The sequence below is a fragment of the Talpa europaea genome (genome assembly GCF_964194135.1).
Source record: "Talpa europaea genome assembly, chromosome: 2".
Lineage (NCBI taxonomy): Eukaryota > Metazoa > Chordata > Mammalia > Eulipotyphla > Talpidae > Talpa > Talpa europaea.
Genome location: NC_140068.1, coordinates 21,244,395 through 21,316,483, shown reverse-complemented (window position 1 = coordinate 21,316,483; position 72,089 = coordinate 21,244,395).

The following is a 72,089-nucleotide window of genomic DNA, read 5'->3' as shown; positions in this document are numbered from 1 at the left end:
TGAGGGGCACAGATTAATGCAAATGCAATATACTCCATGTTCGTCATCTGTTTCTTGGTTTCATATTCTGGTAAATTCCTTTTTCATTAAATAGTGATTGTTTTATCTTATCTGTGAAACTTTCTTTTAATCTGATAAATTAGCAGCCTCACTGAGTTATGCAGATAGAGTATCTGAGTGTATTCATTTAGAAAACAATTCATTATACTTATTAAGTACCCTAAAGGTGACAAAACCCTTTGCTAGATGCTATTTTCATTTTGATAACTGGTAATTGGTAGTAGTGCATTTAATATTTGTAATTTTATGACATCTTGCATATAAAGATGCATGTGTCTATTTTATGAAGCTTAACCAAAGCTGGCCACTTAATATGAGGGTCCAGCTCTGAAGGTGGGGGTGCCGAGTAAGAGGGATCTTGGGGGTCACATTTGATCACACACTGCATTTGGGGATGAGGATGGTGAGGTGGGGGCTGAGGAGAGTGAAGGAAGTTTGAAGTCTTCCCAGCATGCAAGGCCGCAGAGCAGGGGTGATCCCTGGCTGAGCATCTGCCAAGGGAAGCCCGCAGAGTCTTTGTGCTCTGACGCCATTGAAGAAGGGGAGAAAAGAAAGAGAATAAAAAATATGGACAATTTTTGAAAGCTCCCCCCTACCATTTTACTATTTTTATTTAACTCCTCTCCCACCTACTTTTATTTTCATGTCTCTGAAAACAGAATTTGAGTAGACAAAATGACTATAACATACTCCAGTGTCCTTATATTTTAGTATTACCTAAGGTCAAGAGTATGACTAAGACACCTATGTTAACTAGGTATTTCACAAAGGAGTAGTTTATGCTACAATAAATATAACCTCAGAGTCTTTCATGACCAATACAATGTCCTTTCTGCTGCTTCAGGACTGAATACTTTCTGATGGGCTATTTGCTCAGGTAACAAAGTTAAGCATTTATGAAACTGTTATTTGTTTATTTTGGGGAACTTGCTCATATACCTTGATCTCTATGTTCTAACAGGACCATAACATGATCTTTAAATCTCTAAGTTATAACTTCCATGTCTTTATCAAGAATAAGCCCTCTCTTCATCACCTTTACTGGGTTTCTTATAGATAATTACAGAAAAAAAGTTGAAGAAACTCTTAAGAAAATTGAGGGGAAGGAGAAATGTGCATGGAATTCCTTTTATTGGAATTATTTAGATGTTACTTTCACTAGGATTTTACTAATATGATTTGTATGCAGAAAGTTGTTTATGATCTTCTGCTGTCTACCCCAAAGAAACTCAGAAAACTTTTTTTTCCAGTTTTATTCAGTTATAATTGACCTGCAGTCTCTATTAAACACATAATTACTTGACATACATATGATTGGAAAAAAGCAAACTTGGCCCAAGAACACAAATGTGTGGAGGTTTAAAATTAAAATTAAGTAACTGAAGGGGTGGTTTTATTTTAAAGGCTATTTTATTAGCTGCTCACTTTGTTAAATTGAGATCATTAGTCAAGGCATTCATGCCTGTCTTTTCACTGGTAGAGTCTTAACCCTAAGAAATATAGAGTATATGTAATAGTGCACAGGAATGGAGATCCATTCTGTGTTTTTTGAAACTTCTCTTTAATATAATATGATCTCAAATATTACTCCTCTCACTAACCAAAGGCCAATACTAAAGTATTTATGTGCTTAGGTATGTCTGACTTAGTAAAAATTTGTATAAAATATGTGGACAGAGTGAATTAAAAAATTAAAAGTTTAAATGTAGAGTTCCAAAAATCATGACCGTTTAGGACTAATTACATATATATATAAATATTTTTCTTTTTATTACTTTATTACTAATAAGACACTTATTTGAATGCATTTTTATTTAATCTTAATAACAGGTATCTGATTCATACTTGATTTCCTTTCCTGCTTATTTTTACTTCTCTCTCTTGTTTCTTGTTAGTTCTCAAACCTTCGACAAAGCCCAGTCACATAGGATCAGTATAAACTTCTTTTGACTGAGCAAACTATGAACAAAAGAGACACCAAACAAGTGGTTGGGGTGAGTTGAGTGAGCAAATTAGGGCTAGGGGCAACAGGATCCAGTGGTGTAATGGGGTATGTTATGTGCAGCATCAAGTTCAATGCTGGGGGGTCCCACAGAACTTGGGGAGCTAGGCAGTCTCTTGCCTGTGGGCATTTAAGGGTCAATGGACTGAGATTGAATGGAAGCAGCTGGGATCTAAGGTGAAAGCCTTTGCTTTTCATAATTACTCTTCCTAGCTGCATCACCCTCTTCCTTTCCATCAGTGCCCTGATTGCAGGTAGGATCTCCCTGTAACTTGCAGGAGAGTATCTCACTTTCCCAAGCCCCTCCTTGGGATTTAAACAGAGGAAGAGACCTGCACCTAAATTCCCGTGCATTCTCTGTGGGCCGAGGCTGCACAGGTGCTGGGTAACTGGTTTGCCAACCTGAGAACACAACCAGGAAGCATGCAGGTGCCAAGGGGACTACTCTGGATTCTTTTGAACACGTGTGTGCTTTCTCCTCTGAACTGCCAGGAAAGAATAGAAATACGTATTTTGATAATGCTCACAGATATAACACAACACTTGCTAAATCAAAAAGTCAAAGGAAGTAGATAAAGGAGTAAGGTAGAAAAGAAAGCCACCAAAAGAACTTTCAAGGTATCAATTTCTTTCCCTTGAGATATGACAATCTTCAGTGTGCATAAGACCTAAGGCATAATTCCTGGTATAAATTTAAAGAGGAAATGATTCTCCTTTTGTAGTAAAGAGATGGCACTAGTTGTGCTGAATGAAATAACGTTGGCAATACTACTGTATTTTTCATAGGGTAAGAAGGAGTGGAAGATGAATCACCTGTGATATACCTTATCTTTGGCAGAAAAGGAAGATTTTTTATTATCTTTTGATGTCATTAATGTAAAAACTTTAATTTGATGAAGAATAACCAAAGCTTATAAAACCAGAAGGTCTATAATTCCCCAGAAGGTTCCCTAAAGGTTTTCTTTTTTTTTTATGAAAATGTCCCTTTTATATCAGTTTGACCTCTCACAATAAGGCATGTTTTCTAGTCAAAACGTCTGTCCTCTGTGATGCTGACAGCCCAGTGGGACGGGGTCATATGACAACACTGCAGGCATCCAAGGGACATCAGTTCTCGACCCCTGTGTCAACCTCTACAGTTCCCAGGGTCGGGTCGGCAGCCGAAGGACGCCTGTGGTCTCATTCTGGGACACCTCCGGGGTATCCCACAGACCAGGGGCATTCTTTGCCAGAAGCATTCCCAGCCTCATTTTGTGGCTTGCTTTGTGGAGTGATACTGTGGAGCATAAAAACAAAAATGCCGGGGGAGTGGAGGTTAAGGCAGAGATTGTCAAATCATCCAGAACATTGGAAAATACAGACTTCCTCTCTGGCCTGGAGAAACTGAGATACCGAAAGGATGCCTTCATTATGCATCCCAGAAAGTGTTTGAACCACACATATTCTACATGCAGATCAAGGATTTTTATTTTTCAACCATTTGGCAAACACTGTGTTAGAATCTTTAAAGTATATGCAAACTAATAACACTCTGCTCCTCTAGGGTCAGATTTAAGGAGAGCTTGTATCTTAAGCACCAAAGTAAGTAAAAGGTAAGCACTGGTCCCCAAATCCCTTGCCATAGATCTATTCACTTTAGTTTCTCAGGAACTCACTCTAAATTTTATTATCTCTTAGCTTGAATGCACTTTTCTGGGCCCAGGTAATACCAAAGGAGGGAGACTTAGTGTTGAGAAGAACTGTTACAGGGACAGGTGATGTGACAACTGACATTCTGCTCAGAAAAAGGGGACTCCAGGGTCAAAATCGTAACATTGCATTAAAACGTCCATGTGTTTCTGGGTGAAACACACCCCAGAATAAGTTTAAATATTGAATATATCCTCCATTTTAAAAGGTAGAAAAGTAAAATATACATTGAAAGCAAATTTCCATGAACCATAAGGCTGAAAACAACTTTCAAGAGGTGATGAAGTTTATGTTGTTGGGCTTGGACAGCACGTTAATTTCTGAAGATGAATGAAAAGCACTATACTTGGTACATATAGGTAGATATTTTTAATAGCTTATATGCTTAAATACTTCCTTTCAGAATTAGTCGACATATTTCGTAATAGTTACTAAAAAACGTAGTAATCACCTTGATAAGTGGTGTGCAGATAACTCTGCCCTTATGAGGATTATTTAAATAAGGTAGAAAATAGAATGTGTTCTCTCCTAGGAAAGTAAATGCTTTTACTGTGAGGGTAGCAGTGGGCTTTGCTTTCTTACTCATGGGGATTCCTATGGGAATCTATGGACCAATCCTACCTCTATAAGGATGGTTTCCAGGTGAAATGCACCCTATCCGCCATACTAAAGCTGTTTTCAATGTCTTTTTCTGAAAACTTGGAAAGGACCAAAGTAAATTGTTTTAAAAATCAAATGAAAATGAACTCACAATCCCTAAAAGATATCTGTACCCCATGTACATTGCAGCATTATTTATAATAGTCAAGACATGAAAACAACCTAATTGTTCATCAGTGAATAACTGTATAAACAAGATATGGGTGACTATAGTTAAAAATACCGTATCAATCGTAGTACTTATACACAATGGAATATTACTCAGCAATCAAAAAAGATAAACACATGCAGTTTGCAGAAACATGGATGGCGCTAGAAGGGATCATGCTCAGCAAAATAAGCCAGAAAGAAAAAGAAAAATACTGGATGGTCTCACTCATAGTAGGAATTTAGAAAACCTAAATAAGGGGCCAGGAAAAAGACTAATTAATACAAAGTAAAAATCAACAAGCAACAAGCAACTATAATCCAGAGACACACTATGGGCGGGGGGCACACAGGGAGAGGAAGGATAATGGTCAAAATAAGGGGGGGGGTGCAATTGTATGGGGATTATAACCAAAACGAAAATGCATACATTGTGCAAAAACAAAAAATGATGTAAGAATTATATAAAATAAAATATGTTTTAAAAATACCTTATCAATCATGAGAAGCAGGTCTGACAATTTCCAAAAATGCCTGTCTCAGATATTTTTCTCTGCAGTCACAGTCTTATTACTACATGGCCTTTGACTGTTTTTTTACTAACAGGAACTTTTCCTTGACTTCTTAATGATGATCCCTTGCATGACCTGTTATAGGAGACAATGTGGCATGAGCATGTATTTTAGAGCTGAAGATAATCTGAACAGCTCATTTGCCCTTGGTTTCTGCTTTAGAGGGCAAGGTATACCCATTTTAGAGTGGTAGTTAAGGCTCAGGGAGACAAAAAAGACAGGAAAGCCAGCCATGTTTTAGACGTGTCTGTACTTGTCTCAACACTGATCTCTTATAGGTCTCTTTATTATTTTAGAGATATTTTAAATCTGCTCATGAAGTTGATTTTTGTAAAATGGGAATAATAAATATATGTCTGCCAGAGCATCAAGGTCCTGAAAAGCAAGGATTTATGTAAAGTGCATGCCTGCACATTATTTTAGTATCTTTATATCACCATGAGTCACACTTGCAGAACAGAGAGAAACAATGTCATTTAGTTATTTTAAAAAATAAATTTCCAGTTAGAAGGAAACTTAAAAATAAAGCCTCCTACCCCATTGCTTTATTAATGAATAAACGAAGACAATGAGGGGCGAAGGGATTCACCAGCTAATTAGGGGTGAGGAGACAAGTACCCAAATCCCCTCATTCCCAGTTCAAGTCCATTTTTCACTGTGTTAACAATATGCTTGTGTTTTAATCTAGCATATTTAACTGTGTTGACTTTCTCTAAGACCACCTTGGGGAATAAATTGTATTCTTTAGCAAATTCATGGCTTTCTAGGGCTGCAAACACTTGATTTCATGAAGTGTTCTTCAGGACAGCAAAATGCAGGCACCATTGTTTTTAATTATCTGATTAGGTGGGCCAGTGTGACCCGAGAACCCAGTGCAATACTCCCTTCATCAGAGACTGTAGCTCCCAACTACACATAGCCGTTATTTCCTTATACTCCAGAAAGAAATCCATAACCATAAATAATATGCAATTCATAATAAAGACTAAATATCAACTTTTAATCATATCTTTTCAATATCACATAGTGAGTTCATATCCATCTGGAGTCCAGGAGTGGAAGAGAGTTCGCTTGCATGTAGGTATCATAAGATTAAGGTGAGAGTAGATACACTTGTGGAAGGGAAAACAGGCCAAACAGAAGAGTGTGAGAAAATTAGCTCCGCTGATTGGATGTGAACATCTGCAGAAATTGTTAATGGGCACTGTGTCTAATTAAATCCACCAGACATATGCACGCGTGTTATCTGTGGAATGGTGTACTTCCCCGTGCTGCACCTGTTGCTGGCAGTGGTAGACCTGCATTCTGTCACATGCAATGTCAAAAGGGAGAGAAATTAGAGGCTACAGTCTGACTTACCTAGAGACAAGCATATCAGAACTCAAATACATACTGTAAGTCATACACCAACACCTCTGAGTTCTCCACACCAGCAATCTGTAGCTCCTCACGATTTGGATTGAGACAATATACCTCTTGGTGGTGTGGATTTAAGGAACAAATTCATTATCTGAACAATAGAGATACTCAACCTGTTGCATTGGGGGCCAAATATTTAAATTTATATTAGCCTTCTTTTGTATACAGATGACTACATATAATGAATGACCTTTGTGCTTCCAACTTCTGCTTGTTTTTAGCGGAAGTTACCTTGGTTGTCCCACATATGGTCACTCAGTAGTTTATGTCCCAAGTTGTTTCTCTGATAAACAGATCTCTACTAAATAGACAGAACATTTCCCTAAGGTGGTGGGTGTTGGGCTCACCCAGTCCATTGGGTTGCCAGTTAGTGAACATTGCGTTGAGGAAACAGCAGGACAGCATGATTAATAAGGTAAGCTTTGGAGAGGGTCTCAACTCCCCACTGGCTCATTAGATGACTCCCTAACAAGTCTCTGCAGCTCTTATAACCTCAGTTTCTCATCTGGTGCAGATAACAATAGCACCCACCCCATATGGTACTCATGAAGTAAAGCAATGCATGTCTAGTGCTTGGAGGTATACTGGCATGATGGGAATACCTACCAGTATCATATGTTTTCATTATTACTGTTATTATTATTCAGTTATTACTGAAAAAGCTATCTCCATCAAATACCACTGACAGCTCATTGTTCAGATTCATTTTAAATAGCAGAGGATGTAAATGAAAACTAAGCTTGAGATTGAATAGACCTATCTCAAAAGCCTGTAATGTTATTTAGACCCATAATATTATTTATCTCAGTTCTTTATTCCTCAATAGAAACCTTGTCACATCCATACCATCCCCCTACACACACACACACACACACACACACACACACATTCAAAGGACATGTTCATGGGCTGATATGATGTGGTGAGTTGAAAATTAGGCAGACAGAAAAGAAAACTGTGTTCTTGGCTAGATTTTACCACTAATTCATAGAAAATATAAATAGTTATTATGCCTTCCTTTAGTTTTTAGTTAATTATATGTAACAATATTTCAAAGCTAACATCTCTCATTCACAGCCAATTGTGGAAATTCTAGGAAATAAACCCTTTCAGAAAGGAAGGTGTGGAAAAAAGGCCATGACTGAGAATGAGCCATCCAAGTCCTTTATATAGTGTGTCTCCAACCACTCCCCACCCTTCCCTCTCTCCTCAAATCCACACATACCACCCCAAAGTGACAATCCAGATTATGAGATGATGACATGAAGCACTGTGTGGTCTTAGCAAAAGATGTGGTATATGCCTGAGGATGCTGTTTGTGGATATAGCCTTGAGGATAACAATATTTTAAGGGTGGGGATATATTCTGCATTTGGAGACACTTGAGCGCCCTGTTATTGGTGCAGGATTCTCCACAGTGCCCCCCCTTTTTTTAAAAGATTATTTATGCATACGAGAACTGGAGTACAGGCCAGAGGTAGGGGGATGAGAGGATTCACCAGAGACAGAGTGGGGAGCAGAGCAGGAGGACTGACTTAAATACACTGCTGAAGGGAGCAGCGGGAGAGACAGGAGAGGTCTGCTGTGCTATGTGGGTAGCTCCCTGACCAGGAATCTAACTCGTGCTGTGGTGGCTACAAATTGCTTCATAGTACTGAGACTTAACCCCTTGAGCCACCAGGGAGGCCCCTCCGCAGTGCCTCTTCATGGACACTTTCCTGTTTTGATTTCTTCATCTGCCTTTTCTTCAGCTCTATTGAGATCTGAATGGTGATTAGAATGCAATCACATAAAAGGCAATGTGCTATTCCAGTCCCAGGGAATTTTTATTTTCAGTTTATATTTTTCAATTTTTATCTTTTCAATTAACATGACTTAGTCAATTAGACTTATAAATGACATTCTGCAATGTTTTAAATGAATCTATTGGTTTATTTCTGTGAGGTGTAGAAACATTTATAAAGCAGAATGTTAGAAAAGGAAACAGCACTAAACAAACATTAACATTCAAACTCACATCTCCCCTGTAACATGTCTGAGAAATTTCTTCTCAAATTAACCCCCATGGAGCAAAAGTCTGTGGAAACAGATGGACTTTTCACCTTGCCCTAAAGGTCAGCTGGCTGGAGCACTATGAGTTTGGCAGCAAATCCTTTCGTCAAAGATCTTCCCATAAGAAAAGCTTCATCTTCATTTCAATTCAAACGACAAAAACAGTCCTCAGCTTCCATCATAGACCCAACGCTCAGCCAGGCTTCCACAGGATTCTATCAGCAGTGATGGTGAGCACGGTGATGATAGCTGTGAAGGTGGGAAGCTTACATTTTCAAAAGCACTTTCTCATGCAGCCTCACAACTGAACCTCATAGCACCACAGAGTGAGAAATGCACAGGCAGAGTATTTTTTTCCAGGAAAATAAAAAGACATATTTCAGTCTGTGTTCTTGAATGTGGCAATTTCCTGTTCTCATCACTGAATCCTTGGATAGTGCCCATTTTGTGTTCCTAAGTGGAAATGCTTAACCATGCATTTGAAAGATCACAAAGGATGTTCCTAAACAGTCTGCCCACTGGATGTTCTCTATGACCACAGCTCCAAAGAACTTTATTCAACTAATTTTCTTTTTTCTCCCTTTCTTTCTCTCCTTTTTTTTTTTTTTTTTTTTGCCCGCAACCATTGTTGAAGTGTCAGCTGGGCATCTTTCTCATCTCCTAGATTGATGGCATCGTCTAGGACTCCCACATAGACAAGATAAACTAAAGGCTTCCACGGACAGGTATGTCACTGTGGAGACAGCAGTGCTGCAGAAGAGGCCTCCTGATCAGAAAGAATGTCTGTCCCACAGTCAACTCTCTGGCTCTGCAGTCACCTTTGACATGACTTGCTGAATAGGAGTTTGTTTTCCAATTTCCATGGTTCAGCCATAGGCCATGCAAAGTAAATACTAGTAAATGAGCAACAGTAGGTTCAAAGGAAAGTAAGACTAGAATCCCTCCTCCTTTGGAATATAGTTTGAGTAGCATTCACATGTGAATCAATCTGTTTGAGGTCTTTGAAGTGACTTTGATTAAGAGTTGTAGCCCAATAGTAGAGGAATGGGCGGAGCCATCAAAAGGATTGGCAGTTGCAATATGGACACTCTGCCTCTGCGCCACATCCAAAGATAGGCCCAGGTAATGACCTTATACACAGAATGCTTTCAGCCTTAGGGACACAAACCAGAAGCTCACTGCCAGGGACAAGCCAGGAACTCACTTTCATGAGAAATGAGATTTGCGTAGAAGTGGGCTTCTATGCAATGAAGTCATGAAACTTAAAAGTCATGAAACGTCACATTTCTACATATTAACTTTGAATTAAATTAATTCACATTCCATTAGAGTCTTATTCAGTGCTCTTAACTTAGCAGAAATAACTTTCCTTTAAAAAGTAATTTATATATTTCCAAGACACAATTTATTTATGTTTATGAATAAAACCAAAATATAAGGTCTCAAATATTAGGAGCCACATAAAATTTAATATAGTCCACTAGATTGTATTAGAATGCTAAAGTTAATGAAAATTAACTCATAGATTGTGTTAGAATGCTAAAGTTAATGAATATTTAATATCTGTAGGTTTATCAGAATTCAACAATCTTTTGGAATAAGAAGAAAAATAATATTTTCTTGAGAAGCTAAAATTTGCTCAGTCATCCTACTGAGCAATCTTGAAAATAATTTGAGACTATTCTTATTTGCTTTTTGTCTTTCAATTCAAGTCACTATGAAATTTCTGTGTCTCATTCATATTTTCCAATTGAATTTAATATTTTCTTCACTTTAAAATAGCCTTCACACTGTGGAATTAGTTTTTTTCATTCTCAAAAAAACAGATTAATTTTGGAAGCCACATAACAAGGAAATATTTGAGCCCAGCAATGTGGCTGACATTGTGAAAAGAACATGGACTTTGAGGTCAGAAATTAATGACAAAGTGACCTTGGTCACTAACCCTACCTTCTAGAATCTTACTTTCACCATATGAAAAAAGGCAGTATAACACTTGTGGTTAAATTGCTACAAAAATTAGAGATAAAAATACAAGCCATATGTTATGTAGTTATGTGTTCAAAAATGGTAATTAATATTATTAAATTTCATAAGCCTATTTTCTGATTTTCATCAGGTCTACTACCAGTTTCCTTGTTTTGTCTTAGGGAGGTATTATTTTTCATGTTGTGCAAATTTCCAGTTTTTATGGAATCTGAATCATAAAAACACAATTGATTTCTAAATTAATTTCTCTTAGAGCTGGTCACTTATATATTAGTAATAACAATGATAGATGTATTATAGAACAAAAATTTAAAGTGGATATAAAAATATAATTACATGATTATTGACTTAAAGTATAATAAGGATAAACATTCCATTCAGACAACTTGAATTGTTACCGAATTTGATTCAGAAGGAGTAAGAATTCTCTGTTGGGTAAAGGGTGTAACAAGGTGGTCACACAGATGTGCTCAGGCCCCTTAGGTGTCTAAGCCCGCTCTGAGCAGAGGACGGAGGCATTTGCTGTCCTTGGCATTTCCCTTCCTAAATAGCATGAAGAACATTTTTTCCCAGGTTTCATCTGAGACGAAAGCCAGAATGGGAGCTGAAGACAAACCATAGAGCTGTAACTAGGTAGAAAGTTGGCCACTCCCCACCCCCTATTTATTATGTCTCAGAAAATCTAATTTCTTTTTATTTATAGAATGCATGTCTTTTATGCTAAGAAAACAAAGAGAAACAAAGCTTATACTCTTAATTAAAAAAAAAAATCTCTAGCTAATGTGGGAAAATCAGTCTCTTTTTCTATGCTACAGACATCTGAGTTTCATCCGATTCCTCAGTGCTCCTGAGCATTCCCAAGATACCATTTCTGGCTTAGACTGCTCTTTTTCATTAATGACAGACTAGACCAAATGCTGCTGTTGACAGCAAATTTTATTTTCTAAAAAACTAAAAGATCTGGGGCCTCCCTGGTGGCACAAGGGGTTAAGACGCAACCTATGAAGCTATCGGCAGCCACTGCAGCACAAGTTCGATCCCGGGCCACATGGCAAAGCAGACCTCTCCTGTCTTACCTACTGCTCCCCTTAGCAGTGTATTTAGTCAATCTGCCTGTTCTGTTCCCCACTCTGTCTCTGGTGAATTCTCTCACCCTCCCCCCAACACTTCTGGCTTGTACCCCTGTTCTTGTATGTATAAATAAATAAATCTTAAAAAAAAAACAAAACTGAAAGATCTGTCCACATTGTAAGAAAACATTGACTGCTTGTTTGGTCATTTTTAGACAAGGAATATTATTCTGAATAGCCACATAAATACTGAGCAAGTCTTATATATGCCAGAACTCTGGTCCTCTAAGTTTACCAAGATGATACTTAGCAGAGTAGGAAGCTAAGGTCTCTGCGTGCAGGCTCTATGAATGAAACATGGGTTGAAGGGTGACTAATAAGTTGCATGTTTACATTGAATTTATGAAAGGTGACAAAACTTAGGAAATTTGAAACTTTTCATTGAATAATATGCCAAGGGAATTCATGCTACTGGAATCTCTGCCCCATGTTTCAGGTCATCGACAGCATCTGATGCCATGGAGAACATGAAAGCAGATCATATTAAAGACTAGTTATCTTGGGCCCTCACACAGCTCTTCCTCCCCAAACAAATCTTTCCTCTAAGGGCTTGAAAAAAATACCTTCTGTAATTCACAAAACACTCCTGCTGATAGACTTTTAATTCATTAAAGATGGAATAATGCTCTTATTTCCAGCCATTTTTCCACAGTCAAAACCAGTCTACTTTTGGGGGCTTGGGAGCAAAGGGGATGGAGGGCACAATAGACTATGTTGGAGGACTATAAGAGCAGGTGTCTGTGGGTGTGGTGTGATAACATACATTTGAAAAGGTATGATCCTATACCTCTAAATCATATCAGTGCTGTAAACCAACATTACTTCAATAAAAACAGTTGAATTTAAAAAGTTAAATTGAATTTTAAAGATTCTCTTTTCTTCTTCTATCTCAACACTTATTTTTAAAAAGCAACCTATTCCAAGTTGTCATTAAAAATTCAGGAGGAAAGAACGAGACATTTTAAGGAGGAATCATCCCTTACACATTTTACTGGTGAGATATGCAATTTGAGGAAATTCTACTCTTGATTCGGCTAAGGTCAGAGTTGGGGTAATGCCGGACCAGCACAGCAGTAGACGATGAGGCCACCTCAGGGTTGAGAGAAGCATGCAGGGTGGTCAGGGCGTGGGCGAAAGAAATGACAAACAGACACACTTCAAGAGTGAAAATCTGAGTGTAATTTTCTTTGAGTTTGTGACCAGTATATGTATGTTTTCCAAAAGCACAGGAATGAATATCAATGAAATTAGCTTGTCCATGGGCTCAGTCTATCACCATCAGGGAGGTGATCTACATAACAAACAATGACCATTATTGAAGAAAGAAGGAAGTTTAGAAAGACAGATAAGGGATTAAAGTTTGTAGTTCTAGAGAGACGGGATAAGATTTTTAGCATTCTTGTAGTGGTTCTTGGTGGTCGTTATCTTTTGATAAGCTTCTGCCTTTTCAGGGAACTTCCGCTGAACTTCCTCTGCTTCAGGGTGTAATGCTGTTCTCCCCCCCCCCCTAGGGACCGTGGCGAAAGCCAATCCTAAAGATCACTGCGGGGGGAGGTGCAGCAGGTAGGGTTTTGCTGTTCTCCCCCTGCGCGCTGGTTGCCCAGCCTGACCTAGGGACGGTTAGCCCTAAAGGTCACTGCAGGGGGAGGTGCAGCAGGGTAAGATACAAGAAATTAAAATATTTAGAGACAAAAGTTAGTGAATCAAGATCATAACAAAAAGAAAACCTAAAAAAGTAGTCCACACCCAAAAAAAGGAAATAAAAAGAGACATTTTTGAGTGTGCAGTTTGCTGTTACCCCCTATAACGAAAAGAAAGGAAGAAATTTTCACATAAAGGAGAGAAGAGGAGAGAAGGTACCTTCAGGGCTGAGTTATGGCAATGACTTCTAGCCATTACCTACAGAAACACTTAAACTTAGTGGAAATCTAATTAATGTGTGCTTCAAAAGAAAGTATTATTATAAAGTAATTCCTGATTCTAATGACTCTTGACAATTCTGTTTTTTTTTTAAATAATATTTGAAATGGAAATGTCTACTTGTGACCTACATACTCTCACATGCTGAGCATCTTACCTTGGATTGGTTCTTTGGCTCAGATGTGGATCCATCTTAATTTGTATACCTCTTAATAACTTACAAAATTATTTCATGTGCTTTATTTTTGCAATGAGAGATAGATAACATACTGATTTTATAGTTAACTAAGCTGAGGTGCAAGAATAAGTGGCAAAAGCTGCTCCATGTCTGACACCCCTTGCACCAAATAAGGTGTAAATTAAAAACATTGGTTTTGAAGCTTGATTTCTATAAATCTGCAAAAAGATGCTCCATTGACTGTTGCTGGTACTGAGTGAGCAGAGTTACATAACACTGTTTAGAAGTCTTACTAAAGTTTATCCTAAAAACTAATTCAAGGGTTGGGAGGGCCACCATCCTTCAATGCTTGAATGGTGTGACACCACTGATTGACACAAACCCAGCTCAGACTCAGGAAGAGTGGGGGGGAGACAAGCCAAGTCACAATCCAAATTAGTGCAGCTGCTCCAGCAGCCAGAGCAACACAATGTGGTCTTTGACTAACCTTTCAAAGCCCCATGTAGCTGGAACTCTGATGGCACTTGTTAAAGAAGAGCAGGGCGGTGCCGAACTGACAGCCTGGAACATTGACCAACACGCTGCAACTGACGTGTAAATCACCCTCTGACCAGGGGGTCTGAACTTGGAAAAGGACATGTCATCCAGACCTGCCCATTATGTGCCTATGCAGAGAGGAAACTTCCAGGTGCCTGGCTGTACCTTTGCAGACTAGTGACATTGTGTTTGTAGAGGAAACATTTTGGGAGGTTATTCCAATGGCTGGGTATAATTTTTGAAAGCATTCCTTTTATCTGAAATTTGGCCACATTTTTTTTCTTCAAATAGGGTATCTTTCTACATCCAGAAGATAGAAAGCAGCAAGCACATCTAGTCAATCAACTATCACATCATTCATGAGCCAGGTGAGCACTGATTCTGCCGTATTGGTGACTTGCCACCCTCAGACTTGTCTCTCCCCAGATCTTTGCTCTACCTTCACTGCTCTTGATTGGTCTTTTCCTTATGCTGGCAATTTAGCCAAGGTATGGTCAATCTACTTAAGGGATTTTTTAAGAATTGTTAATTCCGGGCCTTCCCAGTGGCGCAGCGGTTGAGAGCTGGGTTGGAAGCTGCCCATAGCCTCTGCGGCGCCGGGTCGATCCCTGGCTACTCCCCAGCCACCGGAGGAGGGTCCCACATGGCGCGCAGACCTCTCCTGCCGCCTGCTGCTCTCTTCGGCAGTGTACTTCAGTCCTTCTGACTGCTCTGCTCCCCGCTCTGGTTTTGGTGAATTCTCTCACCCTCCCATGCTTCTGACTGTACCCAGTGCTTGTATAAATAAATAAATAAATCTAAAAAAAAAAAAAGAATTGCTCATTCCTTCTCCTTTTAGAAATTCCACTGATTGTTACCAGGGGGTGAGAGAAGTGAAGCTAAAAGCCAGCAACACCAGATAGTAACTTACTAGCAGTTCTTGAAAATACTGACAAGGATGAGCTTCAGAGGTATGTAAAAACATGAAGCATTCGTCTTCCTTATTTTCATTCCTATTAAGTTGGCCAATCAAGAGTCATCTGTATCAGTGACTCTTAAATGTGTACATGAATATTCTGGGTGCATTTGATTTAATAGATCTGGAATTGGGCTTGGGATTATGCATTTTTAAGATATCACCAGATGATGTTGATGTTGCTAGGTCATGGACCACACCTTGGGTAGCAAGGACCAGTGTATTAATTTATAGAGATTGTCAGAGCAGAAAGCAAGAGGGAGCAAGAAAAATAAAGGTAATACAATTCATATTCTTCTAATATTTTATAAATATCTGGTAAAAAAGGAACTTCCACTATTGCAGATTCCATCAGGTTGTAGAATTAATTAGTTTAGAATGAATAGAGTATCAGCATAAGGGAAGTGTGACCTAAATTTCCCAATGTTTGAGTTCTTTAGCCTGCAAGACACACAAAAAATTCTCAAACATGTATTTTGTGAATAGAGTACTAGGTCAGTTTCTTCTAACTGTTTTCTTAGAATTCAGGATGGAATTGTGAAAGAGTAGGAGTTATATTGAGGCTTAAGTCATCAAGAAACTGAATACAAGTATGAGCTTTTATCACACCCTGAAGGACTGCTTCCACTCAGGCCAAATCAGCTTTCCCTATTCCCAAGAATGGAAGAGCTGTTCCTTAACAAGAATGAGTTTTACTTAGAATATTAAACAGATCTAAGAGGAGAATTTCCAAAGAAAGAATTCCTATTCCTGCTGTGAAAAGTAATGCTTTTGGTTAAATTGAAAAATCATATTATATTATCTTTGATTATTATCTCTAGTTCTCACAGGCATCAGATGTAGAAAGCTTTGGAATTTAGATTGTTCAACACATATTAAAATGCCAGCTTATTAGCTAGGGGCTTGGCAAGACAGACCAAAATCCTTGCCTTCACTAAGATGTCAGTCTGCAATTTCTTTTTCCCTATTTGTGAGTCTTATAATTTTGTAACTCCCTTCCAACAATTTTGTGATTTTTTTCAGTACAAAATTGAATCTTGACCCCCAATTAGAACATATCAATGTTGCCAGAGTTGGAAAGATCATGTTTCTTGCATCTATTTTTCTGCATATGTTTATCTGAAGTATGTATGTGGCTTGTGGCTTTGCACTTACAGTACCATGTACCTACTTCTAACTTTTGTGCTCAATGATATTGCACTGCAGTTACTCATTTACAATTCTGTCTCCTTAATAAGGCTGTAAACTTCTTGGTAGAAGCACCATCCTCTGTTGAGTCTCCAAGCCAGAAACTGGGCCTGTCTGGACTCACTGAATCATGTTGATTGAATTTTATAAACTCATCACAAATCAACCATTTTCAAATCCCATCCAGGCAATTACCATAGCCTCCCAACTTGCCTCTGCGTGAGCCTCTCCCTATCCTCCCATCTTATATTCCACTCTATATCTACAGTGCCCAGAGGGTGCTCGCAAAAATGTTAATGGCTCATGTCACTCCTATCTTCAGTGGTTAAAGGATAAACCAAAGCAGTAAGAATTCCATGAACAAATAAATACATATGGAAAATGCTGCGTTCTATGTTCTATCTCCTTCCTTTGGATCACACTGCATTATTCTTATCAGCATCCTCCAAGGCAGCATGCTCTAGGATAAGCTTTAGGGATTTCACTTACTAATCTGAGTGCAAAGCTCTGACCTGAAACTGAAACCCACTGGTTACTTTTTTAAGGGACCCTGAGCTGATTCTCCTCAGAGTGATGCAATCAGCTACTACAGCTGATTTAAGAATTTATTGCTGGATTTTAGAGTTTAGACTTTCAAAATTATTAAACAGAATTCACTGAGCTGACATTTAAAGGAAACAAGGGTCAGGGAGGGAGAGACTTATTCAATGGCATATGGATAATAAAATAGGCATTGAATTGCACAAAAATCATTGAGTACAGAAAATAGCAACAATAGCATTTTGGGAGAGCAGGTGAGAAGAATGTATGTACGAAGAAAATAAGTTGGAAAAAGAAAACAAAAACGAAGAAATGGCTTTCTGGAACAGTGCTTTCCAGTAGAAATATAATGCAAATTACAAATGCAAATTGAATAATTTAACCACAATGTTTCTAGTAGTTGAAAGAGTAAAAAGAAACAGATGAAGTAAATTTGATCCATTTATTGTATTTAACTCAACATATTTGTGTAACCAATTTAATCAACATTGAAAATTATTAATGTGACATTTACTTTATTATATGATGTGCTCAAAGTCTGGTGTTTATTTTAAACGTATAGTGTATCTCTTAATTCAAACCAAATTTCAAGTGTTCAGTAGCCACAGCTGTAGCTTAGTGACCCTCATAATAGACAACACAGAGATATAACATTTCCTTCATACCGGAAAGTTCGGCTGGACCACAATGATCTAAAGTGATGACTCTTATGGGGTAAGAGAGAGGGGTGTGATTTTTCTCCCCAAGAAACATCTGGCAATGTCTAAAGACATTTTTGATTATCACAATGGAGGGGTGGGGGGGATTGCTACTGGCATCTAGTGGGCAGTAGCCAATGATGCTGCTAAATAGCTAACCACACACAGAATTCCCCTCCATCCCTACAAAATATTATAGGACTTAAAGTGTCAATAGTGTTGGGATGAGAAATCCTAGCCTCAAGAACTGGTCAGCTAATAGAGAATTGAATTCTATTTTTTACAAAGGCTCTCTCTCATTGATTCAACAAACACAAATAGTATTTCAAATACTACCAAGCATAATGTTAATACCTTAGATAACAATCATCATCAAATATTTTCCTGAATATGAGTGTTGTCGTGTCCCAGGTGCAGAGATGGAGCAAAAGAAGGGCTACTCACCATCTCTTAGTTTTATCCACATCAAGGTTAACACAGTGTCTGACATATACAATAGATGAGTAAAAGGGAAAATAAAGGAAGGAAAACAAATGAAATGAAGGCAAACTAGACAAATCAGAAGGAAATAAGTTTATGGAAAAAAATAAAGGTAAATAATACACTAATTTAAGATTGGGGAAGGAAGTCAAGGGGTAAAGCAGAGTACAACCATCTAAGTAACATGTGGAGAAAAACAGGAGAAAGGCCAGCATCAATCCTGATTGTCCACATTCTAGTATCTCATATCTGTTTGCACAGGGCTTCCCCTCTCCATTCTCCATGGTCTTTCCTAAAGGACCCTCTCTATGGCTTCCTCTAACAATGAGTTTTCATTTTTTTTCTTTGAGAGTTAAAAATGTTTATTTTCTAGAAGGGTGTCAAGTTGTTCTGTACTGGGGCTGGAGATACAACTGGGGTCAGTGTCTGGACAGCAATCTGTCATGAAGCCAAGCCTGTCATAGGCAGCCCTGGAGATGCAGACAAAGACGCATGGCCATTATTTTCCCGAGAGAGCCTTTAAAGCACCTTGGGGCCACAGCTCTGCACGGGCCTGAGCTTCCGTGTTGGACCACCTGCCAGGAACTGTGTGTTGAGCTGACCTCTCCCAACCCACTGTGAATGACTTCCGAGAGTTAGCCCTGCATAAGAGCTGGGGCCGCAGGCATGCGAAGAAAGAGAGGAGATTTATAGCTCTAGCATATCTCTCCCTTTTGATAATGAAATGGCACATAAGGGGGAAAGGGGTGTAGCTGAAAGGGCCTGTCCTGAGGCATGACCAGTTCAGTGTTCATCACCCAGGTCAAAAGCTTGGGTCTGTCCAGGCAAATCTGTAGAGAAAAGAAAGGATTGGTGTGTGTAGTGACAGACACACAGAGGCTCCCTCAAGACTTTTCTGATGCATTTTTTAAAAAAGTTTATCCCAGATGATTCTTTTTCCAGAAGGCAGTGTTAGCCAGTGAGGCCGGGCAAAGCCATTGCCAAACAAGGGAGGTCACAGGCGGCATCAGAAACATGCCAGGTTCTGTTCTCAAGTACTTGGAGATCTGGAAAAGAACTCTGTAGGCCATTTAAAAGTTCCTCAAAACAAAAAGAGAGCTGGACTCTTTGTTTTTTGCGGTCACTTTGATTTTTTTCAACCTCAAAGAAATTGTTTAGAATCTTGAAAGCTGGTGATTCTTTTCACCACAGGGAAAGAGCAACAATCTTCAAAAAATAAGATGAGGCAGCTTCCCTAATGTCAATGGGGCAACGACATAGGGCTACTTAAACCCCAAGTCATCTGTGCTTTATGGTGACGGAGAATGAGGACATTCCATCACAAGAACGTATCACATTCCCGGAGGATGGTGTCTTCTCAAGAGTTGGAGGGACAAAGAGGCCTCTCGGCAGAAAGACAGAAAGAGGGAGTTTCTCTCCCCAGTCCCACCGCGGGCATGTCTGAAGCTGTACCAGGGAAGTCCATACACAATGAAAACACACACAAGGGAGATTTGCACAGCTTTTAACTTAGGTCAAAAAAACATGTAATTTGTTAAGTAAGAGGGCACTAACACGTGCCACGTCACGCTGGATTTTCTTGAAAAATAAAAAAAAATAACAAAGTTAAACTTTCAGTCAACCTGAAAATATTAGCTTTTTATGGGGGCAGGGCGTAACGAATGGAACAGCAGCGCCTTTTTTTTTTTGATTGCCCATTTTCTGAGTCTTCGCAGAGAAAGAATGATAGGGGAGTGAGACGGACAGGAAATAGGAGTGGAGGAAAACATCTAGGGAAGTTTTAAAGACTCAGTACAACTAGAAAAAGCCAGTGCCCATGACCATCGACTAAAGCATAGGACAGACGTCAGTGAAAAATGCTCTATTTTTGAGCCTGAAACTTGAAATTTTTTAATTGAAGGAAGAAAAATGTGAGTCTGTAGCATATGGAATGTTATAGAGAACAAGGGCAGAAACCCTGTTTTATCATTTCTAACCCTGACATGGCAAATACTTTTCAAGAAGGATCAATCTCATGGGGAAAAAAAGATGTGAATTGTAGCAAATGTTCCTCTTTAAACCATACAGCAACATTTTGGAAGAAAGAAAAAGGAAGGCTTGCCAGAAAGTATGATAAGGTTAGGATGAAGTGAGCCAGAGTCATTTCTGGCAGAAAGCAAAGTATGTAAGTGACGAGAAATTTAAGAATGAGTTTCACATCTGGATCTAAGATACTCAATGTTTATTAAATGCTTGTCATTTAATTTTTTTCTTTCTTTTATTAAGTAAAATATCCATCGAACTTCAAACCTGTCCCCATCTGGTTTTAAAATTATCTTGGTTTCTTCCTCATCATTCATTATAAGTGCTTTGTCCTAAAAAGTAGGTCCTATGTCCTCTGTGTTTCTCCTGCTGACCTTTAGCCAACAACTATGTCCTATTTAAAATAAATTCTTAAATGATGAGGAGAATAATGATGCCGAATAAGATGATAATAGGACATTTAATGTCTTCTGAGGTCAGTGGATTCTAGTTTAAATCGGAAGGGAACTCAGTTCTCTATTGTTAATATCTTCCTTTAAAATTTCCAATATTTTATCAGGCCTTAGAAAATGTAAGACTGGACTCAAGACTTATAGTGATGCCTTAGGTTTTAAGTTGGGAACCAAATGGCAGGGAAATGGTGGATCCATCAATAATCCTACATTTTTGCCCAAATGAACGTCCAGGGAGAGTTTACTGTATGGACTCACACTCACACGCCCTCTCCTTCTCTCTCATGGCAGAGGCAGGAATGTGAAGGGAGCGCTGACCCCCAGCGTCCACACAAAGAGCATTGGACAATAAAGAAGGTCAATTCTTTCTATACAGACCTGCCTTTGTGCTCCGTGTGGGGCTTGATCCTTGCGGCCCTAGAGCTCAGTAGATGCCAGGGAGATAGATGTGATGTGTTAGCCTCATCCAGGGCAGCAGCTGAGCCACTTTCACACAGACAGGCAGGTACAGCAGAGCCTGGTAACAGATGAGAACCCCTGGGGGGCCCTTGACTATGGAGAATGAAAAATCAAAAGAAACCATATTGGACACAGATACAAAGGGAGTCCCTGGCTCCTTTTCTCTCCTCCCCTGTTCCCTTTCTCCCCTTCCTTAGGAAACATCAATGAATGCGGAAAGCTGTCTTTCCCCTGGAAGCATTTGAGTGCACTGGGACTCCAGATGCTATTCTATGCAAATAGTTTCCACCCTTTCCTGCCTGGGGAGATGCTCTTTAACCCAACTGCATGTCTTTTTTTTTTTTCATTTTTTTTTCTGGGAGGAAAAGGCAAACCAAGAACTAGAAATATATATTTTTTTAAAGATTGATTTATTTATGCATACAAGAGCTGGGGCATAGGCCAGAGATGCTGGGGTGGGGATGGGGGGTGAGAGGATTCGCCAGAGACAGAGTGGGGAAAAGAACAGGCAGACTGACCGAAATACACTGCTGAGGGGAGCAGCAGGTGAGTTTGGAGAGGTCTGCCTCACCTTGCTCCCTGCCTGGCCGGGGATTGAACTTGTGCTGCAGAGACTGCGGATTGCCTCATAGTGCAGTGATAACCCCTTGCGCAACTGGGGAAGCCCAAGAACTAGAAATATTTCCCGACAACTTTTCCTGTGCTCACTCTGGTTGGGTTTCAGAGTATAGCACCTCAGTGCTTCTCTTCCATTCAATCCATCTTGATATTTAATCAAACTCAGAGCTGAAGCACAAATGAACTTGACATACACAGGAATGTTTAAAGGATATTTTTAAAGTATACAATATGATGATCACCTACATTTGCCTCTTCAATATTAATCGAATTAATATCCTGATGAAAACTTTATCTTTTATGCCATAAATTTATTAATTAAATAATATGACTGATCTGGAGATACAAAGTATGGGAACATGTGCTTCCTTCCACACTCATGACAGACATCAATAATCAGTCATGATTATTACACCCTGCTGCAGTCTCAGAATCCTTCTCAGCGATTCTTTAATCACTACTATTTACTTAAGCTGGTATATGGGAGAGGATGATGCTCCATTTGTCATTCTTGAACTGGCCTCTTAATCTATTAGTATCACAGCTTTTCTATTAAGGAAATGAGCACAAAAGTGAGGGTTCTGTGTGGAGCTAGGGCTGTGAATTTCTGGAAAAGATCATCATCTGTTAATGATCTATTCTAGAAATTTGCAACCGTGTAGTCATTTCTTTTTTGTCTGTCAAGATAAGGTTGTTTGGGTTAATTCCATCTTAAAATCAGAGGTGAAATGATGTACAGTATGTGAAAACCCAACCGTTTTTAGAATTCTATCATGGCTCGCTCGCCTTACGAAACTGTTGCTCATTATCACTGGTAATGAAAATGCATAATAAATCAAAAGTCTAATGCATGTCTGGTTTCATAGATAAAGAATGCTTCTCTGATGCATTTGCTGCAGAAAGTTGCTGTTGAGGTTCTTATTCAATGTCAGTGTGTTTCCCAAATATATTCCTCTGTAAGTCAAAATATGACTACTCTGTCTGCCACTTGGGATATCCTCTCTCTCTTCTTGCTCACTTGGTTTTTGTCTTATTTCATCTTAGCTGAAATGTCAGTGTCCCAGAGAGACTTTTCTTTACTCACCAACCCAGAATAAATTGCCAACATCCCTATTATTTTATCATAGCATCCTGTTTCTTTCTCTATAAAAATTACCATAATTAGGAAAAAGACTATTCATCCATCCATCTGTCCATTCATCCATCCATCCAGCTATCCATGCATCATCTATCTATCTACATACATACATACATACATACATACATACATATATACATACCTACTTACCTACCTATCATCTATCTATATAAACTTATTTAGTAGTGTATTCTCCCAAAAAGTAGGTACTATACCTTTTTGGTTCACCTTTCTAGACCCTAACATATTCTAGAAACATATTTTTGCTCATCAGAAGCACGAATGCTTCTTTTGAAAAATCCCAATGACTATGGATAATGAAAAATCAAAAGAAACCATATTGGAAACAGATACAAAGGGAATCCCCTGCTTCTTTGCTCTCCTTCCTTGTCCCCTTTGTTCTCTTCCTTAGGAAACACCAAAAACTGGAAGAATTCACCAGAGGGAGGGAAACCCAGGAATCTGTGTGTTTTTAAAGCTCTTCAATGTGCAGCTGTGGTTCAGAGACCAATAAAAACTTTCATGGCAAACCTAAGTTTTCCCATGTTAAAATACGCTAATTTTAACAGTGCATGCAAGGCAGTACTATAAGTTAAGAAAGCCATGATAAATATTAAGATTTGATCCAGCACCATCTAAAAGGAATGTGAGGAGTGGATCTAGATATTTTACTTGTAAAACTAAGTTTTTAGTTTATGCCCACACTCTAGTACTCGCAGATGGATGGGGCTGAATTCAGAAACAAAACACTCTTTTCAATGAGCCTAGCAGTTTGCCGGTGATGACTACAAAAGCTAAGGAAAGGTTTATGCTCATTCACCACCGGAACTGGGCTGGTGGGATTATATCTCTGGAAAGTGTGGCTAGAGGCTATTAAAAACAAGAGGAAGATTTAAAGCTTGATGCCTCCTAGACATTAATTGAAAGCAACTGGGTGAGTTAATGCAAATACAGCCACCTGCCTGCAAGACATGTATTTAGAAAAAGGATTTATGCAAAACATCTGATTGTCTTTTGTTGCGGATGCCTACTGAGTCTCCAAAGCAAGGAATTGGTGAGTTTTGGGTGGGCAGGCCAGAGCTGGACCCCATGTCCTGTGTAAGAAGCAACTGTGGGAGTTGGGGGGATGCAGACTGGGGACAGAGATACTGATTTGAGACATTACTGTTTCACTTACCCCTTTGTTAACCATGTGCATTTCACCCTCCCTGTGGTCTTGGTTGCCTCAGTTTAATAAAAATAATACTTACCTAGAAGGATTGCCATGAGGATCAGCTATAAAGTCATAGTAAACACTGGTTGTTATTGCCTTCTGCCTTACAGTAGTCATCACTCCACATCCCAGTTTTCCTCTGTGTACAATGAGACCTACCTACTTTACCAGAATCGGATACAGATACTAGATTGTCAGTAACCAAAGTGCATGCGCAGACCGAAGCACATGCACAAGCCACGTAAAGCGCATGCGCAGACTTTCAGATATATATATATATATATATATATATATATATATATATATATATATATATATCTCCCTGCCCCCTCGGAAATAAAGCGTGAGTTCCTGCAGCCATCCATGTGAGTAGATGCGCTTTTCATCCCCAGCCCCTCCACCGTGTTCCTGAACCCCATTGGCCTGTGGGACGGACCGACACTAGATAATATCCTTTCATTGTTTTTAGGAAAAAAAGACCTTAGAAAAACTACATTTTACCAAAATATTCAATGCAGATAGTTTGTGATTGAATAAAAATAATTAAGTACTGTAACAGAGTGGTCCCCAGGAAAAGGGAAGATTCTAGGTTTCCTGCCACACCCAAGGGAGGGTGGAGCTAAGTGGGGAGAAAAAGAAGCTGGAGAGGAGAGTAGGGAAGGAAGGAAGCAGGATGGAGAGCCAGAAGGAGACCTCCAAGAGGCACAAGGAGCAGAGAGACATGTGAAGGAACTGTGCTTGCTTCTTGGTCCTGGTAAAACAGATGTGGGTGAGAGACCTGTGGGGAAAGATGGGATGGAGCACAATGGACATGTAGAGGGTTGAGGGTTCTGTGGTGGTGGATGTAGTGTGGGAACATGCATCAGAGGAAGTGTGCTCCTATGCCTTTGAGAGCATACAATATTGTTAACCAATGTTACTTCAACTAAAAAAATTTTAAAGAAACAAAAAGTACCTACACAAAATCTTAAAAAATACATGTGACATCTTCATATAGTGAAATATTAGGTGATCAGTAAATGTTTCTAGGGAAGCTTAAGTGACATAGAAAAATGATTTTATAAAATATTAAGTGAGATTGCAGGATAAAAAGCTATGCAGTATGGTTCCATTTAAGTTAAAAAAAATAAATAGTTGTAAAAGCATAGAAAAACAACCAGTAGGAATATATTTAAATCTTAGTTTTTTATATTAAAAAACATTTCATCCCAGTCTTAGAAATAAAAGATCTATGTCATCCTTGGAATGAAAATAGAAGCCTGCTCAAGTCATCACAGACCATCCCACCAGAGATTGGGTTTTCCTTTCAGTTGTTTACTCAGTTAATTCAGTTACACATCATGTAATTTCTGAGCATCTCCTCCATCCATGTCTTTGAGGTTCTGATCCCCCTAGTCATCATTCCTGAAACTGCATCAGGTCAGGTAGAAGAACTTGTTTTGTGCCCATATTAACTTGGTGGTAACATCAAATGAATGTTTGTGATGACAAGCAAATGTCCTTTCAGAGAGAAAATTTTTAATATTTTTTTAAGATTTATTTATTTATACAAGCACTGGGTACAGTCAGAAGCGCTGGAGGGTGAGAGAATTCTCCAGAGCCAGAGCGGAGAGCAGAGCAGGCAGAAGGACTGAAGTACACTGCTGAGGGGAGCAGCGGGCGGCAGGAGAGGTCTGCGCGCCATGGGGGACCCTCACCTGGTGGCCGGGGATGGAACAGGCGCTGCAGAGGCTGCGGGCAACTTCGCAACCCAGCGCTCAACCGCTGCGCCACCAGAGAGGCCCAATTTTTAATATTTTTATTGCTCCCGATCACTTTACGTGGAAAAAAGAACTTTCTTTAAAATGTTAACATAAGTCAGGTCCTCTCCTGGTGGCGCAGGCGGTCGAGCGCAGCACTGGGAAGCTGTCCGCTTCCTCTACAGAGTGGGTTCGATCCTGGCTGGCCAGTGAGAAGCCTACATGGCGCGGCAGACTGTTCCTGTCGTGCCTGCTGCTCCTCTCAGCAGTGTACTTCGGTTGATCTGTCTGTTCTGTCCCCTACTCTGTCTCTGGTGAATCCTCTCACCCCCCCCCCCCACACCTCTGGCCCGTGCTCCAGCTCTTGTATGCATAAATAAATAAATCTTAAAAAAAAAAAAAGTTTACGTAAGTCAGAAAGACCTCACCAGGATCTATTTCCCTACAAAATTAGTGTCATTTGCAAAAGCTGAAACAATGGCCTCCACTCTCCTTAGATCCTATAACTCCATGATCTGCCATTTTGTTTAAAAAACAAAGAGTGAACTGGGGAAATGAAATGCAGTGTAGTTACCCTGGGTGAGAAATTGTTTGCTGTGATATTTCATTTCTTTTTGCATTGACTAACCTGAACCATGAAGAACACACGACTTCTGAAAGGTATTATTTTGACTCTTAAAACTCTATTTTTGAGGCCATTTGGAGGGACACCACTGCATGCTCTCATCATTTGGCATGTCTGCTTATACGTTTATGTAGTTTTGTCTAGTTATCCATATAACCCACATAATAATGGTCCAATCCACATGGTGAATCTGATATTGTTCCCAAGATCTTGCTGAGGGGCCACCAGGAAGTTTAATTTCTCCTCATTTCTTTGGAGGAATTTTCACATGATGACTTGTACAACCCAACCAAGGGCTAACCTCTTGTTTAATATTTGTAATTTCTCCCACCATGATTCTTTTACAATGAGCCCCTTGTCAATTCTGATTATAAATTTAGTCTGCATTAATCTTATCCAGCATTTTGAATAGAATAGCTAAAAAGATGATAAGCATGACACCTGTCCTTGTCCCAGCCCAGATGAGGAACAGAGCTATCAGCTGCATGGAAGCTAATGAAATTCTGGTTTTTTTTTAATATTTATTTATTTATGCATACAAAAGCTGGGGTACAGTCCAGAGATGCGGGGGTGTGAGAGGACTCACCAGAGATTGAGTGGGGAACAGAACACGTAGATTGACTGAAGTACACTGCTGAGGGGAGCAGTGGGCGAGTCAGGAGAGGTCTGCTGCTCTATGTGGGTTGCTCCCTGGCCGGCCAGGGATTGAACTCGTGCTGCAGAGGCTGCAGATTGCTTCACAGTGTGGTGCTTCAACCCCTTGCGCCACGAGGGAAGCCCTAATGATATTCTGTTTTATATAATAATTCTATCCTTGGTTTTATCTTATTTTTCTACATCTAGTCTCCCTAGGTTTACATCTTCATTTATTTTGAATAACATGTTTTGAAATTACTTATAAGATACTTTAAGTCCTTTGGAGAAGGAGATTAGATGAGCATTTATTTATTGACAAAAATATTTCATTCAAGTCATGGACAGAAGCCAGAGCTTCATGTATTATTTGTGATCATTGGCGTCAAGCTGATGAATGAAAAGTACCCACTTGTGAAAAGGGAATAGATTTTAGTTTCAAAGAGAAATGGTTTTAAATGCAGTCTTCTCAGCATGAGAATCTGGAAGCACTCATCCTATTTGAGGGCTAGTTAATAGACATAACACAAAGCACAGGTGAAGTAGCATGAATGATTATAAATAAAATCTGAAATATTAATCTGCTGATTTCCTCAGAAATCACTTTTTAATCTTGCCCTCTGTGCCCATCCACTATTAGCACTCTCTTCTTTGGGGGTACTATTGTCACAAAACAGGAAAAGAAAATGAAGTATCAACTCTTGGCTGTTGAGTTTCAAAATGAACTTTTCTAAATCAAGGTAGAGAAAAAAATTGAGAGGAAAGAATTTGGATATACAAACTTGAGGGCCAGGATCAACATTTTTGCCATAAATAGCAGGTTAGGCATATAGATAATGGGCACATGTGCCTCTCCTTCCAGAAGAGATGACGATCTTTACAACTAGAGGAGGAAGAGAAGCAGAGTTGGACAGTACGTTCGATACCAGAATGAACATCTTTAATGGGAAACCATCAGTTATGTTCTAGACAAAAAGGTATGGGTTGAGGCCTCCTGGTGGTGCAAAGGCTTAAGTCTCAGCACTACAAAGCTACCTGCAGTCACTGCAATGAGTTTGATCCCAGCCAGGGAGCTGATGCAGCAGACCTCTCCTGTCTCACCCACTGCTCCCCTCAGCAGTGTATTTCAGTAGACCCACCTGTTCGGCTCCCCACTCTGTCTTTGGTGAATCCTCTCACCCCCACACCTCTTATCTACACCCCAGTTCTTGTATGCATAAATAAATAAATCTTAAAAAAAAAAAAAGGACATGTAGGTAGCAAATCCCATGGTGAGAGGGGGTAGAGCTTCTATTTCTGAGAAGAACCCCATGATGTCAAACCTAGCAGAGTCCCTCCTCTGTCTATAACAGTAAAATAGAAACACTGTGTAGGCAGAGAGAACCCAAGGCAACCCTGAGGACAGCACTGGGGAGGGAATAAATATTTAAGGGTGTAGCATATGAGAACTAAAAGAGCTAGAAACTAAGCATTAAAACTTTCATTTCATCTTGTACTTACTTGCTAAAATAGAAGCAGAGAGATTAGGAGCTTTCGATGGGGGTTTATGCATGCCATTTTCAGTCAGGATAGATAAATCCTTGGAGTGCTTAGCAGCAGGCTAAACAAATTGTCTTAAGTGTCTTAAATGCTCTGAGCAAACTTGCCATTTTTATTCATGGGCTTCTGAGCCATGGCTCCCAACGGATCCATGAAGATTAAATAAATTATGCTTCCAATCATTAGCGAGCCCCACTCTTTTTCATGGCAAAGGTAGAGCCTGCAGTAACACAGTGGACAGAATTTCAGCTTTATATAAGACAAGAAAAGATTATGTCTTCATCTATATTTTGGTGTAAGGGGGACTATGAAGATGGTGCCTGGAACTAGCTCAACCCATACAACTGATGGGACATGGCCAGGGCATGGAAAAGGGTGTGAGGGACCCTCTCGCCAGCTGCAATTTTAGACTGAAAGGATGACTTCAGTTATAACGCTCATGCTCCTCCACCAGCTAGACTTTGCCTCAACTACAAAAGGAGGATAGAAATGGGGAACTTTTCTACATCCCCATGGTACATGCTTTCCTGCAAGAACAAAAGCCTGTCCAATGTCAGTAGGCGTGACATGCAGCCCTTGCTGGGACCCCAGATGCTTTCCTCAATGTGATCTGAGGCTTCATTCTAATAATCCAGACCACGGCCTTCCATGCTTCTGACTCAGCCCTTTAGTCTGCTGATGACCTCAAGCCTGGACCAGAAATGGGGCGTCAGCCAGGGAAAAGAGAAATCTATTCTGAAAATTTTTGCTTTTCTCTGCTCTCTCCTCCCAGCCTCTGTCCTCCTCCCAAAGGTTTGTTCTCCTGTTAGATGTCAAGTTGATGATTCTAAATCCCAGATGTGTCATGCTCAGTTAGTGAATAACAGACTGTCAAATAGAGCAATAAATCTTCTTGCTCAGTGACTGCTGTGCAGTGCCGCCATGTCACAGCGCTCACATACCCACTAATTCTGTGTGATGAGTGAGGCTGGCGGCAGCCCTGCATTCTCCAGGGACTGGCATCAAGGTGCAAACATATTGAGATGGGATGATTGCTGGATCAGTCCTGCTTTCCCGACCCCTCAGTTCATGACTGGAAATCCAAAGGCAATCTGCCATGTGAGTCTGCTAATTATGTTGGCTCAATGCCTCTTTGGAATCTCTCCTTCCTGAGATTTGACAACTTTTTCACAGACTAGCATGGTCCTGGCAAACTGGTGGTTAGGATTGTTGTGTGAGGATTTTTAAAGCTGGGATTTCTTCATATTTCTTTATCTAAGTGATAAGAAGTCAAGTTTTCCTATAATCTCCATCTTCAGTGGTATACCACACAGAAAATGAAGGATTTCTCTTCTCCCTTATTAGGTTTGTCCCCTTAGTCATTTCTCTAGAGTGAAGGCAGTGAGTTGACTTTCATAAGGACTTGGGGATAGGATAGAGTGGATTCAGGAAATCTAGCCACAAACATTGCTCCTTCAGAGACTGTCTAGAGAGGTGTATTTTTTCCCTTCTTCTAAATATGACTGTGCTGCAAAAAAAATATCTAGAGCTCTTTTCTTAATATCCCTGAAATTAGGATATCTGTCACTCAATGGCTAAAAGCAGAGATTCTAAACAGGCTGGATTTGTATTCTACCTCTGCTGGATGACTCTAAGCTTGTTACTTAAATATTCTGTGTCTCAACTTCCACAGCATATTAGCACTTACTGCATAAAGCCAGTGGCATACAATGCCTGTTAGTATTGAGGTACTACACCCATATTTTGGAAGTATATCATTATTAGTATAACATTACTGATTGGGATTTAGTATTTAATGTTCATTGTTGACCTTGGCTTGTTATTTTTTTTTAAGATTTATTTATTTATGCATACGAGAGCTGGGGTACAGGTCAGAGATGCAGGGAGTGAGAGGATTCACCAGAGATAGAGTGGGGAACAGAACAAGCAGACCGACTGAAGTACACTGCTGAGGGGAGCAGCAGGTGAATCAGGAGAGGTCTGCTGTGCCATGTGGGTTGCTCCCTAGCCAGCTGGGGATCGAACTCATGCTACAGTGACTGCAGACTGCTTCATAGTGCAGTGCTTAATCCCTTGCGCCACCAGGGAGGCCTTGGCTTGTTATTTTACCTCTGACAATTATTTACTACTTGTGTGTGTATATGTGTGTGTGCACGCACATGCAGGTGTGTTTAAAGTCAGCATTTCTATCAGAATTGTGAGGTATAAGACTGGGATTTGACTGCTCATTTTGGGAGAAATTCAATGACCTTAACATTGAACATGTCAAGGCATTGTTTAGCTGGAGGCAAGTATAAAGCGATCCCTTTATCATCTCCTAGTCTGTTTTTCTCCAATTCCTGGAACAAGAGAATCATATTATGGCAAGCATGTGGAGGGTGAGATCTTTAGAATAATATTGATATTTATCTCCTCTGGTAAGGGAAAGTTTCAGGTGTAGGTAGGGAAATTAAACCCAAGTACAAGTTTTCCTGATAATTTCTTTTATAATTTACTTGGGCCCCACAGAAGTTTCTACAGATACAGCAAAATAATCTTTCTTTTCTCAGTTTGACTGCCTAGCAAATCTCTGATGACTGATTGTATAAATGGATTCAGAATTTATCCTCTCAGTTAAAATTCTTCATTTTTCCACAGAGGAATTGTTGGATTACCTGTATATCTCCAGCTCAAGCTCAAGTATTAAGTATGTTGTCTCCAAAAATAGATTATTTGTTCCATGTCAAAGAGTCCATGTTAACTAAACATAGTTAACAATCTAGAATACACCTTCTGTAGATTCCATGATGTGATTCTGTGAAAGGAATTGGTAAAATGCAAAATTCCAAAGATGCAATTATTTTATATTTTACTTGAAGTCTTAGATTTTTCTCCTAGTTTTTTTTATTTTCCACATGACAGTCTATGCAAAAGCAATTATTCAAAAAGATGCGTTAGCTCATCACGCACTATTTCTGAGAAGAGGAATTCAATGTTATGCATGAAGACTTTTGATCTCAGAATGAAATAATTCTCATACCAAAAGAGATATCAGTGTAACTTCCTTTAGAGAAAGCCTGAAGTATTAACAGAAAAGAGTTCTGACTTTGATTGAAAGCTGCATGACCCTGGGAACGCAATTTCTTTGAATCTGTTTCCTCTTTTGTGAAATGAGAAGGGGATAAAATGTGATTATAAACTGAGCTAATGGATATAACTTCCTGGCATGTAGTATTAACTCAATAAATAAGGCTATTATGAGGCTCATTAATCAGTGAACAAGTTATTTCTGCTACAGAGTACTAAATGAAGCAATTCATTCATTCAGTTATACAGTGTTAAAGAAAACGTGTGGATTGCTCGCTGAATGATATTATAATGATATTATAAAGTTTATGTTGAATGAGGACTTGATTTGAACATTTGATCGGGATAAAAAGGCATTTAAAAAATATTTTCATTTAGCAGTGGACCTTTACCAAGACCATGATCCCTAAGTCTTTGAAAACTATTTCAGTGAAGAGAAGGAATTTTCCGTAATACCTATAATGTAAAATATTCCTTGTATTGTCCTTTGGTATTCACAGTAATGAGAGTTCCCTTCTTGTCTCAAAACCACGATCTTAACATAATAACAAGATATATTGTGCCATATGAATGTCCACTTACAAGAGAATGAATAAATAAACTGTGGTTTGTTAACATAGTAGAATAGTACAAAATTAGTGAACTAAATCTTACATGTATCACTCAAAATGTCACATGCATAAGGTCCATTGCAGAATACTAGGTAAAAAAAAAGTACAATTGGGCCTCCCCGGTGGCGCAGCGGTTGAGCGCTGGGTTGCGAAGCTGCGCCGGGCCTCTGCGGCGCCGGTTCGATCCCCGGCTGCTCCCCGGCCACCAGAGGAGGGTCCCACATGGCGTGCAGACTTCTCCTGCCGCCCGCTGCTCCCCTCAGCAGTGTACCTCAGTCCTTCTGCCTGCTCTGCTCCCCGCTCTAGCTCTGGTGAATTCTCTCACCCTCCCGCACTTCTGACTGTACCCAGTGCATGTATAAACAAAACAAACAAACAAACCAGCAAACAAATAAATAAAGCATGCCTCTAAAAAAAAAAAAAAAAGTACAATTGAAGTAAATATTTAAAAAGAAAAGGCTTTGTATTGTTTATGAATATGTAATTATGTAATAAAAAGGAAAAAGTGCCTTGAATAAAAGATGGAATTAAAATATGGACTGTGAATAAAATGAATATATTATTATGTATTAATGAAATATGAATAAAAATATGAAACCATATTAGGGGAGGGAGATAATTGACTTCAGGAAATTGATAAATTTGGGGGAGAGACAAAGGAATATCATTGGTAAAGTTATAAATTGGGCCTTAATATATTTTCAGAATGTCGTTTCTCTAAAGAAAGGATTTGATGTGCAGGCAAATGTATAAACCAAGGACTAAAATTAAAAGAAATAATTTTATGATAGTTTTATTTTTTAAGATTTGTTTTATAGGAGAAATAGCACTTTATTTCTGCTAAAAGCTGTCTTCTTCTGAGTGTTTTAGATATTTAAATGCTGGTTTTACTCTAAGTTTATATCTTCAAGTCCCTCCTAAGGAAACAGATACATTATAAGCACCTACTCCTCACACTATGTGATTGATAAGCAGCTTCTTTCATAGTAATTGGATGGGAGCATTTCACGTTGTTTTTCCTTATTCTTTCCTTCTCTATGGATTCTGGTACATTCTCAGTTCCTGATCCTTTCCCTTGGGTCTGCCTTTTTCAGTGAAGACAGATTTGTGGGTTTTTCTGACCCCAGGTATCTCTCAGAGATATAACCTGCATTTTTACCTTTTGCTCTAGGTCAGTGTGCCCTGGTCCCGTCTCCATGGCTGAAATCAGAGTCTGGGTGATTCTGCCTTCTCTGTTCTCACCCTCATTGCAACTAGAGCAGGAACAATCTGTGTTAGCATAACCTGTGGGTGGAATAATTTCTGGAGAATAACAAAAAAAATAAACTATAGATAGGAGAAGGGACACATGGATCAATTCACAGGCTACTTGTAAATAACATGAATTGGGAAAAAATTACTTTTTAAATAAATTGTATCTGCCCAACTTTTACCTTCTGTTTTTCCAGTGACTCTTGAAGTTGAGGAACAAATGTCAGTCATTGTAAATCAATTGAACTTCCTTGACCATTGTTACCCTAAGCCACCACCTGGTCTAGCCAATCTTCCTTGTCAGTTCTTGACTAAGAAGATTGTATCTGTGTTTTGTTCGCATGAGGAAATAAGAGGAGGAAATCTCTATATATTCAATGTCATTCCCTGGGACATTTAACTTGGAACTTTACAACAATTCACAAATCACACAATTTCAAACTTTGATTCCATTCACCTTTGATGACTCATCCAGATTGATACAACTTCTACTTTTCCTCTTGTTTATTCAAGATTATTGCTTCTTATCTTTGGAGAAAATTAAAAGTAAAAGGAAGATGTGGTCTCAAGAAACTGTACGTTTAAATGGAGAAAGCTAAAACAATTATCTTTCCAAATTTTAATTGCAGCCATCTCTTTCATAAATCTATCATTAAATCTAAATCTTGAAAAACTGACTTGCTTAAATTTAGTCTTTCCTTATTCCCCTAAACTTATAAAACAACTGGGAAAAGAGAATTTATTCAAGTATCAATTGTGAAAGTAAACAATGAGAAGGAGGAAACTCCCATGAAGGGGAACTCATTAAATAAATCCCTATTATTCAATGCCATTAAAAAAATACAACCTACATATTAACATGTACATGTCATCGTCCTTCATAAAAGTTGATTTCACTACTTGTGAACCATTATTTTTCATATATCTTAGAATGTTTTCATTAAACCCCTATTGGGGATTTAAACTATCCATTTTCCTTGGCCTCTGCATAAATTTCTAGGAATTTACAGAGAGCTAAAACTAATAAAGGGCAATCGTTCTCAGGTGTTACCATGAGATCCACTAATTCACTAACATTTCCCCTTTCCCATCTACTGTAAAGGAGATGGAGAGATTTCTGGGGTGCTGAGGAAGGAAAAGAGACAAGTCTTGTTAATAGGCTTACATGAAGGTTTAAGGAAGAAAAAGAAAGAGTGATCCCTGGTAATTTAGCGACATGATGCTGACATTTGCTGTAATAGGAGAGAAAGAAAAATGAGTAATTTCATTCTGGACATACAAAATGCTTATGTGACAGTCAAGCAGAGCCATCCCATAGGTGTTTGCCACTAAACAACTACAGGCTGGAGCTCACAGAAGAGATGTGGCCTGGATCAGTACCAGCCAAATGAAGCATGTACATAGGAAAGCAAACAACTAAGTTGACAGTGACAAGTGCAACAAGGTGCAACAGTTAGATTCATTTTTAAATTTAATATTTGTGTGAATTTTAAATTTTAAAATCAGCCAAAACAAGAGACCCTATTAATGGACCATTTTGATTTGTCTTATGCAATTTACTGGTAGCGCTGCTCCATCTCTGATTCAGACCAGTCATTGCTTCTCCTCCCCAAAATGAAGGGCCATTGTGAATCCCTGAGGCACACCCCCACCTCCATTCATCTCGGTATATGCTTTTCAACACAAACTGCATCTTCATGTCAATGATTTACATTGTTTACGTTTTGAGAGCAAAAAAAGAAAAAGGAAAAAGAAAAGAAAGATACAGATTTCTATTATTTCTAAATGCCAGATTACTAAAATACGTTATTGTAGGACTACCTCAAAGTACAGAGTCAGGAAACATCCTTCCTATAAATCTCTGAAAAAGGAAATAAAAATAATAGGAATTTCTGACTCTCAAGGCACAGATCCCCTCATGAGTTAAACTCAAAGAAGTCCTTCTGAGAGCCCAAAGGGGAAGGTAGGGAATTTGTCCACCTCTGACTTCTGCAGTTCAGAAGAAGGAGCTGGTCGTGCATAAGCCAAGGAATGTGGGTGTATCAGGAGTGCCTAAGATTCACCAGGTTATAACAAACCAGGCGCTCAAAATCTTATGTTCTTTCCCAGAACCTGTGTTACTACCTAAAGGGACTTTTCTGGGCTTACTCTGGACAAGAGAGTGATCAAGGTCTGTGCCCTGGAAAATAGTCCTCTTATCAATGGAATCCTGGAGCTACGAGTAGTACACGGGTAAACATTTGTCTTCTATTGTTCCCCTACTACATCCACCCAGAATAAGAATTGGAATAGATGGAAAACAAAATACATTGGTTTATAGTCAATTCAGTTGCAATCTGTTAGTATAAATAATGGCTAAAATGTGGCAGGAAAGCCATCTGTCACTTTAAGGCAAACATACAGTTACTTTTAAGAATAAAGGCTTAGGAAGAATAAATTTCTCCCAAGGCTCTAAGGCTTGGAATGCAGTAGAAGGAAAGAAGCTGAGTTTTTCTTACCCAGAGGATAAATCATGTTGTCATGCTCCCAGGTTTTTGTTTTGTTTAGTGTTTCTATCACACAGGATCATTCAGTTTAGGACTTTGTACCCTGGTGATTCCTCTGGTTCCACCAGGATATTTGAGCGAGTTTCATTTTTAGTGAAGCAGCATATGGCAAAGCACTTTGTTTGCTATTGTGTGCCTATGCATATGTGCATTTGCCGTATGTAACACACACACACACACACACTCTCTCTCTCTCTCTCTCTCTCTTTTTGCTTCTAACTCCAAAGCCTCTCTGTAAATGAGTGAGTCCAGAGAGTCAGAAACGCAGCAGCCGCGAAAGGCTGGAGCTTGCAGCAACTGCTTCAAGCTGCAGATGACATAAAACTGGATTATAATGTCATTCACTAACTGACAGATCATTTAGTGTCTTGGAAGAGTCTGTGTTCACACCGCTGAAGCTCTCACAGGGGAATTCCGTGTGGGCTCCTTATTGTCAGAGCTATTTTTCACCCAATTTGTTTCCAAATGATGTCTAACCTGAGGTCTTCCCACTGAGAGAGGTTTAAGCCATGATTAATGAGGAGTGTTTGGCCAGGCCCACCTGGGAAATGGCCCATCTGCAAACTCAGGTAAGACTGGAGGCCTACAAGGCATCAGCTTGTGAACGGCAGGCAGCACCGTGGCTGGAGGCTTTCTCGCTGTGGTGCAAGGTGTTGGGTATTAGCAGCACAATATTTCGGGAGGCGCTGGAGACGAATGTCACTCTTGCTAGTTTTTCCTGAGATGTTTCACGGCAGAAGTGCTCTCAGTTTTGGTATGAACATAAAAATGTTCCTATTCCTCAAGTTCAATTATTTCCTTTAAATCTTTCCCATGTCTACGACAATGTAACCAGTAGACATATACACACAGATACAGTTTTGTCTAGAAGGATGAGACTATTGAGCAAGCAGAAGTTAAATGTATTATATTTAAATTTTGACAATGTACATGAATATAGGGTCCTTTAAAATTTTACGTACCTAAAATAACCTGCTCTTTCTATATTCAAATATGCCTGGTATTTTTACACATAAAGCATATTTTTAAATGAAACCTTTTCTCTGTGAAATAAATACTAGAACTTTTTTCTTTCACTCAGTCAGTGGAGAGTGTCACCTTCTAATACTTTGAATAAGTTAGAGTTCATGGAAAGAGAAAACCTTTCACAAGAGGACAGAATAATAAAAAGACGTAGAACATTAAGTCAGGCTTGTCTTAATACAAAATTATAAAAGGATAAATTGGATAAGGAATTCCACATTTTTTTTTAAATAGGGAGCAGAAAAAATGAGTCAGTGGGTAGAACATAGTCATTCTTTATGGCCAAGTTCATTCATTCTCTTTTTCATTTAGCATGCACATTCTAGGCTCTCTCTCTAGGCTGTCATTAAATATGACATCCCATAATTCCGTCTGTCAGGACCGAAATCTAACAGATCCAACTGTCTCCAAATAAAACAGATTGTTTGCTTGGAACATTTATGACCCATAAAGAGTGAGAGTTTATCCTGGCAAAACATTCCTTCTTGTAAACAACCAACATTCTCTGAATCTCACCAGCTGACTTTGCATCTCTCTATTTCTCACTTGGCGTTTGGCTTCATCCAAAGCCTCTTTGATGGCATTTTGTACCCAACTGTTGTGCAAAAGACACTTTCCATTGAGTTGGTTCTATATTCAGACACCCAAACAATCCCATACTTCTTTAACTACTTCTGTTGCCAACAACATGTTTACCATGATTTAGATGTCTATTATACGCATGAATGACTTGTCTACTTAATTTCATCAAAAAAATGAACCCTCATAAGTGGCACAGATGCTGGTATGATGGTAATCAAATTAGTTTTTGGACAGGTTTATGGCCACTTGCTGTCAGTTAAGCTCTCTTTGGCTATCTTCACTCCTAATACAGTTTTGATGGTGATTAATGGCTCCATTAATACACAGTTTGTGTTATGATAGACCTAACATTATGGTCTGATTTGCTGACCACAGATGACAATACATTTGGTAAGATTCGGGTCCACAACATATTACTATATATCTAATGTCAGAGTCTTACTTTCTTAGGTCTTGTACATATACACAGATCCCACCAAGATAAGCATTCTACTTGTACCAAAACTTTGTAAGTCAATATTTTTTTCTATGATCTTTTTTTTCCAGGGCTATTGTTACAGAGCTATTGTCCCTCTAAATTCTTCTCTCTAACCCAAATTTCATCCATATCCCTTTCACTTCTTGTCATATTTGCTTCCTCTTCTAAAGTCTTTAAATCCTGATGAATACCTAATTTATAGTATTTTTATTTTAAATTTTCCATTCTTTTGACTGCTCAAATAATTTTCAAATCACTCCTAATTATACAATCTAGTAATATTGTATTTCACTTTTTTCATTCAGGCAGCTCACACAGAAGAAAAGGCTTTTGCAGCCTATTTATGTTTTTCTAAGAGAAAATTTTAAATTGAATCTCTTATGAGCAGCCCAAGTTTATTTGCATTTGCTCGACCAGGCTGCTAGAAGGATGAGAACAAAATGGGAGCCTTGTAGGCTAAACTACAGTAAACACATTTGGATTGTTTACACAGCTTTTTTATGTTTAAACAAACATGGTTTTTTATAATGAAATTGAGTTTCCTCCTGCCCATATTTGATTTTTATGTTCATCTGTGCACTTGCCTAACTCCACCCACTTGCTGCTATGCAAATAGAGATTATGTTAATTTTTGTTTTGAATTGGGTGAGCTGAGCAGATGCCCATTTCAGCATAAACAGTCTTCAGAAAAACGGCTTGAATAGACATATCGTGGTAAAAATACCTAAATGGATATAAAGATTAATGTTGCTTTCCACACAGACAATAATTATCAAGGGTTTCCCATTGTTATGTGGAAAACTCTAAGATCACTTTATATTAAGGCTAAGTGCTGAAATTCAATTCCTCATTTAATAGTGAGATACCAAACTAGGTCCCCATCTACTCTGGTGCATCTTTGAACCTATTAATTTATTGTAATCCCCCCTTCACTTAAGTAAATATGATCCCAGCTGTCTAGTAATTTGCCTTTATCTAATACTGGCATCTCTGCTGGTGTCTTTTTTTTTTTTAAGTTGGTACTGCATAGATTTACCAACACAAGAGTGGTTTCATCAGTTCTTATTTATTTATGTATTTTTATGCATTTACTTTGAAAACCAACTTATTGAGGTATAATTAATATACAAAATCCATACATATTTAATGTATACAACTTGATGAGCTTGGAGATAAGTATATATCCATAAAACCATTACCACAATCTCTGGCATAAACCTAATCATCACCTCTGAGTGTGTGATCAGTGTAATAAAAACACTTAAGATCTACCCTTTTAGCAAACTTTTGAGTGTACAATACAGGATTGTACAGGTTTGTAGAACTTACTCATTTTGTATAACTGAAACTTTGTCCATCTTCCAAATGATACCTCCTTATCTGTATTTATTGAATGTAAACTCTGAAAAAGCCTTTAAAAGATAAAATTTCTCTTTCATTCTGTTTCAGGCTAAAATTGATAAGAATGGTAGTTTTATGCTCCTTTATAGAAACCTGCTTAGAAACAACACAGGTTCTTTTAAGTAAAATAAAACTTGAACAAGGAAGTAATTGGGTAAAGGAAATCTTTAAAAAAAGCTTGGGAGATGAAAGGAAAATATAATATATATAAACATCATGGAAGTGAGTTTAAAAAGTGATTTCTACATGCAGTTACCATTTGTCTCTGAATTTTGGAGATAGGACTTAAGCCACAGCACATTGGAAAGAAACAAGCAGCATATATTGCAGAATGTATTGGACTATATAGTAACAATCATGATGTTTTCTTTGCTTTTACCTTTTCCTAAAGTAACAAAGTTTTGAAAAGAAGCTGGGAGATAGGGCCTCCCCGGTGGCACAAGGGGTTAAGGACAGCACTGCGAAGCTATCTGCAGCCTCTGCAGCACCAGTTACATAAAATGGTCAGTACCAGCTTTTTTTTTTTTTTTAAAGATTTATTTATTTATTTATACAAGCACTGGGTACAGTCAGAAGCACAGGAGGGTAAGAGAATTCACCAGAGCCAGAGAGGGGAGCAGAGCAGGCAGAAGGACCAAGGTACACTGCTGAGGGGAGCAGCGGGCAACAGGAGAGGTCTGTGCGCCATGCGGGACCCTCCTCCAGTGGCCGGGGAGCAGCCGGGAATCGAACCGGTGCTGTAGAGGCTGCAGGCAGCTTCGCAACCCAGCGCTCAACTGCTGCGCCACCGGGGAGGCCCAGTACCAGCTTTTTATAGGTTGCTCTATAAAAACTTTATCTCTATGACATGACTTTGGGGATACAAGCTGATGAGACAACGCTGCTAGCAATGCTGGGTAATGTACCTGGAAAGTACTTGTTTTATTGACTCACTGTCTTACCAAGACCCAGATAACAACCTAGGGGCAGGGATTCAAGCCTTATATGTCTCATTTACACTACTGATTCCTTTAGAGTGTCTTAATAAAGACTGCTGATTTGATCTAGTTTCCGGTATTCCAAGGTTATAATAAGCCTATTAAAAGACTCAATGGCAGTTTGTTAAATGATATTTTAGTGGCCTGAAATTGATAATACATTTTCTAATTGTTTTCTTTTAAATTGCACAGAAGGCAGAAGTAAATTAAACCAAGTGAGAATAAATTGAAACACCAAATGAAAAAAAATCTTTCCATTTTAAATCCATTTACTTAAAGTAATACAGTTATAAGTAAGAGTTCCAATAACTCTGTGAACACTCATATTACAAGAGTTAGTAGGTTGTGAATCAGAGAGTTCTAAAAAAAACTGTGTTTCCTTTCCAAAAAAAAGGGGAGAAATGTTGTAACTGATCATTTATGTGTATTAACCTTCATGAAAAGGTTTACTGTTGAGGGTTGAGAGGGCATTCCACATCAAGTTCTCCACCTCACTTCACCTGCACATCACACAGGCATGGTGATATACATTCTCATTTCTGTTCTTTCCCATCTAAAAATAAAATATTTGTTCTGAAGTCTTATTAGTGTTTATTAGATTGTATTCTACCAGCGCAATGAAAGAATGTTTGCTGTGCTATTACTTGCTATTTGTTCAAATGATGGCTGAATCTCCACCAATGTGGTCTGTTACTTCTGCCCTCCTGGGAGAATAATTTATAAGTAGAGTGTTGGATTTAGTCTGGATATCACATTGAATTCATCTTGTTGAAATCTGCAGTGCAGGGCCTCCCTGGTGGAGCCAGGGATTAAATCTCAGCACTATCAAGCTATTGGCAGCCACTGCATCACCAGTTCGATCCCCGGCCAGGGAGCTAAACCACATAGCTCAGCAGACCTCTCCTGTCTCACCCAAGGGTCCCCTCAGCAGTGTATTTCAGTAGATCTGCCTGTTCTGCTCCCCACTCTATCTCTGGTGAATCCTCTTACCCCTGCATCCCAGCTCTTGTATGCATAAATAATCTTTTAAAAAATTCAAAAAAATAAAGATGGGGAAACAAAATATCAAGAAAAAGTCAAAACTACCAAGCTGACCATAGAACTGAGGCATACAACAAAGGAGAGGGAGGTGGACAGGGAGGCAAAACAAGAGAGGGATAAATACAAGGGAATATGGTGATGGTTCATAGATGATATGGTGGCTATGGGGACTAAAATGATGTAAGAAAAAAATAATTAATAATAAATAAAGATGGATATCTAGCCTACAGGAAGGCAAAGTTGCAAAGGAATCCTTTGGGCCCTAAGAGAAACAAAGAGCATCTAATTACCCCCAAGCCCACATGAGAGGTGCCATGATGATAGAGCATGGGTGACACCATTTTTTTTTTAATTTTTAACACTTTATATCTAAGGAATATTTTTAATACATTTTTTCATTTATTTTTTATTTATACAATAGCTGGGGTACAAGCCAGATGTGCGGGAGGGTGAGAGCATTCACCAGGGACAGAGCGGGAGCAGAACAGGCAGACAGACCGAAAGCACCGCTGAGGGGAAGAGCAGGCAAGGCAGGAGAGGTCTGCCATGTCATGTAGGTATCTCCCTGGCTGCCTGGGAATTGAGACTGCACTGCAGAGGCTACGGGCAGCTTCACAGTGCTGTGCTCAACCCGCTGCGCCACCGGGGAGGCCCATGGGTGACATCACTTTAACCTTAGGCCAGAGGACACTGATGACAGAGGACATTCCTCATCAAGGAGGAAAGGAAAGAGAGTGAGTAAGGAGATGAAGCCTCTGAAAGGCACAGAAGATCCCTTTAGCTCCTCATACTTGTGGTGGTTTACCCACAACTGCAGTTATCCAATACAGAAATCTAAATCTAAGTAACTGAATCCAGTTAAATGGATAACTCATTATACTCATTATGACATATCAATATTCCTTCCTTGACTACACGAGAGCTCTGTCAGGCTTCCCACCATCCCATGTTAAAGACACTGGGATTATTATCTTTCCCAAAAGAATAATAGAGGACTGGACACATTCACCTCAAGACTGTTGTATTCCTATACACTGGGTGGTAGCACAATCAGCTAAGAATCTGTTGTTAGATCACAAGACAAAGAAAATGTGCAGGCACAAAATATATTAATCAGTGACACCTAGGACACTACAGAGAAATGGTACTAATATCTTAACAGTTGGGAAGGATCTCCAATAAACAGCAAGAGCTTTTCAATTAAAATTTCTAGTCTAATTCACAAACTGCTTAGAAATTAGGGTTTCTGCCACCCCACATACATTGTAGATTGGTAGCAATAAATTCGCTTTAGTGTTGGTGAGTGTTAAGGGTTTAGTCCTCTGCAATATTCTCACTTTCTTCCAGATAGTCTTTTTCAACCCTCCATATCCTTCTGCCTAGCAAATCCATCTCTCCATTCAAGAACAAATCAAAATAGCATGTATTCTTTATGGCCTCCTTGGCCCATCTCATTTGGTCTCTCATTTTTCAGAACACCAGTGGCATATTTTTCTGTGCTTTCATTTATCATACACTTTCAACCATTTTTATGATTTCAAAAGTTCTGTGTTTTATCCTCCTCAATGGTATGGTGAAATTTTTTAGGTCAAAGCTAAATTTTCTTTGGTACCCTCACTCCCCTGAGTAGTGACTCCCTCCCAGCCCCCCCACCCCCCCCAGAACTTCCACCCCTGGCAAAGCCCAAACTACATGTTGATTGGCATAAACTGTGGCCACATGTGTATGGTTCAATTTCCAGAAACATTTAATAACATTAGTAGGTTCGTCTCTGGCAGCTTTTAAGGAAATTTGGCTCCATGGAGAGCTTGACTCAGATCCTAAACCTGTTCCTCCATGATGTGCCAATTGTGTCAGAATCGATGTTCTATTTAATTGATTCTCTGTTACCAAGAAATTACTTCTGGGCTACAGATTAAGTTCAGTTTTATTAAATCTATCTTACTAAGTCAGACCCTGGGATGCAATAAAAGATCTAGAAGCTAGTATTGAACTTCTCTAGGAAAATATTCCAATGTGACATTCTATGAATGCCATTCAAGTCCCTGAAATAGATTTTCAAACTCTCTAAAAACGTAGACAAAGAATCATGTCAGTACACCTGATACTTGTATGCTATAATTCAATTCTAATTCAATAAAAAATAAATCAAAACACAAAAGAATTTTTAAAAATATAAATATTTTTTAAAAAAAAGTTATGTTAAAGATTATGGCTAAATTTCAGACCCAGCTCAGTTATGAGCTGGTAATTAAACTATAGGAATTGGCCTGCAGTCAGGGAGACGTATTCAATAAGATTTTCCCCCTTCAAATACAGACTAAAATCCATTACTTTAGCAGTACTTTGCTAAACAATGCCAACATCAGCCAAGAAGTAAGAGACAGAATTCTCAATGTCAGACCCTTCTGTTTTGTCAAGCGTCAGAGCAACAGCAGATGAGACGTGTCAGACAATGAGAGTGGCCTCTTTCCTTTATGGAGAGCAGGTCTTGGACGTAAAAAAATGTCATGCATGACTGACATGTACAATGTGATGTTCCTAGAACACAGCTAACCTACCAGCACTCAAATTGTGGCTCCTGCCATTCTCTGCTGATCGCAATGGCTTTAAGTAATATCAGAAACCCAAGGAAGTATTTTCTGGAGCACTTAAGAAGGGAGCAAATAGGGGAAGCCTCTTAACAAATACTGTTTCATCAACTTTATTGCAAAGGATGCTATATGTAAGATTTTGACAATTGCAAAAGACTTCAGTTCCTCGAGAGGACAAGTAGACGCAACCAGGTTTGAGTGTTAAAAAGCAGTGGACAGGGATGAAGAGCAGATTCAAGGGGTTGGAAAGGCAAAATTGAAAGTGAAGGCAAGGACCAAGATTCAGCAATCAAGGCAAGATATTTCTGAAAAATCAAACAGAGGGAGAAAGACTAGGAATGACCAAGATTAGCAAGCAGAGATAGCAAGGAAAGCAAGCAGACACTAAAGAGTGGGCAGCAGTAGGCTTGAGCTGTACCCTGAATGTCTAGAATGCAGACATCAGCACTATTCAATGAGGACACACTCAAGAATAAAAAGAAATGGTTAAAGGTGTCCAGTCAATGTGGACAAAACCATTGATTTTGCCTTATTACATATTTCTAATTCATTGTTCATATCCATTCCTTTTCTTCTTTAGAAAACTCAAGTTCAAGTCTCATTTGGAAGTGAATTTTTTTCTGTAGCTTTCTTAGAAGTAGCTATTCCTTTATTTTTTTCTAGACATTGTGCAGAAAATTTGCCCAAAATTTAGTCTTTGGTTAAAAAAATAATTTTTCTTCTAATTTACCAAATTTATTTTCTTAGTATGTGACTATTACTTCATTCATCCACTCTTTTCAATGTCTTCTAGTTCCTACATTTGTAGAGTAAAGCATTGTTAGCAAGACTTGAAAAGTACTTTGACCAATAGTGGTTTAAGAGTCTATGTGCGTAGTATCTTGTAGGACATTTTGTTAGTCTTAATCCTTGCATTAAAATTATGCTATACACAAAATGGAAAGTTATCTTTCAACTTTATAGTTATCTTTGCTATTGCTAAGATCTGTGTTCTTAATCACTCAATTTAAATGCGCAATCCTATTGTTGTTACATATAAGCAACTCTTTAAAATCAAATAAAAAAACTCAGAACACAAATTGTCTGAGTTTTCATAATCCAATCCACTCTTCATTCTGATTTCTAAAATGATCTCTTAAATTCCAATTTTCACTTTTTCTTCAAGTTAGAAATACCATTTAATTCTGTGTCCCTGTCTATGATAATTTATTTTAAAAGCATTATGTTGGTATGTACATACATAATTACATTTAAAACAAGTAGCTGATTTAGAAAATGCTTCTATTTTAAATTTCATCTTAATTAAAACATTGAACACTTTTCTGATGCCTTGTTTACTGAGTTTTAGATGAAGAGCTTTCCCTCTTTTATTTATATTCGTTAATGAGAAAAAATGAATTTTAATTTTAAGTACCACTTGCTGAAATCATCTCTTTTTTTTTTTTTTTTTTTTTTTTTTTTTTTATAGAGGCATGCTTTTATTTATTTGTTTGTTTGTTTTTTTGTTTATACATGCACTGGGTACAGTCAGAAGCACGGGAGGGTGGGAGAATTCACCAGAGCCAGAGCGGGGAGCAGAGCAGGCAGAAGGGCCGAAGTACACTGCTGAGGGGAGCAGCGGGCGGCAGGAGAGGTCTGCGCGCCATGTGGGACCCTCCTCCGGTGGCCGGGGAGCAGCCGGGGATCGAACCGGCGCCGCAGAGGCCGCGGGCAGCTTCGCAACCCAGCGCTCAACCGCTGCGCCACCGGGGAGGCCCACGAAATCATCTCTTTTTAAGCTACTGAGGCTTCATGAATTCTTGAGTTCCTTGTCTTAACTTAAAGAGACCTAAAGTTTAACAATCTTTTCTGAATTATTTCCAAAAACATCATTGGAATGTTTATTGTCGGCAAAGAGCTGGCTGATCTTTAAAAAAAATTTTTCCATGGGAAAAAAATCATCAGCTGATTAATACTTGGAAATTTGAGTTGTTTCCAGGGTCAAAATAAGTCAGTATACATTCTTTTGAAGTTCTGTAAGGGCATGTTTTGTCAAAATGAATCTATTAGTAGATGTGCGTCTCACATCTTGGTATTGGTTCAGGAGTGGGGACAGTGGAAGGTGAATTCTGTGCTAGAGAAGATGGAAAGTGTGGTGGGATCCACTGCTCAGGTCTCTCTCCATCTGGACTGGTCACAAATCCCTGAAGCCAGGCTGCCATTCTCCCTGAGTGGGAACAGGAGGAAATATTTTATTAAAATGTTGGGAGATGTATAAAGGGTATTTTCAATCATTGTTAGCAAGTTTTTATGTGCCCCATCATCTCAACATTTGGATGATAGGTTTCAAGCCTTGCCTTCTAAAAAAGCCTTTTCTCCTAACATGTGTTTGCCTTCGATATGTCTAAAACTGTATTTCAATAATTATGAGACTAAAATAAAAATAACCTTTCTATATCATCTACCTGTTTTCTTCTTATTTTTTTAGTGTGTAAAAATAAAGAAAGCTATCCTTTAGATGGCTAAAATAGATATCACTTGGTATTATCCTTTATTAACCTCTTTCTCTTGAACATGTAATTTAACATTCAATAAGTCATGAATGACAACTGCAATTATCCATTCATAATTTAGGAGGTTAACATTGAGAGAATGAGAGAAATCCCTCTCTGTAGACTTGGGTCTTTCCTGCTTGCTAGAGTTGTCTCTTTGTCCTAAAGATGATGATTGTTGAGGAACCACATTCTAAAGTGTATTTTGATTTACTACGAATGTTCAGATCTGTTCATAACCTTATGAAACAATGAAAACACTTATTAAAACTGAGGGACCTCCTTCCCAAATTGCATTTGACAACAAAAGCTTTAACTTTTGGCACCCAAAGTTTAGTTTTTGCTTCTTCCATTGTTGGCCCTAGTGGCTTCATCTGTAACATGTATAGTGATTGTTTGCAGCCTGGCAACAGTTCCAATGGGTGAGGGGGGCTGGAAAACTATAGCCCCTTGTTAGTTGCAGTCCAAACTTCAAAGGCTTTGAGAACATTGAACAGACAGGTTTCAGCAGCCGATAAAGCAGCCATGCAAACAAAAGGCAGCTTCCCTCTCACCGAGGTGTCTCCAGATCCGGGGTGATTTTCAACCCACTTTTTTCTTTTATTTGTGATGAAACTCCTGGCAATGAGAAAGACTCATTTTGCCCACGGTTGTGTGCCCCCTTGATTCGGCATCAGAGGGAGAGATGGGCATTTATGGCACCATAAATCAAGGGATAAACCATACATGAGCAGCTGGCACATGTGCTAATAACTATAATTATTAATCATGTCAATTTCACACCCTTCAAATTTATGCTATGTGCTTTCTGTAGGAAAGCCATCCCTGGCGCCTTGAGCTGTTTATGGTATGAAAATATGATGTGCTGATGGTCTTTGATAATTGTCCTATGACAGTATTGATCTGCCTACAATTGGGTTTGTGGGGCATCGAAGCCCTGCAAAGTGGTTGTCCTTGTCTCCTGGTATATATCATTGTCACACATCCCCCATTGTTAGTGAGTGGCGTGAATTACTTTCAGCATTTGGCCAAGTCTCTAGCTGCTAGGTCACCATTATTCTATCCTTATGTCACTGTGAGGACATTTACTTTGATGTTTCCTTTGTACCTCTTCGAAGGCAAAAATCCTTTAACTTCAGAATGGTAGCCTGCAGCAGGGTTTCAAAGAGAAAAGACACTACAGATTTGGGGTGGGCAGAGGCCAAAAAATTATGGAAAAATGTGCTCCCCCAAAGAAAGGCGATTTTTGGCTTTCCCTTCCTTGCCCCTGTCAAGACTTGTCTGCAGCAGAGAAGGTGTGGCAAACCGGAGACTTCGATCAATTGCCAAGTCTTGTGCTCATTAAATAGCCCCTTTCTGGACACCCCAAAGTTGCTGTCACACACCACATTATGCATCTCTGCTTGTGGCACAGATGGTCAAGCTAAGAAATCAGATTGGCTCTTTGTGAGCAGTAACCCATGGCCAGAGTGGCCAGTTTACGCCCAATGAGTCAACTGCTATGAAACCATAATGGGTCTTAAAATGCAATCCCTCCAAGACTAAGAGCAAACAGCACCTTGCTGGCTGATCTGCATATTAATTTGACCTTGCAGCCAATCATCTCTGGGAGGCCGGGGAGAGTGCAGAGTGCATGGGACTCTCCCCACGTGTTTGGAACTCTGTGCAGCCCTGTCGGGCAGTGTCAAAATCACTCCTGCTGTCTCTACAGCTGCTCTGTTCCAATGACCCCCGAAGCTTCTGGGGATTGTTAGAAGAGATTTCTATTAATCAACTACAAACCGACTGCTACAATTTCACACTTTTTTTCCCATCATTTCACACATTTAATGAATTTGGGTGTCTTTTAAATTCAAAACATTTACAATCAGGCCCAAAAAAAAAAAAAAAAAAAAAAAAAAACCTCTTTAACACAATAGGCAGCAACAAGACAGCAAATGCCCTTTCAAAACTGAGTTCCTGAAACTGGCCATTGAAGGAAAAGTAGCTGCCATTCTCCATTCCGCTTACTAAAATGGTCACCACGCAGCAGCCCCTGTAGCCTTCAACTAACTCATCCACAAGAAAACAGACAACACATCTCAAGTTTCAACTTGTTGTCTGGGATTATTCCAGGGAGTCCTTTTTTGGGTCAGCTAGAGTTCAAAAATTAAATCTTGCCCCTCACAAAAAACAAAACACAAAACTCAACCTAGAAAGTAGTCAGGCTCAGCATTTATCCAGAGAAGGGCTTCTAGCTCTCTTGGGAGAGAGTCGAATAACTCCTGCGCCTTCTCACGCCTACTCCCTCAGGTTATCAGTCAACAGGGGAACTGGGTTTACTGGAGTTCAAAGATCTAAAACGTATGTATAGAGCTCAAAGACACAGGGCCTTCAGCAGCAAGATACACTACTTGTGCTTTGTTTCTTAATCTCTGTAAACCCACAAGGACTGGTAAAACCTGACTTGTGCTGTGTGGTCCTGCCAGCCCAGAATGCAACGAAGCGCTAGCTTTCTCTGAGGGCTTACTTTCTCCATCTTTTTCAAAACACGCACACACTCACCACACACTCACGCACACACATAGCCCGGGTTGTTCACTAGCACCCCCTGCTGGTTGCATTGAATGCTGGAGACTAGCAAAGAGCAGTTGCTTCGTTCCCACTAGGAGAGAAATACAGGGTTGGAGAAATGCTGTAAGCACAGAAAAAGGCGAATGATATGAAAAGGTAAGAGCAATTAGTGTTGACTTGTCCAAATGACCAAGAGAAGAAAATCAAATTAAATGAATATTAATATTTGGTGTGATGGAAAATAGTGGATCAGTGGAAATCTACACTGATTTTCAGTAAGAGTTGTGGGACTTCATTGTTGATTACCTATTATTAAACACAATATTCCATTTAAAAGTTTACTAATTTTATCTTCCTTTATTTTTTATATTGTCTCTGTTTTTAAAATCTGGCTCTTCCTCTGGCCACATTATTACTTTCATGGCCTCTGAGCAACTTTCCCTTCAGGAATCCTCTCACCAAAATAACATCAACATTTTGTTGTATGACTTTAACTATGTCAATGTTTTTTTTTCTCTCTTTTAGGCAAAATATAGATTTATGGGTCCTTAAAAGTATCAAGGACACCGAGCCTGCTCATGGAGCATGCAGCCCAGCCCTTCCAAACATTCCTTCCAGAACCTGGAGTGCTTTCTTTCCCTCTCTCTTTATGTTTATGTTTAAAGATGCTTTAGAGCTGCTTTACTTGTTAGCTAGGACGCTGGTGCTTCCTTAATTTTTTTTTATAACTGTTTCCTGCTATACCATGTTGTGAATTTTTAAGCAAAACTTTGTGACTGGTAAGAAGTTCACTGCAGGGGCAGAAAAAGGTTTGCAGAGTACCTGCTGGTTCTCAAAATCAAACAAAGACAGATAAGCAGAGAAGCATATAGTTTATTTAATGTTAGCTTTATGTGATATAAGAGACTTCATATGGAAAAGAAGAACCAAAAAAAGGTAGGTCCGTGTGTTTTTATGCTAGCTTTGATGAAGAGTGGACAGTCATGAAAAAATAGGATACAATAAAGAATCTGAGGTCGGTGTAATGAATTGAGGGAGGTTTAGCCAGTGCCATTTGTAAGGATTTTACCTTGCCTTTGGCGACAAGGAAGTTCCTTCCCTACAGAGAGCACCTCTCACATGGTTTGATGACTACCTCACGAAAGAAGGACAGGCGTGTGGTCAAAGGAAACTTCTGATCCCTGCTTTTGCTCAAATTCCTTCAAATTAAAATAGCCCATGGTCCCGATGCCACATTCATTGCAACATGTCCTGAACCCCATCTTTATTCTAGCAGCTGCTACATTCACCAACCCTGGATATCCAACTTGCCTCTTGAACTGAAGACCTAGACTTAATTTCCTGTGATCATTTCACTGAACCCGGTGACATTTGGACCAAGTTACAAGTGAGTGTACTTGCACAGGCATGCCCACTTACATTCATTAATTTGTTCAAAAAAAAACCCCCACTAAAATCCACACACACCCCTAATTTCCTTTCTTTTAAATCCCCTATCCCCAATTAAATGGCCATATCTAGGACTTAAGAAATGAACGTAGGAATTTGGTTTCTTAGGAAATCTTTCCAGAGGCAAATCAGAGAAACAGCCTGTCCAGTAATCTAACTTGCTAGGATGAAGAGAAGTCCATTGAAAAGAGAGTTTGCCAGGTAGCTGTTTGACTGCCGGTCCAGTCTAGGTGGGCACACGCCATTCAGCAAAAGGCAGGCTGCAGGGTCTGTTGTGAAAAGAGAACAATTTTACCAGTGGGAATGAAATAAGACACCTAAATTCAACAGGAACTTTTTTCTTTTTCTTTCTTTTTTTTCCCCCTTCCTTTTGAGGATGGTTCTCCCTGACAAGAAATATCGGAGAAAAGCACAGCTTCTTTCAGCTGTCCTTTTCTGCAGGTTTTCCCATAAGAAACTATGCCCGGGCTGCCACTCTGCACTTTGTTATTATGACAGGAAAAAATGAATTTCTAATGCGGTACCTCTACCAGCTGCAAGGAGCTTGTGGATCTTCGGTCACCAGGCACCCCAAGGTTAATGAGCCACAGTTAGGGTGGAGGGCCAGCACAGAGTACAGAATATCTATCTGCTTTCCCTTTGAGAAATGAATCAGAGATGTTTTAAGAACAAAGGCAAGTTTATAAACACATTAGATGGGATGGGACACTCCGATGCCCCCTACTGAACTCCTGACTGATGTGCTGGTTATTTCAAGTATTTTCACAACACTTCAGATAGTGAGTGTCCCACATTTACATCCTAAGAAACTGCAGGTCAGAGAGACCAAGTATCCTACTCAGGACTGCAGTGAACGGCCGAGCTCCCATCTCTCACTCGGACACGCTGCATTTTAATTGTGTGTTGCATTGTAACGAACAGAAATTAATTGCACTTTCCCTTGTCGTGTTATAGAAATGGTTCTGTCTGTGTTCCTGTCAGCATTTAGTGTTTTATGAACATCCAATGAGTGCATGTGTGTGATTAAACTCATTGCTTAAATTTACTTAGGCCTTTTGAGAATTGGCAACCCATGGAAGCAAGAAGCTGCTCATATCTTAGAAGAGTAATGCAAAATACAAGGTGATACCAAAAGTACTTACAGGCTCATGTAGGTGAACTGTTTTATTTCTGAGGCAATGTTAGGTCAGGCCTTCATCATTCCACATTTCATAATTGCAACAATTTCTTAGCTGGTGATTGTGTTTCACTTTAGCCCTCTTTCCACAACCAAGTAAAATGAATCTTAAACCTTCAACCCTGAATCTGATCATTTCATGCTGTCCCTTTGTTTAACAAATAACTCTACCAGAGTTTTTGGTGTCTTTGGCAAACTGTTCTTTGCTTCTCAAATCCACTTCTTCCCTCTTCCTGGATTCACTCACTACACCTTAGCCCCAGCTAGAGACAACTTATCTCTATCAAAATATAGGGAGGTCTGGGCCTCCCCTGGTGGCGCAGGCTGTTGAGCGCAGCGCTGTAGAGCTGTCCACAGCCTCTGCAGTGCCAGTTCGATCCCGGCCGGCTGGCGAGGGTCCCACATGGCGCAGCAGACCTCTCCTGTCACTCCTGCTGCTCCCCTCAGCAGTGTATTTCATCAGTCTGCCTGTTCTGTTCCCCACTCTGTCTCTGGTGAATTCTATCATCCTCCTACACATCTGGCCTGTACCCCTGTTCTTGTACAAATAAATAAATAAATCTTATATATATATATATACATATATATATATATATGTAGGTCTGTCTTCAGGTATAGCTTGAACTAGAGCTCACAGTATGTTATGAGGATTGTAGCCTCCCTTGTGACTATGTGGTCATGTGACTCAGTCCTCATCAATGGATGATCTGAAGTAACATACACATTTCTAAAAGGAAATTGCTGCCCTGGCCTTTCTCTCTTTCTCTCGCCCATGAAAGAAAACATAGAGATACTATGATCCAGCTCCAACCAGGGCTGCAAGGTTGATGCCTCAGGGAATGTGAGGCAACGAGAAGGAAGGAACCCAGTCTCTGAATAAGCACTCAAAATAAAACCACCATGTTCTTCCTCAGCTCTGTCTTTTGATCAGAAATAATTTTTGTCTTCTTCTCAGAAGAAATTTTTGTAATTTTTTCAAATTACAATTTAAGCAAATTTGTTACAGCAGCTTAGTATTTGCCTTAACTAATGCAATCTCCACAAGCCATACATCCAAATGCTCCCTACTCTCCAACTATAACCTCTAATTATTTTAATTATATTGCAATATTACATAAAATAGGATTTCTAGCCCTTTTACAGAGGATAATATGAACTTCCTCTTCATTATCTATCCCCCTTTCTTGGTGACAATGTATTGGTGTCCCTTTGAGGAACTTAAGTCTCCTCTATTACATTTTTTTTTTAAAGATTTATTTATTTATGCATACAAGAACTGGGGTACAGGCCAGAGGTGCGAGGGGTGAGAGGATTCACCAGAGACAGAGTGGGGAGCAGAACAGGCAGACTGACTGAAATACACTGCTGAGGGGAGCAGCGGCAAGACAGGAGAGGTCTCCAGCACCATGTGGGTAGCTCCCTTACCAGGGATCAAACTCGTGCTGCAGTGGCTGCGGATAGCTTCATAGGCTGTGTCTTAACCCGTTGCGCCACTAGGGAGGCCCTCTATTACATTTCATTGATGGAATTTACCCTCTTCAAGCCTTAGGGGTAGTTCTTGATGGGCTGAATCCATATCTCCTTTCCATCAACTACAGTGATAAATTCAGAGATGAGAATATAACCAACTAGCTCTAATAAACAAAGGTAAATCCCAAGACTTCTGTGCACATTTCTCTTGGAAATGGTAGCTTCAGACAAAATGTCTGAAACTATTGTTGTCATTTTACTTCCATGAGCAGACCCAGTCTAAAGATGAAGGAATGAAGAGTTGATAGAGTTATAGAAAAAGGGGACTTAAATCTTGATAACATCATTTCAAGCTCTTAAACCAGCTACGTATGAAGACGAATCTACCCATATTTTTATTCAAATCAATTTGAGTTGAGTAATCTGTGACCTTCAGCATAAGGAATTCTAGCACGTATAGGAAATCATCTTCTCCTGAGGCAATTTGTTGTGAACACTCTTGTTTGCAAAACTACTATATATTCTTCCAGGCTTAGGCTGTCTCTCACCCTCTCTGTGAAGCCCTTCCAGATACTCCACCAGTTTTACATCCATCCTCCAGGGTCAGTTGCTTCTCTTAATGCTCTCGAAATAGCTCACATTCATTTTATCATTTTTCTCACGTGTTGCAATTATTTATTTAAAAGTTCACCTGTTCCAGAGCCTAATGACTGTGAGGGTATGCTATCCAAATTTAAGGGAGAAGATCATATCTGTTTTTGCCTTACATTCTAATCTAGCAAAATGTTTAGAATGTAAGCATGTACATATTTGTTATTCTTTATTTATGGTTAAAAGAAACAACAAAGGTAATTTTAATTAGTAATAAGAAAACAATGACTTAAAAAGAGAACTTTCCACAGTCAGCATTTATTGTTTTGTGAAAAGGCAGCTGCCCATCACTGCAGTTGGGGTGGTGAGGGGGGTTAAGCAGACCCCAAATACCCTGTTCTACTGATACAGAGTAAATTCAAGACTTGGACATTCTTTTAATTCTAAGATTTTCTGAGCGATTTCTCATTTCAGTGTTCTTGATTCTGTCTGTATGGGGACTGGATAAAATCAAAGTGACCATAAAAATCAGAAACCCAAAGTCTAAATAAAAATTTGGTTAAAGTCATCACACATTAAAAATGTTCCACATCACTCAGATCTGCCATGAAAACGTATTTTTTTTTTTCCTGCTCACATATTTTCTCCTTTTGTGGGAATATCTATTTATATCTCTACATCAACCTTAACATTTTTGCAATTTTCCAAACAATTAATATTCTCATCTAGGATTACTTAAAAACTGTGCATGTTGAAGACAGTGGACAGGATATAGAAACTGCGAGGTTTTATTCTTTCAGTTCTGGGCTCCATGATTAAATCACAAAAAGGTGTAGGGTGTGGTACACTCAGCTGCAAGGCAGGCTTGGACTTTGGTAACCCAAGGCCAGAAAGCAGGTGGGAACCTGTTTGTACTCTGGGCATGGGACAGATCAGAGCCTGGTCCTGATGGGAACAATTGTCAAAGTGCAGTTGCTCAGCATGTTTCAGTCCCTTCCAGACAGTCCAATTTCCAGTCCAGCACAGCAGAGGAAAACTAAAAAGGTGGACACATCATGAGCTGAGTCATCCTGACAGTTCTGCTAGACTGTGACCCAGCTTCAAAGAGAAGGCGGGGAAAGCCTACGAAAGATGAAGGTAAGAACTGGACTTCAACAATGCACATGGGGACTCAGGGTAAAACCTTCAGATCTTCAGAGAGACTGGGCAGCCCATGGAGTGGGGGTCCCCCCAAAGGATCCCAAATGCGAGAAGAGGACCAACCCGGGTGCTGGAAGTGAAGCAACCTGGGGAAGGTGAACCCAAGGCCTCACCCTGTGAAGCTCGGTAGCCGGGTTACTGCTGAGAGAGCGTCAGAGCTAGGCAGTTCAAGCACTGGGTCTGTGAGTAGAACTTAATTCAGATTCCCATGGACTCTGAAATGAAGGTTGCTATATATGTTTAAAAGTCTTTCAGGATCGACTTAAAAAATAAGGTGGTTTTCTGTGTGAGTGGCGTGAGAGTAGGAACAGATTGGTGGAACTGAGTTGAGACCAAGTCAGAAGAAAGAAAAGCAGAGACATATAGGACTAGTCCTGGTAGAGAAGGTAGAGCTCATCTAAACATCAAAAATAGGGACATTGGCTGTCAGCTTAGTGCTCCTCAGGGGATTTTTATTCACTGTGATTATGGCAGTGGCTTTCAAGTTAGTACTAAGTCTCCATCCCAGGATTAAGTTTTGATCTGCTGTGTCCAGTGTGTTCATATATTGAATTAAAATAGATCAGTCAGTTTCTCCCTGTAGCCTTCCCTTCAGTATTGGGCTAGCAGGACATTTTGCACTAGCAGGACCTCTTTTTGGACTAGGATAACCATGGCAAATTACATTCCACTTAAATTTTGCTAAAGCACAATTCATATTTGTCTAGGTCTTTTGCTCTCTTTTCATAATCTCACATATGAAACTTTGTATTCCTCTCGAAGACTGGATAGCGATTTCCCCTTCAGAATGCAAACTACGCAAGGGTAGAAGTTTATTTACCAATTATTCAAAGACCTTAGAACTTGGTATTGAGCCCAGCAAACATTTTGCTGAATGAATTTCTGTGTTGACAATTGAGGCGTAGAATAGTTTTCATTTTCCCTTCAGTAGTTTGTATGTTTTCTTTACTTGATCTTTTACTTGTTAAGCCTCTTACTAAGTACGTGAGATTTTAAAGACCCATTTTAACTGCAAAGTTACTTAGAGAATTTTTCTATTAATTAAAAAAATGAAAATAAAACAACTGTTATGGGCAAGATATCAAGCCTGGCATTGTGAGAACTTTAAATATGAAAAAATTTGTGCCCTATGTAATCATGTACATTTGTAGAGGTGTGAAAACACACACCTAAGAAAGAGTCAGTATTCTAAGTCAATGTCACCTCAATAAACATAATTTTGTTAAAGTAAGATTTTTAAAAGACTAGGATCCTGTCTTTTTTTTTTTTAAAGATTTATTTATTTATTTGCATAAGAACAAGGGTGCAGGCCAGATGCGTGGGAGGGTGAGAGGATTCACCAGAGACAGAGCGGGGAACAGAACAAGCAGACTGACGAAATACACTGCTGAGAGGAGCAGCTGGCGCAACAGGAGAGGTCTGCTGCGCCATGTGGGACCCTCGCCGGCCAGCAGGGATCGAACCGGTGCTGCAGAGGCTGCGGACAGCTTCACAGCACTGCACTCAACTGCCTGTGCCACCATGGGAGGCCCTAGGATCCTGTCTTTTAAGTGTTTACTCTCCAATAAATTCAATAAAAGTATTCATAAGTTACTGCAATTGGGTATGAGATTTGGATTTAAAAAGAAGCATATACCATATTGTGATCTAGGGATGGTAATGGTGATGTGTATATACAAGTGCAAAAGGGCATGGCCCTTAAGATTGTAAACTTCATTGTATATTGAGCTATCACTGATATCCCTCAATTTAAACAAGAGGCATTATTTAAGAGTTCAAAGGAAGAGAGATTTTATGACAGAGGCGGGCTTAACTTACTAGTCCCTTATATAATTGGTCTACTAATTTTACATGGTTTAAATCTGAATTTGCTTGATTTTAAATTGCCAACATAGAAATAAACGCACCTTTTTAAAAAGTGCATTGTTTTCGCCAATGGTGAAAGTCTCTACTATGTGAACCTGCACTGCCCAACATTTGATTTTAGTTGATGACCCTTTATCATTTTAGGTAATTATAGAGCAAACCTTACCTTTGATTGCCTGACTTTGCCCACTTGTCATGCAGGTGAGCAAAATCACCAATATCTTTGGTAATTCTGAAGGTGGAAAGCTTCCAAGAACTTACAGGTCTTAGCAAAACAACAACAACAGTAAGTCCATAGCTAATACCTTGAGATCCCAGAGTGTAGCCCCTGCCGGGGACTGATGACCAGCTGTCAGGCCTGAGTGACTGACTGACCATTGACTGGGTCCCTGCAGGTGGTGGTGACATTGATGGAGGATGATGGATGACTCTGACACAGCCCCACCCCACCTACTTACCCATATGCATGACAGAAGGGCTCCCAGCCCGATTCCCTGGCTGACAATGCCTCCAAGTGGGCATTCAGATGTGTAAAAACAAAGCATTCAAGGCCAGCAGAGAGTTAGCTACAAAAAAACCCAGAGGCATTTAATGAGTTGCTAATGTGAAAATAATTTTCTTTTCTGACTTTTGAATTGGAGGAAGAAAGACAGAGGGAAGCCTTACAACTGGTAATGACTGCTGAAAAAAAGGAAAGTAGCTTTCAGGAAATGGAAAATGGTGGCCCCACCCCAGTCAGAGGTTGATGGGGGCTTATTGCTACGGTCCTTCTTTTATTTTTCTCCTACTTCGTCTCTCTTCTCACCTTCTCTCTTCTACCCTGCTTTGTGTAAGTGTATATCCACTTGTCTTTTTCCTTCTCTCCATCTGAGCTGAATTCTTTACATCTTTCATGCTTTTATCTTCTTCTCTCCCTTTCTCCATTACTCAGTCCTTCTCTCTGTTCTCAGTCTAGCATTTAATCTCTCTCATTACGTTGCTCTCTCACAGAAGATTGTTTTATTTCCCAGATTTCTTTTTCATATTTCCCATTTTTTTGCAAAAAGTTCAGGGCAAGTTTATCGTTAGAATCTAACTCAGGAAATTTGTAGAGTAACTAGAGAAAGGAAAATGAAAGAAGGACATTTCAAAATTTAAAGCCACTTTGGGAAATGAGAGGATGGAGGACTAGTTACTCAGTTACCCTGCTTTCTGCTAGAAGGCCAAATGGGGGAGCCTCTCAGGATTGACCAGTTTATTGGAAGCCATGAATGATGGGGTTCCTTTGCACTAACACAAATTTCTTCTGAGCTACAGATACCTGAATGTGCAACAGGGTGGTCCCCAGGAAAGGGGGAGGTTCCCTGCCCCACCCAAGGGAGGGTGGAGCTGAGCAGGAAGAGGAGAAGCTGAAGAAGAGACTGAGGAAGGAAGCAGGATGGAGCCAGACGGAGACCTGGAGGAGGCGCATGGAGCCTAGAGACACGTGAAGAAACTGTGCTTGTCTTTTGGTCGTGGACTGGGTGACACAGATGTGGGTGAGACCCGTGGGGAGGTGACAATGGCAGCTTTTATCTTGATGTTGATTTTGCTCTTTTCCTTCCGGGCTTGTCCGGTTGTTTGTGACCCTTTTCTGTGGGTCCCCACTGGAAGATGCTTTAGACTTGTGGCAGGCCTTGGGGCCTTGCTCTGGGCCGATCCCATTTGGATGGAGTTTTACCCACGAGGGGATGGGTAACTTTGGGTGCTTCATTTAGAAACTAGATTCTTTGTCCTACCTGTATTGTTTCCTAGCTGCATTAAAGTTCCTTCCCATTAAAGTCTCATATGTTTTGTGTTGATGCGGCGGATGGCAGAACCCATTTAGAATAGGCAGGTTTGTGGGGCTTGGGCTGCCCCTCTCCCTGTCCTATAACAGATTTACGAGCAAGCCTCACTAACAAGAACTTGTTCTGGCTAAACTAGGGAAAAGTCTGAATTATAAAGCACCTCTACAAAAAGAAACCTTTATTACATTCAAGTACACACAAACACTTAGTGTTCTCCAGTGGTAGCTTCTAGGAGACTAGTTTGATTGACTGGAGGATAACATGTCAGCAACAAATCAAATCTGAGTGTAACACATCAATGGATATAAATTAGCATTAGCTCAGGTTGTGAGAATGGCCTAGTTTTATAATGAACTGAAAAATGTTCCCTTCAATCATGCCTACACTACTAGTGTCTGTGGAAAACTATCCTTTCAGAGAAAAGATGAGGTTAAACTTCATCCCAGTCACTGTGTAACAGGGTGGTCCCCAGGAAAGGGGGAGATTCCAGGTTCCCTGCCCCACCCAAGGGAGGGTGGAGCTGAGCTGGAAGAGAAGAGGATTCAGAGGAGACTGAGGAAGGAAGGAAGCAGGATGGAGCCAGAAGGAGACCTGGAGGAGGCACATGGGGCCTAGAGACACGTGAAGAATTTGTGCTTGTCTTTTGATCGTGGACTGGGTGACACAGATGTGGGTGAGAGACCCGTGGGGAGGTGACAATGGCAGCTTTTATCTTGATTTTGATTTTGCTCTTTTCTTTCCGAGCTTGTCTGGTTGTTTCTGACCCTTTTCTGTGGGTCCCCACTGGAAGATGCTTTGGACTTGTGGCAGGCTTTGGGGCCTTGCTCTGGGCCGACCCCATTTGGATGGAGTTTTACCCACGAGGGGACGGGTAACTTTGGGTGCTTGATTTAGAAACTAGATTCTTTGCCTTTCCTGTATTGTTTCCTAATTGTATTAAAGTTCCTTCCCATTAAAGTCTCATGTTTTGTGTTAATGTGGCGGATGGCAGAACCCTATATAAAATAGGCAGGTTTGCGGAGTTTGGGCTGCCCCTCTCCCTGTCCTGTAACAACTGTTTGAAATAATCACAAACTCCAATTTTGTGAGAATGTAATAATGAGTTTTTATTATCTTTAAGTAACCTGGAATCCAAACATTTACACACCAGAAGTATTGCTAGAAAAAGTGTAACATGTTGGCAGTTCCATGTGACTGAGAAATAAAAGGAACTGCATGTTACATGCATCCCATGAAAGAACTGTTAGGGGGAAAAGGATGTCCTAAAACTAATTCCATACAGGCTTTGTAGACTCCACCCCCACCCCAGGCCAAAGCCAAAGACACTGGGAACTCCAAATCCCATCACCACCAAAGGGAAGGTGGCTGGGACCTGAGGGTGGGGTTAAGCAGCCAGGTTGGGATAAAGCCAGACACGTGGGCTTTGGAGGGGTTCCCCCATTTTGGCTCTCCACCAGCTCGCAGCGTCCGGCCAGCTCTGAGAGTGACTTTGGGTTTCCAGGTCGGTGGATCGGGTAGGACGCATTAAAGACTTTATTTCCCTATTTTCTCCCTGAGTTGTACATTTTCCTTATTTCCTTTCCCTTGTAAATAAACCTTTTATTAACCTTTTGTGTGTGCCTGTAGTGGTTAATAAGTCCCTTTTAAGCGCGCGGGTGAGGACCCACAGCCAGGCAACACGTTCAATATCGGGGCTGCCCTATAACAGAACTAGCATTATAGCTTTGAAGCCCCTGACCATGAACTACTCCACAGCCACAAAGGACTCTGCATAGCACAGGAGCTGGCAGCACATCAGCGTAACTGACCAAGCACTACCAACTTGTCATCTCCAGAGGGGCACCCAGGGACCTGGGACCTGGCATTTTGTCTGTGTGCACACCTGCAGAGATTTCTGTCACCTCCAGCTTACTCTACTAACTCTCTGAGAGTCTCTAAGTGAAACATAAAATAATCAGGACACAATGTCACCGACTAATTAGACCAGCAAACAGGGAGATTGTTAACAAAGAGGACTAACTTTGAAATTCTTTCCTACTGGTAGAAGATGAGGAGAAAAGACACTGAATGGACTTGGCATGAATGAGAAGGAAGAATTCAAACTTTTCTTGTTTCATAACCCCCTAAAAAATGGACTCAGAGAAGTTATTTCAGTGGCTATTGGCTGATGAGCATCTCCCTGGTTTGGCCCATCTGGGTCTGCAGCATATATTGGTCATCATGTTACGGGCTTCTACTCAGTAGCGTGGGTCCTTGGCACTCTAGGGAAAGAATTCACCAGAGAGCACTAGGTATAGGTGAACCAAGAAAGTCTTTATTAGAAAGACTCATGCATGAGGGAGCCAGTGCTAGAAAGGAGAATGAGCTTGGCGAGAAGGCAGTTAGGAGGAGACGTGTAATGGGTAAGTCCACAAGATGCGGGTAGGAGGAGAGCAGCTTCCTAGCTTCTTCTAGGTTGGGCTATGCCCAGGCATGCACAGATGGGCTTTCATTTCAACTGTGCATGGGGCTCTCAGTTGTCTCCCTTCAGGACGTCTTGAGATAATCATTAGTCAGGATCTAACCCTTTTTTGTCTTTTATGGTGCCTCATGGTCAGTGTGGAGGGCCAAGTTGTTTGGAAAGGGCCTGCCAGTCCCTGATTTAGTCCAATGTTCAAACAGGATTTGGGGCAACTCGTCCTACTGGTTTATAATTTCTCTCTCCTGGATTATCTCAACCAGTGCAATCTCTCAGATGTCGGAGGACTGCCAATTGGAGCATCAGCATAAAAAGCAGACGTTCAGGAGACTGCCAGTGGCAAGACATACACTCAAATTTGAGTTTTTCTCCTTGTTAGGTGATCTAGAACAATCGACTTAATTCTCTGTGCCTCAGTTTTCTCATCTTAAAATAGAGTTATGAGGGCCTCCCCGGTGGCGCAGAGGTTAAGCGCTGGGTTGCGAAGCTCCCTGCGGCCTCTGCGGGGCCGGTTCGATCCCCGGCTGCTCCCCGGCCACCGGAGGAGGATCCCACATGGCGCGCAGACCTCTCCTGCCGCCCGCTGCTCCCCTCAGCAGTGTACTTCGGTCCTTCTGCCTGCTCTGCTCCCCGCTCTGGCTCTGGTGAATTCTCTCAGCCTCCCGCGCTTCTGACTATACCCAGTGCTTGTAAAAACAAACAAATAAATAAATAAACAAATAAATAAATAAAAATAGGTGCCCCTTAAAAAAAATAGAGTTATGATAGATAAAATGGTATTGTACGGGAGATTTGATTCAGAAATTAGGGAGGGAGGAACAGTAGCAGTAAATAGGTACATAAAAATTGGGGATGGATGGGCAATTGTTGAGTTGTAGATGTATGACAAGTTTTAATACCCTGAGCATATGATCGGATCATCTGGAACACCCCTCTCTGGTGTGGCAGGCAAGAGAGCAAAGACATCTGCATATTCTTAAAATGGGAATAGACTCTGCCCTGTCGTCTATGCAGGAATCTGCTGCCTGAGAGTAAACCAGATTTTCAATCCTCACTGAGCCAGACAAAAAAGATTTCAACAGTGGAAATCTATTTCTCTGAATACTTTAACTATCTCCTGCCCCTGTCTTCTTGCCTGTATTTTTCTACTAAAAAGTTGGTGGATTTCCTAGTTAGTATTCCTTTATAAATTTTCTCTTTTCTCCTTCTGGAACCCCCATTATATAAATGTTAGCTCTCTTTATGTTCCTATTGGACTCTTACACTATTTTTAGCTTTTAGATTTTTTATTCTCTATATTCTTCTATTTGTGTGTTCTCCTACATTGTGCTTACGAGTACACGAATTCTTTCCATGGCTTGTATCTGGTGACTATTGAGGTCCTCTATTGTATATTTTAACTTGGTTCTGTATTTTTTAGATCTATTAATTCTAATTTCAACAGTTTCATAGTTTATCAGTCTTCTTTTTGTTCCTGCTTTACATGATTTTTTTTTAATTCAGCAAGCATTGTTATAACCATTATTTTAAACCTTCTTCAGGCGTATTCCACAGTTTTGCTAAATTGAGACTTCTCTCCAGGATTGAATTTAATTTTGCTCCAGCACTTGTGATATGTTCTGTTTCTTCATTTTCAGTTTTTATGAGTTGTAATAGGGATGAAATTTTAAGTTGCTATTTTTGTACCTATCATGGATGGCTGGAGACCTATCAGCAGCAAAGGGTAATAGAAAGGGACCAGGCCAGTGGGGCACCAAAGGGTTACCTCCAGGGGGCATTGGGAACTCAAGCTTCTTACTGTGCTGTAGGTACCAGAGTCATGTGATGGGGATCCCCAGTGACCCCTTCCCCAACTCCTTGGCCTAACTGCCTCATATAGTCTTATCCCCCCTTCAGTATCTAGGTTGTGTTTAAGCAGTAGCTGCAGCACTGGGTGCAGGCTGTAGTTGAGGTAGGACTTCAAGTCCAGAGTTGATTTCTATTTTCCCAGTACAGAGCTTTCTTCTCAGGTACTTACCCCTATTTTTAAGATAACAAATTTAAATTCTGTCTAGTGGAAGAACTCACTTGTCTCAGTTTTGGCACTGGGGGTGGGAGATGAATATAATGTGTTTTGAATATCATAGCCTCAGGCTGTAGATAGCAGCATCCTCTCTGAGGAGACAGGTGACCGGACCTGACTCTCTTCCCAGGTTCAGGTTCTGTCTGAAGTGAGTGATTCTCTCTCTGCACTCTCTCTCCTATAGGTCTGCAGAAGTGTACCCTCTGTCCTGGATGCCAACTCTGTGCACCCTCTATCCAACACAGTGCAGCTTTCCAAAGCCTGAAGACGAAGGCATGTGCCCTAGTCGGCACTGGAGGGGAGCTCCCTATAGCAGCTGCCCCTTTCTCATGAGTTGCACTGCCCCAGTATCGGCTTTGCTCCAAACACAATTCCATGAAAGCTTTTCCCACCCTTTTTCCCTGGACTGGTTCCTGATGTATGCTGTTGTCCTTTTTTTTATTTCTAGGAGTTACTGATTTTGGTCCACTGCAGTTTAGTTGTGGGTATATGGAGGAGGCAAGCCCAGTGTCCTCTCTCTGCCACTGCTTGCTAGATTTTCTGGGTCTGAAAATTAAACAAAGACAAGATTAAGAGGAAATAAACATACATATTTATTTAACATAAGTTTTGTATGGCAGAGTGAAACAGGGCTATTGGATGCTATAGCCATCCAAGGACAGTGCCCAGTAAAGAACAGATCACTGTTGTGGGCTGCCCCTCATGCCTACACTACAGGATGCTTTACCTGCGCACGCTATTTCAAGACCATTCAGGCTCAGAGAACAATAATGGGGTTTATTTAACAAATGGGTGAAACAAAGAGTTACTAAGGTCACGAGAGGCTGGCTATCTCACCCTAGAAAGTGTCCACAGTGTTCAGAAGTCCCAAACATAAAGTTGCTCATCCAAGATGGCACAATCCTACCAACAAGGGCCTGGAGCATGTTGCAGCTGGTATCCGACTCATGGTGGCAGCTGGAGGCACTCCTAAGAGAGGCCACTGAGGTGACACCTCAGCAGCCTGCAGCAACAGTCTGAAGGCTGAAATGGACAGCACCAGATGCTGCACCAAACAACAACACAGGCAGCAGCACCAAGGTAGTGCCAGATAATCAGATAAACAGCTCTTTGAGATACCAGGCCCAGGGCCTTCAGTGCTCTTTCCCAACAGTGGCAACAACAAGACCAGAGGCAAGTTCAACCTCCCGGTGCATGCAAAAACCCTTCAGCTCCTCTTTTTGGAGGCTGGCTCCTGGGAACCTTCTTTCTTCTTTCCAGGAGTGTGGAAGTTGCTGTCCAGCTGTCTTTGAGTGTGGGGGGAGTCTTGGGGAAACCCCAAGCTGGCTCCTGTGCTGCCTTATAGTGTCTTGCAATCCTCCACCCTGTTTGATACCTCCTGATTGGACCATTTAACTTGGCTGGCACCCAAGGGAGGGGCTGCCCACAGGCAGCAACTTTTGGCACGGCGGGGGCTGGGGGGGGGGGGGCGGTAAGCCCACCACGTTTTTCTAATGGTTCCCGATGCTTATGCAGCAGCAGAGAAAACGCCAGCCTTGTCCTGCAGACAACAGTGCAGGGCTCCAGATGCAATTGGAGTCTTCATCAGAAAATGAAGATCTGAAGAGATGGTTAAACCTGAGTGTTTTATATGAAGAATGATAAAGAATGGCCAGTTGTGGAGAGATATGATAAATTAGGAAGTATGAGGTCAGTGTAATGAACTGGGGTAAAAAACAAGATTGTTAATATTCTTCTTGATGTCCTTCCACCTTAAAGGTAAGGAAACTCCCTTCCTCTGGGTCTGGAAGGCACCTCTCACATGAGGATCTACCTCCCACTTCAGGGGATGGGTTTGAGGAAAGTCAGAGGGACCTTTTGTCTTCTGTTGTTTCCGAACTCCTGCTTAAAATATCCATATGCCCTGGGCCTCCCCTGGTGGCGCAGGGGTTGAGCGCTGGGCTGCAAGGCTACCCGCAGCCTCTGCAGAGCTGGTTCGCTCCCCTGCCGCAGCCTCTGCAGAGCTGGTTCGCTCCCCTGCCGCAGCCTCTGCAGAGCTGGTTAGCTCCCCGTCCCACACACACACAAAAAAAATCCATATGTCCTTGTGCCACATTTTGGGGTAATGTGCCCTCAACCCCATTCCTTCTATTGAGCTAAGTTTGTGCTAGCTCAAAAATATCCATGGGGAACGGTAAAGAAAGGCCAAGAGAAATGAGAATTTGGTTCATCACTGGGACCCCCCAGTGATGTAATCTTCTTAAATTTGAGAGTAATTAGAAAAAATAAAATGGAGAAAAAAAAGATCTAATTAACAGTTATTCCTCATATTTTAATGCTGAATACAATTGACTCCAGAAAGAAAGTTAATTCTGGGAAATATGCTTATAGATAATAAGTTGAATTGTACGTGTACGATATCCAGATTTCCTCCCAACCCTCCCAAGCAAATATATGCATACACTCACACACACACAGAGAAACTGCTTCCTTTATTCATCCATGTGGTACAGAGAAACCGTGGAGCTGAGGAAGGAGTAGATGATCACACTCAGCCTCTCAGCTTGATTAATAAGCAACAGAATCGTGTTCCTGTTTTCAGGGAGCTTTCCTATCATGGACATACTCTCTGGAGAGCTCAAGTCTACAAAGCGATAACATCTGGTGCCCATTATTTCCCCAGATCTGTTGTGATTAGTCCATATGATAAGCCTGGCCAATTGCTATGGGCAAGGGATTGCTACATTCCCCCCATCAGGGTACTGGAGCTGTCACTTCTGGTTTGTGGCCCCTGCTAATTTGCCACCACAATTTCCAATATCTGCTAGAATTCCACAAGGAAATCTCAATGCCTTGCAGGGGCAATAGGCTGTGCTGCTGTAGACAGAAGGCTAGTACTGCTAATAAAAAGGAGAGGTTTATCAATTAACTCAAACAGTGCTGTGTAGGCAATGACTGGCTGCCCACACCTCTGCCATTACACCATGCTGAGGAAATGCTCCAGGAAAACTTCAGATTTGCTGATGGTAAAAACAGTAAGGAGTCTGAAAGAAGAAAAAAAAGATCAGAAACTCTTTGCTGTTTAATAAAGTGAATTTATCTGTCTTTTCAAATGGTTTTCATTCTCTCTCCTTCCTCACAAGCAGCGATGCCTAGAGATTTATATGTGGAAGTCACCCGGATGGCAGAAGGCTTGTCTGCTCACATGGTGGAGGAAGATTAAAACCTCATAGTACCAGGACTCTACTGAATTACAGGATTCCTTAAAAACTTTTACATGAATTTTATAGATTTATTAGGAGCAACTATCAGCTGAATGTAAACAGTGAAAAAAATGCAGTCAATCAAATAATTGTAATCTTTACTGAATACTAATAAGTGAATACCTTTTCTCTGAAATGAATGTTAAGTTTTTCATTAAAAACATTCTAAAGGTGAGATTTGCATCATTTCACTGAACTGAGACATGCAGGGACAGAGATTGCCAGCTCTTTTAGTATGTTGTTTTGTGATCTTAACAGTCATTTAAAATTATTTGGTTCAAAAAAGATGTAGAAGAATATTTGTTTTAATACTTTGCAAAATATTAGTTAATTCAGGTTTTGACATTAAAAGGTAAAATATAACAGCATGCTGTCACTTATTCAATAAAACATCTAGTTCCTAATTTAATTGTATGTGAAGCATTGTGACTAAATATTGACACAAGTAACTTAAGTTCATATGTCACTTAAATTAGCATAAAGAAAGTAAATCTGTCAACCAATCACATGAGAAAAATGGTGTGACAGATGCCTGAATTTCTGCTCCGCCATCTAGGTGTTTTGCCATCAAAGACCTAAGATCTAGAGTGGAAAAAGGTAATTTTAGAATTAACATCAAAGCTGTTAGCCAATTACCAGGTACTTAGTATTGTAAACAACAGTCAGATCTACATATTAGAGTCACTGCAGTAAATTTTAAAATGTGTGAAATAAAATAATGGTAGAAAGACAGAAAAAAACTGGCTGGAATGAATTATAATTATGTCTATATTTTTCCCATTAGTGTCAGTGCCCAGAAAGAAAAATGAAAGTGTTGATTTTAAACAAAAATATGAACAGTCCTTTAATATCATTTTATAAAAGTCCAAATACCTTTTTCCTTTTTTCTTTCTTACTGACCGTATGGAGTTTTGCTTGTGTTGTCCAGCGCACCTTTGACTGTGGCCTGAGGGCCTGACTTTGTTGATCATTCATTCTCTGGGTCACACTTGTAGCTGCTACTTCATCTCTCCTCTCAGCCTCTGACCTTTCTTCAGGACTCAGAGTTCCCCTCAGGTACAATGACTAGATCTACCTGGTGAGGTCGAGCAACCTCAGTCATAAAGCTATTATTCTGTGAATTATGGCACTTGGTCACTTAGCCCCGATGGGATCTGGAGAGGTCTGATGGGATCTGGAGAGGTCTGCCGGCTATAGATTACTAGGGTGCGGACAACACTCCCTCTGTAATTAACTTCTCTCCACTTCACGTTGAATGCTAGTGATTTAATCAAGAGGTGCCTGATAGGCAGGTTGCTAAAGGAAATGCAATGAAAAGTCTGTCATCAATGAAGGTGCCTCCTGAGGTGAAACAACGAGGAAAGATCCTGGCTGGTCCAGGTTGAAACTGAAGTCAGTCAGTACGAAATCCTGAGCCATTAATTTGGATGGTTTTGGCCTCAAGATCTTTCAACAATGAACCTCTTTGATTTCAAATTGCAATATCTGGGGAAAAAATTGCTACTAATATGGGTAAATCAAATTGTAAAGCTGCTCTATAGAACTATATAAATAATATAACATGCTATAATCAAAATGACACTGCCTTTGTGTTTCTTTAATGTTGAAAGCTGTTGCTTCAGTATTTTGATTTTTTTTTCAAGCAAGAAGTGTTACCTTTATATCTATGTATTATAGCGTCCATCTATCATACAAGATTGATGGTTCCTGCACCAGGTTAAAATTCCAGAAATGAGCATATTTTGCAAACTTTCATACACATAAAACAAACTCTGGTCGTGGTCAAGTTGCCAAAAGTAGAAGACAAGACTAATTTCCTAGACACAGATGGATTCTTTATAGGAAATGATCAGCATTTTTTTTCTTTTGCTTTGGACACTCTGTTCATTTTCTTTAATACATTCGTTTTTTTTTTTTTTTTTGCCCATTTTTCTTCTCTTAAAAGGAAGTAATTAACAAAAAACTGAAAAATAGTAAAAAAAAAATGAATAAAGAAAATCCAGAAGTTATTTATACAGATACTCCAACAGCTTTACCCATTTTTCTAGAAAATGTGTTTTGCCAAATCCTTCATTGCTTCTACTCATTCATTGCTCAAAAAGCCAACTAAGGAACAAAAACAACAAAAAAAGCAATAAATAAATTTGATTTGTATTAGTGCCCATACAGTTCTGAGTATGTGTGTGGCTTTGTTGTGATGAAAACACAGCCATTTTATTGGTTTAAAATATTTAAAATATTTCAATAGACCATGTGCCACCAATTTTAAAAAATCACATATATTTGCATGTGTTCAAGTGCTTACGCACCTCTGCTAAATTTATACTTTGCAAATTGAAAGTGGAATTATTCTTGTTTTTACATTTAATGCATAATGATGTAGAGTAAGCCTCCTGGGATGAAGAGACATCGTCTCCCAGCCCAAGCACACCCCCAAGTAGTTCCACTTGACTGGGCTTACAGAGCAGCCGAGGGAGGTCAGTGCCTCTCCATTGACACTAATGGACCGTTTTATGCAAAACTGTTCATTTTCCGGAAGGGACCATGTCTGACTGGTGGAGTGATTCACAAAAATCACTTCATTAAACGAATACTCTTCATGCGTGGCCTTATTCCCTTTAGTGGGGTAAAACTGTGAGCCATGCTTGGGTACCCAAGGAGGGGAGTTCATTGCCACGACGTGAATCCAACTTCAGGTTCCAGTTCCTGCTTTCAGACAATGGCATCCCGGGGCTGGCATGCTGGCTCAGGCAAACTCTCTGACTCTTTTTGTCCCTGGAACGCCTGCTCCTATGCCACCGAGCACAGCACACGGCACTAGGGAAACCAACCCACAGGCGCGTCCCCGGAGTCCCCAGACTTCATACCAACCCTTGTTTTAATCTTTCACCCAATTGTCCATGGAGCACCAAATGATGCTATTCACAACAGAGGAGGCCAATGGGGCCTTGCCTTTGACTCCTGGATGGGCCCTTGACAGTTCTATTCCCTGTCAAACAGGAAAATCCATCCAAACTATCTGCTCTCTACTCTAGAGACAACCCTTGCTCCCAGAATTTCTTTATAGTCTCCAACAACATGGAAGTCCAAAAGCCTGAAAATATCAGAGGAGGAAGGTGCTTAATTTGGAAAACAAGAAGGAGTAGGACCTATTAAGGTTTGGAAAGCAGAATGAAATAATAAGATATGAAGCTAGGATGTTGGTTAGGGCATGGTGAAAATGCTGAGAGATGCTGGTACTGTTTATCTAAACCTTTTGAAACTTCAGAAGGCCAATTCCTTTCACTCCTGTGTCACTCTGTTCTCTCAGCGATGCCTTGCTTAGTGGAAGCCAGTGCTTCTAGCTGTAAGACACCTCAGCAGCTTATTTACTTCGATGGAGATTCTGCTTATCTAATCAGCAATTCTCTCTCTTTTCTACTACTGTATTAAGTTTGGTAATATCAGATTTCACTTCATGTTCAGAGTCTAAACTTTGACCTTTCAAAACAATGAAAATGAGTTCTTTGCCTTTAAGAGCAGGTCTATGAAAGGTCCATTTTGCTGTGATTTGCACAGCCCAGGACTGCTCAGAGCTCAGCTGCACCAGCTCATTTCCATAAGCATCATGTGGTGTTACAGAAACCACATTTTGCCAAGCTGTCAACTATACAGCCTTCTCTTTGCTAAACAGACTCCCATTAAAACTGTCTGCACAATTTGTCAGTTAAATGAGGTACAAGAGGGACGCTCTATTTGCCCCTAATTAGCTGCGCAGACTACCTTTGTCTGTTTGATTAAGCATTCACATTATCAATTTTGTTTAATCTGATTCATTTCACACACCTCCCCTGGGACAAAGCCCATACGGTTAACTAATCTCTGATATCATCTCTCATATCAGGCAGCTATCATCTCCCCCTGAATACATTCTACCCACAGGCACCATCATCGTCAAGCCCCACAGAGGAAACTTGGTCTGGTGAGGGGCAGGGATTCAACTCAGGAACTGGAGTGGAACCCTGACATGCTTAACTTAAAGCATAAAGCAGACTCTTCTTCAGTGCCATCTGTGCCATCATCCAACCATTCATTTATTCATATTCACTAATTCATTCATTCAGACAGTAAACATATTGTCTGCCTACTATGTACCAGGCGCTGTCCTCAGGGCTGGGAAGGATGCAAAGATGCATGAGATAAGGTGCCTGCGCTCAGATAATGCTGATTATCTCAGCCCCATAGAGAATTGTGAACACCCTCCACGAGCAGGGAAAGCACACTTTCGCCCTGAGGCCAGTTCTACTAATATCTGTCACGCATGGTGTATTCAGCTTGGCTAACAAACAGCTCTCTGAAGAAAGATTCGGGATAAAGGCATAAAAGCAAGTGGGCATGGCTTCCCAAAATAATCCCCCCTCCCACTCCCATTTGGAAAAAGAGTTGGCAATGGGGAAGGAGGAATTTTAACAACTAGAATTAGCAAATCAGTTGATCATAAATACTCTGGATAGGAACTTCTAATAACATGTAACAGCTTCATTGAAGTTATTGCTTAGTGAAACCAAACTTGTTAACATTCAACCTGAAATCTTCAGTAGTTTGACAGTGAGAGCAAATAACTGCAGAACACAACTGAAAAATTTTAGAGAAAACATGATTGGCTTAATTCAGTGACTTGACTTTAATACACCTATTCTGGGAATGGAGGTATTCATGGTTCATGAAATCTTGTATTCTTGAACAACAATATCTAAACCTTATGCTGATTAATATTGGAATCTCAGAAACATATTTCCCCTCAATGTTTTTGGGTCATGACAGGAGAAAAGCACTTGAAAACGAATAGTAGAAACTCAGAATTGGAATTAGAAGTTTTTAGAGGTTACACAGTGCAAGCCTCTACTTTGGGAATCTCATGGATGACATTCCCAGATAAAGGAAATGTTGAATTCTGGGTAAGTGATAGAATTGCAGTTATTCAGTTGATTTGAAATCTGCACCTGTGAGATTCCCACTCACTGACTGCAGAGAGTGGAGCCAAGCGACTCTCATCCCCTCTTAACTGAAGGCAGCATCTATGCTCTTATCTAGACTTTCCTTCTCCAAGTGTAACACCTTCATCTGGTGGTATTTAGCCCTTCTACCTTTTCTTCCTCTTTCTCTTCCAAATATTATTGATGAGTTACCCTTCATCTCAAAGCTGAATCCAAGAGAAACTGTCCCTAAGAGTATCTGACATGCAATTGAAGCAGGATTCTACCTGATTCTGGACCTCATCTGATTCAGTTCTACAGATAACAACCTAAGGTCACATCATGGACTCTCAACAACTTCATTGCTCTGCATTCATATTGACCTTGAGGACTTAGGGTTTTTTTTTTTTTTTCATGTTGCTTTTATCCAAGTCTTGTCTTTCTGAATTTGCTCTATATTCAATTGTATGTTAATCCCTTTGACATATTATCATGTTAACATC